At 43.8% G+C, this 72,089-nt stretch overlaps 1 protein-coding gene and 1 pseudogene across 1 annotated transcript in view; one reads left to right on the top strand and one right to left on the bottom strand.

Annotated features, from left to right (window-relative positions):
• LOC115463771 (gastrula zinc finger protein XlCGF71.1-like) overlaps positions 1 to 10,818 on the top strand; it is a 13,663-nt gene extending 2,845 nt beyond the window's left edge. Inside the window, exon 2 of the mRNA XM_030194537.1 lies at positions 9,910 to 10,818. Coding sequence (XP_030050397.1) covers positions 9,910 to 10,652 — 743 coding nt within the window. The 3' untranslated portion in view covers positions 10,653 to 10,818. The remainder of the gene's footprint in view (positions 1 to 9,909) is intronic.
• A 25,701-nt stretch (positions 10,819 to 36,519) lies between these two features.
• LOC115458065 lies at positions 36,520 to 61,775 on the bottom strand (annotated as a pseudogene).
• Positions 61,776 to 72,089: the final 10,314 nt, after the last annotated feature.

Genomic DNA, 72,089 nt, shown 5'->3' with positions numbered 1-72,089 from the left:
CTACATGAAAGAGCCTGAAGTTCCGAAATCCGGCGAGCCGACGATATAGCTACCAAAAAGACCACCTTCGTCTTTTATCGAACAAGACTCCAAGGGCTCAAAAGGAGAACCCGCCAAAGAGTCAAGAACGATATTAAGATCCCACTGAGGAACTACCGACCACTGAGGAGGACGAAGCAACTTCACCCCCCTCAAAAAACGGACCACCTCCGGGGAAGATGCAACCGACCTGCCCTGCACCTTACCCCGAAAACATGCCAAAGCAGCCAGCTGCCCCTTCAAAGATGACAATGAAAGACCCTTCTCAAACCATCCTGCAAGAAATCTAAAATGCACGACACAGAAGCTGTCGAAGGGACACACGCCCGGTCCCCACACCAGTCTTCAAATATGTGCCACACACGCACCTAGGCCAGAGACGTCGAACGTTTGCGAGACTGCAGCATCGTCTGAATCACCTGAGGGGAAAACCCTTTCCTTCTCAAACGTTCCCTCTCAAGGGCCACACCGTAAGAGACAACCGATCCGGATCCGGCATGACAATTGGACCCTGACACAACAGCACCGAGCCCCCCAGCCGCGCATCAGATCCCCGAACCACGGCCGACGCAGCCAATTTAGAGCCACCAACAACACCGGACCCGCATGACATTCTACGCTCTGTAGGACTCGACCTATCAAGGGCCATGGGGGAAACACGTACAGCAATACCTGCTGAGGCCACGGAAGGACCAACGCATCGATCCTTTCCGCTCGCGGATCCCGACACCGACTGAAATACTGAGGAACCTGAGCATTCTGTGCCGACGCCATGAGATCCACTACTGGCATTCCCCACTTTAGAACTATCTGGTCGAACACCGACTGGTGCAGAGACCATTCTCCGGGGTCCAACATGTGTCTGCTTAGAAAATCCACGTTCACGTTGTCCACCCCAGCCATGTGCGCTGCCGAAATCTGCACTAGATGCCTTTCCGCCCAACTCATGAGCAGAGCCGTCTCGATAGCCAACTGCGGACTCTTTGTACCGCCCTGCCGGTTGACATACGCTACTGCTGTCGCGTTGTCGGACCTGACGCTTACCGCCTTTCCGACCACACTTGAGCAAAACACCAACAGAGCTAGCGAATCGCCCTCATCTCCAACCGGTTGATAGACCACTGAGCTTCCTCCGTCGACTACCGCCCCTGTGCGGACCGACCGAGACACTGAGCTCCCCAGTCCAGCAGACTGGCATCCGTTACCAGAATCACCCACTGAGGAGGTTCCAACGGCATGCCCTTTTTCAGATGGGCCGAGCACAGCCACCACTGGAGACTGCGCCGAGGAGCCCCCCTCAATGGCAACCACAACTCCAAACTGTGTACCTGAGGAGACCACACGGACAACAGAGCCGCCTGAAGCTGACGCATATGCGCCCTGACCCATGGTACTACCTCTATTGTCGCTGCCATGAGGCCCAGAACCCGAAGGTACATTCGAACCATTGGATTCTGAACGGACATTAACAGCCGGACCTGCTGCTGAAGAGAGGCGATCCGAGAATCCGGCAGAAAAACACGACCCACTGCCGTGTCGAACCGCACTCCCAAGTACTCCAGACTCTGCGGTGGGATCAACTGACTTTTGACTACATTCACTACCCATCCTGAGCCGTCACCGCCACACTGTGAGCCTGAGACTTCGCTCGGATCAACCAGTCGTCCAGATACGGATGCACCAGAATTCCCTGCCTCCGCAAAGCCGCTGCTACCACCACCATTATCTTGGAGAAGGTGCGTGAAGGCGTTACCAGACCGAAAGGCAGAGCACAGAACGGAAAGTGCCTCCCTAAAACAGCAAAACGAAGAAAACACTGATGGGCCTCTCGAATCGGCACGTGCAGATACACTTCCGTGAGATCCAGTGACGTGAGAAATTCTCCCTGATGAACAGCCACTATGACCGAGCGCAGAGTCTCCATGTGGAAGGATGGCACCTTGAGCACCCCATTGACCCTCTTGAGATTTAAAATGGGTCGAAACTGGTCCTCCTTCGGCACCATAAAGTAAATGGAATAACAACCCATTCCCTGCTCGTGCCGAGGAACGGGTACCACAGCTCCCAACTGGATTAAGCGAACCCGAGTCTCTTGAATAGCCTTTAACTTGACTTGAGAGTGACAAGGAGAGGGAAGAAACAGATCCGGAAGCGGGTGCTCGAACTCGAGCGCATAACCGTCGCAAACGACCTCCAGCACCCACTGATCTGAAGTAATTTGGGTCCACCCCTGATAAAACAGACGAAGTCGCGCCCCAACCTTCACCATAGGCTGGACCCGCACACCTTCATAAGGAGGACTTATTACCATTTCTGGCACCTCCGGAGGAGTCCCGACCTCCTCGCGACCCCCTCGAAAGGACTACGTCCGCTGGAAAACCCGGCTTTTAGAAGGAGATACAAATCTGCCTGGCCTTTACCGCCTTGCGTCCTTAAACCGACCTCTAGCCGAACCCCCTCGACTAGCCGCCTTAGGCCGTAACTCTGGCAACCGTGAGACCTTGGTATCCCCAAGACCACTCATAGGTTAATCCAAGTCCTCTCCAAACCACATAGAACCTTTGAAAGGTAGAGAACACAACTTTGCTTTAGAGGCCGCATCTGCCACCCAGCCCCTAAGCCAAAGAGCCCTGCGAGCCTTCACCGCCAGAGCCATATTCTTAGCCGAAGCCCTTAGCAAATCATAAAGGGTGTCCACCAAAAACGAAGACCCCCATCTCCAATTTGGCCAGGTCCTGAACCAAACCAGTCCTATCTAACACAGGCTTATCCAAGAGCTTCTCCGCCCAACGGAAACAAGCTCTGGCTACATTTCATATTAATATGTCCAGCAATAATTTTGACCTCCCGCAATCCTGACAGCTACCAAGCCCCCACACACAGAGTCTTGCAAGGCCAAAGCCTACAAATCAAAGCTGCGCTTCAGAAAGGACTCTAGCTTCCTATCCTGAGGATCCCGTAAGGCAGTACCACCATCCACTGGAATGGCCGTAGCCTTAGTAACCGCCGTAACCACCGCATCCACAGTAGGTGGTTTCAGCAGGGCCAAATCTTCCGGAGGCAAGGAATACAGCCGCACCATAGCCCTAGACACCTTACAAGCAGCCTCTGGCACAGACCATTCTTGAAAAACCATGTCCCTAATGTCTGAATTCATGGGAAAGGAACGGGAGGCTCTCCGAATCCCCTTAACCAAGGGATCTACCTGGGGTCCCTCTGCAGAGCGAGTGGCCGCCGGAGCAAACTTCAAAGTAGAGATCACCTGATCAATGAGCTCTAACAATTCCTCCTTATGAAAAATGCGAACCACTGAAGAATCTTCCCCAGGCCTTAGCCCATCCTGATCCTCAGACACATCTAAGAGATCCTCCTCTCCTGGGTCACTCCAAACGTCTGACCCAGGCAGAGAAAGTATCTCCATAGGCTCCGAAATATCCACCCGTGGGCGCTTAACTCCCACTGAGCTAGCAGCCTCCGGGAAACAAACAGCCTGAGAGGGGCCAGCTCTCCAGGCATTATACAGAGACCAAAAACTCAGGAGCGAAGCCAGACTCCCCTGACGCTGCTGAAGCCCCAACAACACTTCCAGCAGTGTCCGCGACGGACCCCCCCTTGCTCCCGAGGCGGCAGGTCCATCGCGTGATCCGCGGCTAAACTAGGTGCACTTCCTGCCACACAGGGGTCCCCCGGCGCCGGTACGGAATGCGCGGCCAAAAGGGCCGCGCTTCCCGTCAAAACCGGCTCCGTCGAGGCCGACCCGGGACGCGCAGCCAAAATGGCTGCGTTTCCCGTCAAAAACGGCCCCGCCGTTGCCGGCCTGGAATGTGCGGTCAAATCGCTGCCCAACACCTCCGCCGACTCAGGGGAAAGCACGGGGGGCAAGAGCGCTGACAATGTAGGCTGCCCACAAAATTTACATTGGCCATCTTTCACTTCAACTACGCGCTTCGCGCAAAACCAACACCTCGCCGGCTTAGACATAATGGTCGCGAACACAAATAAAAACAAACAGTTGCTTTGTGCTCTGACAGACTAATAGGCAAAACCGCCTAAGGCAAGAACGCCCTTGAGGACGTTTTATCTCTGGACTGCCACAAGAACGGCCAAAATAGCCGCCTTTTAAAAACGTTTATTTTTTTTTTTTACCTCGTTGCTGATGCCGCCTCAAGGGTACAGAACGAGGTCTGTAGCCGAGGTCAAGCAGTCCTCCAGAGGAAGAGCACAGGGGGAGGGACCCGGCCACCCAGGTGTGACACCCCACAGGGAATAAGAAGCCCCCTAGGACTTACACCCTGTAATAGAGATCGAAGTGTGGGATCTCTAACATTTACAACCCAACCTAGAAATCCCAAACGGGCCTACTAGACTGAGTACACTGCACAGGCTGCACACATCTACCCTCTGCTGAGACTGAGAAAATACTGGTTAGTAGAAGATCTGCACAGGCTACTTGTATAAGAAGTTTTATTTATTTATTGCATTTGTATCCCACATTTTCCCACCTATTTGCAGGCTCAATGTGGCTTACATAGTTTTGTTTTGACATTGACATTCCAGGATATCAGATACAATAAGTGATGTGCAGAGATTAAGTAAGGGAAGAAAGAAGGAAGTGATTAGGGGTGGAGTATAGAAGGTGGACTTTCAATGCTGGGTGGGTTGGTGAAGTGGATTAATGAGGTTATAGGTTCTCTTTGTAGGCCTTGTTGAAGAAATATGTCTTCAGAGATTTGCGAAAATTAGTTATTTCGTCGATTGTTTTCAGGTCTGTAGGTAGTGTGTTCCATAGCTGCGTGCTCGTGTATGAGAAGGTAGTGGCACGCATCAGCTTGTGTTTTAGTCCTTTACAGCTGGGGAAGTGCAGATTGAGAAATTTGCGAGATGATCTTGTGGCATTTCTGGGAGGTAGGTCCACGAGGTTTAGCATGTAGATTGGGGCGTCTACGTGAATGATTTTGTGTACAATCGTGCAGATCTTGAACGCAATGCATTTCTTAAGTGGGAGCCAGTGAAGTTTCTCTCTTAGTGGTTTTGCACTTTCATATTTAGTTTTTCTAAATATGAGTCTGGCAGCAGTATTCTGGGCTGTTTGGAGTTTTTTGATAGTCTGTTCTTTGCAGCCCGCGTACAGTGCGTTGCAGTAATCCAGATGGCTTATTACCAATGACTGTACTGGGGTGCGGAAGATGTATCTCGGGAAGAAGGGTTTTACTCGTTTTGAGTTTCCACATGGCGTGGAACATCTTTTTCGTCGTATTCTTCACGTGGGTGTTGAGAGTGAGGTTTCGATCAATGGTAACTCCAAGAATTTTCAAGTTTTGTGAGACAAGGAAAGAGCAATATGGTGTGATTATTGTGGAGAAGTTTTTTGTGTTGTGTTGTGAGGTGAGTACAAGACATTGTGTTTTTTCTGCGTTAAGTTTTAGTTGGAATGCATCTGCCCAGTTGTGCATGATTTGGAGGCTTTGGTTGATTTCGTTGGTGATTTCATTTAGATCTTGTTTGAACGGGATATAAATTGTGACATTGTCTGCATATATGTAGGGGTTGAGGTTTTGATTGGCTAGAAGTTTGGCTAATGGTATCATCATTAGGTTAAATAAGGATGGCGAGAGGGGGGATCCTCGGGGAACTCCACATTCAAGTATCCATGGGGGTGATCTGTCTGCGTTTGTAGTTACTTGTTAAGATCTTGTGGTCAGGAATCCTTTGAACCATTTGAGAACTGTGCCTCCTACTCCGAAGTGTTCTAGTATATGTAATAGTATTCCATGATTAACCATGTCAAAGGCACTGGACATGTCGAATTGGAGGAGTATGTTGTTACCGGTTGCAATTGCTTGTTTGAATGAGTTCATTGGGGACACCAGGACCGTTTCAGTGCTGTGGTTTGACCGAAATCCTGATTGAGACTCGTGCAGAATTGAGTGTTTATTTAGGTATTCAGTGAGTTGTTTCGTCACTATGCCTTCCATAAGTTTGGTTATGAGTGGAATAGATGCTACTGGGCGATAGTTGGTTAGGTCCATTGTGCTTTTCTTAGCATCTTTTGGCAGCGGAGTAAGTAGGATGTTTCCTTTCTTCGTGAGAAAGAGCCCATTTTGAAGCCTGTGGTTTATGTGATTTGTGAGGTCTGTTTTGAATTGTTTGGGTGCAGATCTTATTAGACTAGTAGGGCAAATGTCTAATTTGCATTGCGATTTGGCGTATTTTCCGATCCAGTGTGAGATTTAGTTTGATGAGAGCGTGTCGAAGTTGGTCCATGATCGATCTGCTGGGCATTCCCCGGGTTTTGGGTCTAAACATTCGAGGATGTTTGTGTAATCCGTTATACCGGTAGGTATCATGAGTCGGAGCGTTGTGATTTTTTTCGTTGAAGTATTTCGCAAGGTTGGTTGTTGACGGGGTGTCTGTGTTGCTGGTTGTAACCGTTGTGGTATTTAGGAGATTATTTACTAGTGAAAAGAGTTTGTGTGTATCCTTGTAGTTTGGTCCTATTTTGGTTTTATAATACATTCTTTTAGTTTGTCTGATAGTGCATTTGTATTTTCTTTGTAGTTGTTTCCAGTCTTTGAGTGTGTGTTCATCTTTTTTCTTGCTCCATGCTCTTTCTAGTCTTCTGACTTGTGTTTTTAGTTCTTTCAATTCTTCGTTAAACCACGGTATTGAGTTTTTTCTATGTGAGGTTCTGGTTTGAAGTGGTGCTATATTGTCTAGTACTGTTCTGCATCTATTTTCCCGTTCTTGGAGATATTGGGGTGAGTCTGTAGGTGTTGTCCATTCGTCGGTGTAAAATTGTTGCCAGAATGTTATTGGGTCTATTTTGCCTTTTCTTGTTTTTGTTGTGTCTTTTTTGTTTTCCATTGGAGGGAAAGGTTTGCACTGTAGTCTCCCTCTGCTGGTAGGAGTGCATAACCCAAGCGTCTTGAACGGTCTGGAGGATTGCTGAGGAAATCACACAATATCATAATGCCTCTGAATCACGCCATGGTGAGACTATACCTTGAGTATTGTGTGCAATTCTGATTGACGCATCTGAAAAACAATATAGTGGGACTGGAAAAGGTACAGAGAAGAGCAACCAAAATGATTAAGGGAATGGGGGACCTCTCATAAGAATCCAAGGGATAATTTCTGAAATACATGAATAAGCAAGTTATATGTTTACTGCCTGCTGCTAAACATGTAACTTGCTCTTTAAATCATACTCAACTTTAAGGTGTATGGCCTTTAGGATGTAAATGAGGCAGTGTGGTGACTTAAGTTTGGGAAGCCCTTCACAGTGCTCAGTAAACTTATTCCATCCAACTACAGATACTGGAGCCATCACTGGAATAACACTGGGAACTAAGGCCCCCTTTTACTAAGGTGCACTCACGTATTTAGCGCACGCTAAAATTATGGGCATCTCTAACGTTTAGTGCGCCCTAAAATCCATCATTTACATGTTTAGACTGTTGTAAAAGCTTTAATCTGAAATCAACTTTAAGCAGAGACCAAAGGATTCATATAGGAGAGGTTCACAGGAAGCAACCCCCCCCCCCCCCAACCCCTCTTAAATACAGACATTGCATAACTCTTCCTCTCAATGAATCCCAATGTGTCTATAACACCTGAACCTTCTTCGACCACAATAACTCTGTGTATTTGTTTCTATGCCGGAGATGGTGAATGCCTCTACGGTACTATGTAAGCCACATTGAGCCTGCAAATAGGTGGGAAAATGTGGGATACAAATGTAACAAATAATAAAAACGTGAGCGTGCCTTAGTAAAAGACTAGTAAAAAAGGCCCGTTTCTGACACAAATGAAACGGGTGCTAGCAAGGTTTTCCTCGGAGTGTGTATGTTTGGGAGAGTGTATGTGAGAGTGACTGTTTGAGAGTCAGAGTGAAAGTGTGAGTGTGTGTGTGTGAGAGAGAGAGTGAGTCTGGGTGTGAGTGTGTTTGTGAGAGAGTGTGTGTGTGAGAATGTGAGTGTGTGCAAGTGTGTATGTTAGACACAGTGTGAGAGAGAGTGTGTGTGTGTGGGCGAGAGAGAGAGTGTGTGTGAGACACAGATTCTCTGTGAGAGTGAGTGTATGAGACCAAGCGAGTGTGTGAGTGACTGTGTGGCACATAGAGTGTGAATGTGATACAGTGTGAGACAGAGTGTGTGAGAGTCAGAAAGACATTGTATATGAGAGAGTGTGAGCCCTGCCCTCCCAATCCATGCCCATCTGTCACCTGTCCCCTCCATTCATCCCTATGCAGCAATTCCCCTCTCTCCCTGAGCCCTGCCCTGCAATCCATATCCATCCATGCCCATCTGTCCCCTCCATTCATCCCTATCCAGCAATTCCTCTCTCTCCCTGAGCCCTGCCCTCCCAATCCATGCCCATCCATGCTCCTCTGTCACCTGCTCCCTCCATTCATCCCTATCCAGCAATTCCCATCTCTCCCTGAGGCCTGCCCTGCAATCCATATCCATCCATGCTCATCTGTCCCCTCCATTCATCCCTATCCAGCAATTCCCCTCTCTCCCTGAGCCCTGCCCTCCCAATCCATGCCCATCCATGCTCCTCTGTCCCCTGCCCCCTCCATTCATCCCTTTCCAGCAATTCCCCTCTCTCCCTGAGCCCTGCCCTCCCAATCCATGCTCCTCTGTCCCCTGCCGCTTCCATTCATCCTTTTCCAGCAAGTCCCCTCTCTCCCTTCCATGACCCCCCTCGCATCCATGCTCCTCTCTCTCCCATATCCCAGCCTGGCCCGCCCTCTTCTCCCCCCCCCTTCGCATCCATGCCCCCCCCACTTCGCATCCATGCTCCCCCCCTTCGCATCCATGCTGTCGTTTCTCCCCTGCCCTCCCGTCCCATTGTTCAACTTTACTGCCCATTCTCTTCTCTCTCCCCTATTTCTATTTTTTTTTCTTCTTCTTTTTAAATTTACCTCCGTGGCGGTTCCGGCAGTGCAGCGTCAGGGAAGGAGGCGGCGCTCCCGACGTCTCCAGCCTTTCCTTCGCTGTGTTCCGCCTTCTTCTGACGTCAAGGATGACGTCAGAAGAAGGGAAGGCTGGAGACGTCGGGAGCGCTGCCTCCTTCCCTGACGCTGCGCTGCCGGATTTGTTTGTTTTTGTTTCCGCCCTCGACGTCATGACGTTTGACGCGAGGGCAGGGCAGAGACGGCTGGGTGGCTTCACACCACGAACGCCACGAACCCTACAGCCAGGGAGTGACATCAGATGGCTTCAGAACGTTGTCCTCATTAGAACGTTCACGGTGCGTTTTATTATATTAGATGCCCTAAAAAAGGCACAGTGAGGTTCTGCGTATTTTATTGTCCTGCCTTCCAACAGCTGACACTGCTCTAAAACTTATTCAAATTAAATGTACACAATCTTCTTGAAATAACAGCAGTTAGTGTATCTGGGTTTAAAAAAGGTTTGGATAAATTCCTGGAGGAAAAGTCCATAGTCTGCTATTGAGGCAGACATGGGAAACAACTGCTTGCCCTGGGATTTCTAGTATGGAGTGTTGCCACGATTTGGGTTTCTGCCAGATACTTATGACCTGGCTTGGCCACTGTTCGGAAAACAGGATACTGGGCTAGGTAGACCATTGGTCTGACCCAGTGTGGCTACTCTTATGTTCTTATATAAGACAGGGTCTTATTTTTCTCATGAAGTTTTTTTTTAATGACTTTCTCAATGACCTGAAATGTCCAATATAACCCTATATATGAAAAGTTTGGGGACCCCGTGCTACCCCATGGAATTTTCTAAACATTACAAATTCCATGCGCTCACTGTGTAATCCATGAAAATTATGTTCTTTGATGAATAGTAGCTTTCCATAGTGGCTAATCTTATTAATGTTTTTTTTCTTTATATCCAGTAGCTAATGAGGCTATGCAGAAACAGAAGAGGAAGAAGAATCAAGAAGGACATCGTGTAGAAACACATCAAATCCCAAGACAATCCGGAAATGTCTGCGAGAATATTTCTCAGGGGACCGAGAGGAGAAACACAAAGATTCATCAGAAGGACCAGAGAGACCCTGCAGAAGACGCACTAGATGGAGTCACTGAGAATAACAGGGAGCTGCTGCACACAGGAGAGAAATTATTTACATGTATGAAATGTAATAAATGTTTTACTAACTTATCAGAACTAAAAATTCATCAAAAGATCCACATGGAAGAAAAATCTTTTGTTTGTTCTATGTGTGATAAAAGCTTTATTTCTTCATCATGTCTAAGAAGACACAAAATAATCTGCATGGAAGAGAAAATGTCTACATTTTCAGATTTTGTTAACAACTTTTATCAACAACCGGGTTTAGAATATCATCAGAGGATCCATGTGGGAGGCAGGCCATTTATGTGTCCAGATTGTGGTAAAAGCTTTCAAGGCCAGTCCCATTTAGAAAGACATTGGGTAATTCATACCGGAGAGAAACCATACACCTGTCTAGACTGTGGCAAAAGCTTTAATTCACAATCAAGCTTAGAAAGACATTGGATGGTTCATACGGGAGAGAAACCATTTGCGTGCTCAGATTGTGATAAAAGCTTTAAAGACAAATCCAGTTTAAAAGCACACCAGAAAATGCACATCAGAGAGAAACTGAGCGACTGAGATCATATTCCATGCACCCTGGCTTAGTAGTGAGGATCATTACTGTCATGGTTTGTGCAAAACTGATCCATTTGCTACATTGTCCTCGAAAGAGACAGAAATCATTTACATGTCTACACTGTTGTAAAAGCTTTAATCTGAAATCAACTTTAAGCAGAGACCAAAGGATTCATATAGGAGAGGTTCACAGAAAGCAAAAAAAAAAAAAAAAACCCCAACCCCTCTTAAAGCAGAAATATGTACATTCTGGTCATTCATCTCATAGCTGGCTGCAGATTTCTGATGGCAGAAATACACAGAAAAGCACTACAGGGTTCACATCTCATCCACTATAAACACTGCTATATCAGAAAAGCATTGGAATCGCGATCCACAGAGAATTCTGGAAAAGGACCAATTAAAAACATCAGAAAGGCATTGAGGGTAGAGGTGTCAGTATTATTCAATGAATCAGGTACAGAGAGAGAAATAGACAGAAGTTGGATATTGAATTATTAAACTTTGCAGAGAATCTTCTGGCAAGGATTATATGAGACCTGGATGAATACGGAAGACATTAATCCTAAGTGTACCATTCCTTGGACTACATTTGATTGCTTAAGTTTGGACATGAGGGAAGTGGGATGGGAAGTGTAGGGGAAAGTTCACTGTTGAGTTCTGTTACTTTTCCTGTTTAGATATTGAATTATTTTTTTTTTCTGCTGGTTATGGTAAGATTTACTGAAGTTTAATAAATATGACTAGAAAAAAAAAAAAGAAAGATACAATAGGTAAACCAAATTGGTACATAAGAATAGCCATACTGAGTCAGACCAATGGTTCATCTAGTCTAGTATCCTGTTTCTAACAGTGGCCAAAGACAAACAAAAAGGAGGAGCAAACCTCACATGAACGTGAGCAACAAAAGCAAAAAAAAGTGAGGTAGATTCAAGGAGGATATCAAGTTGTAATTGGAAGAATAGCTTAAAAACGACCCGACACAGCTGTGTTTCGGCCCAAAAGGGCCTGCCTCACGGGTCTGGTCAATCTCTGATATTGTAGTAGAAGTGTTTAACAAAGAGATTATAGTTGAGGTTCTTGCTGTTGATTCCTTGTGCTATCCTCACGGAACAAAAGCTCTGAAAAAGTGGCCGTACGAAAGTCAAGAGTCAGTGTCGCAAATTTCGCTTAACTATTCGTTGAGTGAAGACATATTTCCTCCTATTCGTTTTAAAATTATTTCCATGTAACTTCCTTGAGTATCCCCTAGTCTTTGTACTTTTGGAACAAGTAAAAAATCGATTCACTTCCACTCGTTCTACACCACTCAAGATTTTGTAGACCTCAATCATATTTCCCCTCATCCGTCTGTTTTCCAAGCTGAAGAGCCCTAACCTTTTTATCCTTTCCTCATATGAGAGGAGTTCCATCCCCTTTATCATGGTCACTCTTCTTTGAACCTTTTCTAATTCCGATATATCTTTTTTGAGATACAGCGACCAGAACTGAACACAATACTCAAGGTGAGGTTGCACCATAGAGCGAAACAGAGGCATTATAGTATTCTCGGTCTTATTTATTTATTGCATTTGTATCCCACCTTTTCCCACCTATTTGTAGGCTCAAAGTGGCTTACAAAATTTGCCTAAAGCACAATGACTCCTCTGCAGCAACTCATTTCGCATGAGCCTAACACTTGTGGCTCAGCTAGCCTCTTGATCAAGGCTTAATCTTATATAAAACTTTTATCTCCAAATGTATAAAATATTTTGTACCAACTTTCATTTATAAATTAAAAGAGCACATGTTTCTAACTGTAGACCGAACATTCACATGTCACGGCTCACTATCCAGCTTATAATCGAAAGAGAAAAACGCCTATATTTCGACCCAAATCGGGAGATGGGCGTTTTTCTCACAAAGGCTTCCAAATCGGTATAATCGAAAGCCGATTTTGGGCGTTTCCAACTGCACTCTGTCGCGGAAACGAATAAAGTTGACGGGGGCGTGTCGGAGGTGGGACTGGGGTGTGGTTATCAGCCGAGGAGAGATGGGCGTTTGTAGCTGATAATCGAAAAAAAAAAAGGCATTTTACTGTGATTTTGGGTCACTTTTTTGGACCCTTTTTTTTTCACGAACAAGTCCCAAAAAAGTGCCCCAGCTGCCCAGATGACCACTGGAGGGAATCGGGGATGACGTCCCCGGACTCCCCCAGTGGTCACTAACCCCCTTCCCACCAAAAAAACCCCCCACTTTAAAAACTTTTTTCCCAGCCTCTATGCCAGCCTCAAATGCCGTACCCACCTCCATGACAGCAGAATGGGTTCGATCTTCTCACAGCCTTTCCCTGGGTCAGATGTGGCGCTCGGGTGCACTACAGGGTCACATCAGCATTGCATTGTGGTGGGTGTAGGGTATTGGGCTCCATGATTTCATTAGCTTGTGTTACAGTCTCACGATGTTGGTAGTTGGTAGGCTCTTCTCCCATGGTGCTTTTCCCCCTGCCTACTGGGTCAGAGTGTGCCCTGTTGTGTTTCCTGTTGTAGTCCATGCGGTAGTGGCCATTTTTGTAAGCCAGTTTTAGTTCCCTTTCCTGTGTTAGCCACGTTAGACAACTTAGTTCTTACCTTGAATGTGGCTGAAAGAGGGCATTGTACAGCATTCTGCCAGCTCTGACCTACTGCTAATCTCAGTACCAGGGAGACTCGTTGCCAGTGGGGCACAACCTCTGCAGTTAACTGTGAGTAAACGTGCTTATTCCAATAAAGGACGTTTTCGAAGAGATTAGTCTTCAGGTGTCAATTGGTGTACCAATGTTATACAGCAGCAACAAGTCCTAGAGGCCTGCGTGTATGCAGGTCCCTGGAGCACTTTTAGTGGGTACCGCAGTGCACTTCAGGCAGGTGGACCCAGGCCCATCCCCCCCCCCCCACCTGCAACACTTGTGCTGGTAAATGGGAGGCCTCCAAAACCCACTGTACCCACATGTAGGTGCCCCCTTCACCTATGGTAGTGTTGTACATTTGTGGGTAGTGGGTTTTGGGGGAGGGGGGTTGGGAGCTCAGCACCCGTGGTAAGGGAGCTATGCATGTGGGAGCTTTTTCTGAAGTCCACCACACTGACCTAGGGTGCCCAGTTGGTGTCCTGGCATATCAGGGGGGCCAGTGTACTACCAATCCTGACCCCTCCCACGACCAAATGGCTCGGATTAGGACGTTTTTGAGCTGGGCGTTTTTAGTTTCCATTATCGCTAAAAAAAACAAACGCCCAGCTCAAAAACGTCCATTTTTTTGAAAATACAGTTCGGCCCGCCCCTTCACGGACCCGTTCTCGGAGATAAACGCCCATGGAGATAGGCATTTGCGTTCGATTATGCCCCTCCACGTCAGAGCCAGATTTCAGCGTATTGTCTACAACGACACCTAGATCTTTTTCTTGAGTACTGACCCTCAAGGTGGATCCTAGCATCAGGTAACTCTGATTTGGATTACTCTTTCCAATGTGCATCACCTTGCATTTGTCCACATTAAATTTCAACTGGCATTTGGATGCCCAGTCTTCCAGTTTCCCAAGGTCTTCCTGCAATTTTCCGCAGTCCACATGCGTTTTAACAACCTTGAATAGTTTTGTGTCCTCTGCAGATTTAATCACCTCATTCGTTGTCCTGATTTCGATATCATTTGTAAACAGATTGCTAGTGTGGCAAATAAGTCCCTGTTCCCTTCCCACGAAGAGCAGTGACTTAATTAAAGGGAAAGTCTGCTAAAAGTAATATGTTTAAGTGTTTTTTTAAAAGATTTTGGGAAAGATATCTCAGTCCAGTACATGAGAGCCAGTGTACGCTTTCCCCTGAGCTATTTGCAACTGGTGAGCCAGTGGAACCTGAAAGCGAATCGCTGTGGGAAATCCGGGAGTGGCTGCAGGAGATAAAAGCAGACGTAAAGTGAAGATATCTGTAGCAGGTATTCTGTGAGGACAGCAGGCTGATTATTCTCAGAGATGGGTCGACGATCCGCATCGGCCCAGGAATCGGCATAATGCATAGCAAAATGAAAAAGATTTTGCTACAGCCTTCTGGCACGCGTGCAGCACCACACATGCGTGAAGTGCCTTCCCGCCCGTCGCACGACCACATTCCTCAGTTAAGTCCAAAAAGAATAAAGAAGCAAAACTACTTCAAAGGGAGGTGGGCGGGTTTGTGAGAATAACCAGCCTGCTGTCCTTGGAGAATACCTGCTACAGGTAAGTATCTTTGCTTTCTCCGAGGACAAGCAGGCCACATTATTTTCACAGATAGGGTATCCCTAACATCCAGGCTCACCCAAAACAAGAAACATTGGTCAACTGGACCTTGCAACAACGAGGACATAACATAGATTAATCTGAAACTATATACAAGCTATCTGAGAGTGCAGCCTAGAACAGAATAAAATGGGCCTAGGTGGGTGGAGTTGGATTCTATACCCCAAACAGATTCTGCAGCACCGACTGCCCAAATCGACTGTCGAGTCAGGCATCCTGCTCAAGGCAGTAGTGTGATATGAATATGTGGATTGAAGACCATGTTGCAGCTTTGCAAATCTCTTCAATAGAGGCTGACTTTAAGTGAGCCACCGACACAGCCATGGCTCTGACATAGTGAGCCGTGACATGGCGTTCAGTGAATGTTCGGTCTACAGTTAGAAACAAGTGCTCTTTGAATTTATAAATGAAAGTTGGTACAAAATATTTTATACATTTGGAGATAAAAGTTTTATATAAGATTAAGCCTTGATCAAGAGGCTAGCTGAGCCACAAGTGTTAGGCTCATGCGAAATGAGTCGCTGCAGAGGAGTCATTGTGCTTTAGGCAAATTTTGTGCTGGTTTATGATTGTTTAATTGATACCCCCACCTTAAACTATTACCTCAACTTTGAAAATTGGATTTAACTGACTAGAAGGAACTTCATGCCACACCTGAATGGGTCTACAGTAGCCAGAAGATAGAGATGTGGTGATATCAGCCCAAAAGGCCTTGAAAGAGAAGGTGCTGTTTGGCTACCTAATGCATAAAGATATTCAGACATTTGTTTACAGAGCCACAGATTTAACAGTCTAGTTCAGAGAACTTAAATTGATCTGAAGACCTGTTTCCTGGTAGGACCAGGCTCCCTGAGTGTGAAGCCCATCTACATGAGCTCCCCACCCCAGGAGGGATGCATCCGTCGTCAGCACTTTCTGCGGCTGAGGAATTTAGAATGAGCGTTCCATGGTCAAATTGGACAGGATTGTCCACCACTGAAGAGAATTGCGAAAGTCGATGGACAGTTGGATCACATCCTCTAGATTCCCTGCAGCTTGAAACCACTGAGATCTCATGTGTACACGTGCCATGGGTGTAACATGAGCGGTAGAAGCCATGTACCCCAAGAGTCTCAACATCTGCCGAGCTGTGACCTGCTGAGACGTTCGAACCGTAGACACCAGGGACAGAAGGTTGTCTGCCCGTGCCTCAGGAAGATATGCTCGAGCCGTCCTCGTGTCCAGTAGTGCTCCAATGAACTCCAATTTCTGAGCAGGAATGAGATGGGACTTACTTGGCGTAATTTATTACAAACCCTAGTAGTTCCAGCACCTGAATAGTCATCCACATGGACTCCTGAGAACCGTCCTCTGAGGTGCTCTTCACTAGCCAATCATCGAGATAAGGGAACACATGCATTCTCAGTTTGCGTAGTGACGCTGTGACTACTGCTAGACATTTTGTGAAAACCCTTGGAGCTGACGCTAGGCCAAATGGCAGTACAAGCTACTGAAAGTGCTGCATTCCCAGTCGAAATCGAAGATACTTCCTGTGAGCTGGAAGTATTGGGATGTGAGTGTAAGCCTCCTTCAGGTCCAGAGAGATTAGCCAATCATTTTTCTGAATCATGGGAAGAAGAGTGCCCAGGGAAACCATTGTGAACTTTTCTCAGACTAGGAATTTGTTCAGGGCCCTTAGGTCTAGGATGAGATGCATCCCCCATGTTTTCTTTTGCACAAGGAAGTACCTGGAATAGAATCCCAGCCCTTCTTCCCCTGGTGGAACAGGTTCAACCACATGGGCCTTTAGAAGGGCAGAGAGTTCCTCTGCAAGTACCTGCCTGTGCTGGGAGCTGTACGAATGAGCTCCCGGTGAGCAATTTGGAGGTTTGGATTCCAGATTCAGTGTGTATCCTAACCAGACTATTTGAAGAACCCACCAGTTGGAGGTTCACCTTTGGTGAAAAAACATTAACTTTCCCCCAACCAGCAAGTTGTCCGGTATGGATATTGTTATTGTGGCTATGCTGTGCTGGAGCCAATCAAAAGCCCGTCCCCTGCTTTTACTGGTGAGCAGCAGGGGCCTTGAGCATGCTGGGCTGAGCCTGAGTAGACTGGTGGGACGTCGGAATGTACCTATGCCTAGCATAGGAATTGGGAGCACTCCACGACCCCCCCCCCCCCCCAATAAACCTCCTAGATAAGGATGTAACATAAGATGCCTGGTGGAAGAGAGAAGCCATAGCATCTGTGTGATTCTTGATCTGGTCGTCCAGGTCTTCTACCTTCTCTCGGAAAAGGTTATTCCCCAGGCAAGGTACATCCACCATCCGCTGCTGGACCGAATGATCTAGGTCAGAGACACGCAGTCATGAGAGTCGACGCATCGCTATACCTTGAGCAGAGATTCTAGATGCCACATCAAAAGTGTCTAAGCGCCCCTGGGCAGGAATTTACGACACACCTTCTGCTGCCTGACCACCTGGTGAAAAGGTTTGGCCTGCTCCGGAGGGAGGACATCAACCAAACTAGATGGCTGTCTCACTGAGTTCCACAAGTGAATGCTCGTGAAGAGCTGGTAAGATTGGATACAGGCAGCGAGCAGAGCAGCTTGATACTTCTTCCTCCCAAAAGAATCCAAGATCCTAGCCTCTCTGCCTGGGGGTGCAGAGGCATAGTTTCTAGTACTCTTGGCTCTTTTGAGGGTGGAGTCCACCACCATGGAGTTATGGGGTAACTGAGACCTCATCAATCCAGGTTCACCATGGGTTGGGGATGACGGAACCAGACAGAGGGAACGACCAGTTTTGCATAAAGACTTCCTGGAGTACCTTATGTAAGGAGCTGTTACTGCCTCCTTATGTGGAGAAGTGTAGTCCAGGACCTCAAGCATCTCAGCCCTCATCCTCCACTTCTGCAGGAAATGGAATGGCGTCAGCCATTTCCCTCATAAATGATGAAAAGGAGAGGCTGGCAGGAGGAGACAGTCTCCGTTCAGGTGGAGGGGAAGGTTCAGAGGGAATCCCAAAGGACTCATTGGAGAAAAAGTACCTGGGATCTTCCACGAACGCTCCTCCTCAGTGTCGGAAAGCACTTCCCTCAGGGACCTCTGAGATTGAGCCTGTCTTGACGCAGAGGACCTACGGTCCTGACAGCGATGTCAAGGGGCCGACGCCCGCATGGACTGCGGTGAAGCTTCCTCCACTGACGTTGATGGGGAGACTACCTGGGTGGCAGCCGATACTCGGGGACCTCACCACAGGCGGAGGGCCAGACGCCGCTACAGCAGATGGTACGGCAGGCGCAAGCACCCCCGATGCAGCAGTCCTTCCAGAAGCTGTGGATGCAGGGCCCAGATGCGCTTGTCGAGAGCTGCCATTGGAGAAGGCTGTGGGGCCAATGGAGCAGCTGGTGGCAGAGTCTGCTGAGGCTCAGGAGCAGGAACTGGACTGCTGAGAGGCCGATGCGTTGGCACCTCCTGTATGGAGGGGCAGCAGTCCTCCCAGCACCGACACTTTTCGAGTGCCGAATCCCTCAACGCCCTGGAGCTCCTGGCACCATGTGTCGAGGGGGAACAGTGTTGGTGCTTCTTAGCCTTCACTCGATGCACCTCACCGAGGCTCCTCGGTGCCGAGGATGACGTCAAATCCCCACGTCGCCTCGGGGTTGGGTCTGACAATGGACAGTCCCAGGGGGGTCTTACAGCAGGAGGCCTCGAGGCAGGCAGACCCACTCAATGCCTCACTACTCCCAGCGTGCTGTGGCCTCTCAGCAGCCATGCCTACCTCCACTCCTGATGTCGATGAGCCCCTCAATGTTGAAGGACCAGACCAAGCCCCCAAAAATTTCCCTTTCTGGGCTTCTTGAGCCAATTGAGTCCTTTTCTTTATACGAAGACGAAGGACACAACGAGCTGAGCTATGGTCGGGCCCAAGGCACTGGATACACCAGGAATGGGTATCTGTGCCCGAGATGGTCCGGTTGCACCGAGTACAACGTTTGAAGCTGCTGGGAGTCTTCGATGACATAGAAGGAAAAACCGCACCATCAAAATCAAATGGCTCAATTGTGCCGAGAAAAAAAGGCACAAAAAGGGAGAGACCCGACCGCGCGGCCGCTATTGAAAAGAAAGGAAACTTTAAAAGGGACAACAACCTAAGGAATAAACCCACTTCTCCTCTTCCTCCACTTTCTATCTGTTGATAACACCCTCATCCTCCCCATCTCATCTGCCCGCAACCTCGGAGTCATCTTTGACTCCTCCCTCTCCTTCTCTGCGCATATCCAGCAGATAGCCAAGACCTGTCGCTTCTTCCTCTTTAACATCAGCAAAATTCGCCCTTTCCTCTCTGAACACACCACCCGAACTCTCGTCCACGCTCTCATTACCTCTCGCCTTGACTACTGCAACTTACTCCTCACCGGCCTCCCACTTAGCCATCTATCCCCCCTTCAATCTGTTCAGAACTCTGCTGCACGTCTTATATTCCGCCAGAACCGATATACTCATATCACCCCTCTCCTCAGGTCACTTCACTGGCTTCCAATCAGATACCGCATTCAATTCAAGCTTCTTCTTACCTACAAATGCACTCAGTCTGCTGCCCCTCACTACCTTTCTACCCTCATCTCCCCTTACGTTCCCGCCCGAAACCTCCGTTCACAGGACAAATCCCTCCTCTCAGTACCCTTCTCCACCACCGCCGCCAACTCCAGGCTCCGCTCATTCTGCCTCGCCTCACCCTATGCTTGGAACAACCTTCCTGAGCCCATACGCCAAGCCCCCTCCCTGCCCATCTTCAAGACTTTGCTTAAAACCCACCTCTTCAATGCTGCATTCGGCACCTAACTCTTACCGCTCAGTAAATCCAGACGGCCCCAATTTGACTGCCCCTATTGGACTGACCGTTCACATGTCTTTTAGATTGTAAGCTCTTTGAGCAGGGACTGTCCCTCTATGTTAAATTGTACAGCGCTGCGTAACCCTAGTAGCGCTTTAGAAATGTTAAGTAGTAGTAGTAAGTAGTAAAATAAAGGAAAAACACTTTTTTTTTTAACAGAACTAAATGAAAAGAATAAAACAAATGAAAATTGACACTTCAAAAATCAAGAAGGTTCTTTCCCGGGAGCAAAGAGAGGAGCCACAGAAGGAAGGAAGAAAACTGAAGTACGTTCTATCCAATTATAAACTGCTCCAGCTATTCCATAGTCAGTCAATTTACACAGCAAAAGTCCATGGTCCACTGTATTTGGAAATATTAAATTGGAGCAAGATGGAATGAACTCCCTGACTTTGAAATTCCCTAACTTTAGATACCAAGAGTAACAGTAATATTTTATTAACTCCAAAACACTGCTCTTATTATTTATTAACTTTAAAAAGTAAAATATTTCTGCTGTTTAAAGAAATATTTGAAGATGTATTGAATTAAGGAAAATACAGTACATAGACATAAGAGATAGTGGAGTCACTTAGTAGACAGTAGAATATATACAACGTTAACGATAGACATTATTAGAGTAGACACGTGGAGTTTTTTGAAGTCACATGATGGCACCCCGAGCCCTTGCCTTATAACCCGAGGAAGTGGACTTGCAGGGCGGCGACTTGAGGCTTTTTTCTCCACATTTAGATACATTTGTTACATCTGTTATGTCTAGATTACTGCTATCTGGGTGGGAGTTCCACGACAAGTAGACACAGGTAGTGTGAGCCAGTGTGGGGAATTTCATTAATATTTTGAGCTAGAGTGTAGCAATAGACATATGAAGTATCACATACCCTATGTAATGAGCTTATTTTGTTGGGCAGACTGGATGGACGTACAGGTCTTTATTTGCCGTCATCTACTATGTTACTATTTACCACAAGTTTTACATACAGGAGTTTCATCAATGATATTCCTCATATATCATCTCTGGGATGGAATCATCTCCCCTGTGATTTTCCCATGTTGATATGCTATAGTATAAGAGACAAAAATTGAGATGTTTCAAATTAAATTGAATTTGTTTTATTTAGACTCCTGATGCAGGCCGGTTTGGCCGAAACACAGCTGTGTCGAGTCATATCACCTTAATAAATTATATTATTTTAATTAATTTTTTATTTTTTGCATCATTCTTGTGTCGTCTTTTTCTGATTTTTAATTTTGTTTATACACACATTTTGTGTTTCATTTTTTTATTTTTAAGTGTATATTTTTGGATTTTTTTCTTTGTCACATTTTTTATGTTTTTTCCTGTTTTCATCTTCCTTTCTATTTTTTCACTTTATTGTTATTTAGTGTCATCTTCGCTGTTTTTGTTTATTGTTGTTTTTGCGAAGACAGGTTTCTTCTGTATTTGGTACAATAAGCAGGAAAACAGCAACCTCTGGACACAATTGTAAAATTTGCCAATGGGATCTCATAATGGTAACAATTCATCAGCCAACTCAGTATATGGTAGAAGGCAAGTCAAATGTCCTCACTCTCTGTCCCAGAACTGTCTGTTCTTTCTTGCAATAATAGTTCTCTTTGCGCAAATTGGGTCCTCAGGTAGGCTTGTCTAATTGTTTTGGATATTTATTTATTTTTATTTCTTTATTGCATTTGTATCCCACATTTTCCCACCTTTTTGCGGGTTCAGTGTGGCTTACAATATGAGTTGAATGTTGGAAATACAATTTATACAGATAGTTAGGGATTATATTAAGCAGGGTTAGACGAAACAATTGAGGTGTCGTTAAGGGAAGTGATAATGGAACATAGGCATTGCAACTTTGGAAGGAAGCAATGGGGGCTAAGGGGCGATAAAAAGACATGAAGTCATATGGTAAACAACTTTCTGTGTGTAGAGGTATGAGTGATGTGATAATACGGGAATGGGAGTTCCGAGATGAATGCACGATGCATTAGTGAGCAGTAAGTATGGACTTTATGTGTTTTGTTTTTTTTTCCGTAGACTTGTTCGAAAAGATGGGTCTTCAATAATCTGCGGAAGGAAGCTTGCTCGTAGGTGGTTCTTAGGTTGCGCGGTAGTGTATTCCAAAACTGTGTGCTCTTGTGAGAAAAGGTTGACGCGTGTAACTTTTTGTATTTCACGCCTTTGCTACTGGGGAAATGGAGGTTAAGGAAGGTTCGAGATGATCTTTTGGCATTTCTGGGTGGTAAGTCTATCAACTCTGACATGTAGGCTGGGGCTTCACCGTGAACGATTTTGTGGACTAATGTGCATACTTTAAAAGTGATGCGTTCCTTGAGTGGAAGCCAGTGCAGTTTTTCTCTTAATGGTTTTGCACTTTCATATTTTGGCTTTCCAAAGATAAGTCTGGCTGCCGTATTCTGGGCTGTTTGAAGTTTCCTCAGTGTTTGTTCTTTGCAACCTGCGTATAGTGAGTTGCAATAATCCAAATGGCTGAGCACAAGGGATTGCACTAGGCTGCGAAAGACGGATCTTGGGAAGTATGGTCTTATCCTTTTTAGTTTCCACATGCTGTAAAACATCTTTTTTGTTGTGTTGTTAGCATGAGTTTCAAGCGTTAGGTGGCGGTCGATGGTGATTCCAAGGATTTTTAGCGTTTCTGAGACTTGAAGGTTCAGGTTTGGAGTGTTTATGGTTGTGAATTCTTTGGTGTTGTAGTGAGAGGTGAGAATCAGGCATTGAGTTTTTTCTGCATTTAATTTCAGTCGAAATGCATCCGCCCATGTGTTCACGATGTGTAGGCTTTGATCAATTTTGTTGAGGATTTCGTTAGTGTCCTGATCCAAAAACCTCTTCTTTAAAAGAGATGCTTGATACTTAAATTGATCCAGTGTAGAGCACAATTGTCTTAAATAAATTGGTTAACAGGCAAATTATATTTAAGTTGTATGGATGAAAGAAAAATTAAGAAAATTATTACGTTCCACAGCTTTCCTGTAAAGAGTAGCATGTAATACACCATGACCTTTATAAACCCTTATATCCAAATAATCTATACACTCCAAATGATGAGTCATCACAAACTGCAAATTAGGATTGAGATTATTTAACCATTGAGCAAACTATTTTTTAATTTAATTTTAAGGTTTAATGACATTACATTCAAAGAGCAAACATAAATTCATGGCAAAATCAGCAATACAATATTCAATAAAATTGAAAATTAAGGAAAAATACCTTCAAACAAGTGCACAAATACCTGAACCAAGATACTGGGAAATAACTAAGGAAAATACAATTATAGAGCAGGGAAAAGTCAAGCAAGCGCAGCCAGTCTAAACAGCAAGTTATTAGCAAGTTGGCTCATTCAGGGAAGTATTTCTTTCACCCTCCTTAAGAGAAATAAATTCCTGCAATTGTTTTGGGTCAAAGAAAACAATTGCATTTAGAGAGACACCAAATACCTACAGGCAAATTTTAATACAAAAGAACCTTCCAAAGATAGGTTTTAATACCAGGAATTCTCATCTTCTTTTCTGTGTCTCTCTAACTAAATCAGGAAAAACTGGAACTTTAGTCCCCAAAAAAGGTGCATTCATATAACAGAAATATTGTCAAAATACATTATTTCTATCTGGAAAAAGTCACTAGAACAGTGGTTCATTTGGTTATAACCTCCAAAGAGCTCTCCCAAAATTCAGTGAGGTTTAACTTAGGTTGAGGATTCATAAGGTGAGTAGTGGTGTGCCTCAGGGATCGGTGCTGAGACCGATTCTGTTCAATATATTTGTGAGTGACATTGCTGAAGGGTTAGAAGGTAAAGTTTGCCTATTTGCGGATGATACTAAGATCTGCAACAGAGTGGACACCCGGGAGGGAGTGGAAAACATGAAAAAGGATCTGAGGAAGCTAGAAGAATGGTCTAAGGTTTGGCAATTAAAATTCAATGCGAAGAAATGCAAAGTGATGCACTTAGGGAATAGAAACCCTCGGGAGATGTATGTGTTAGGCGGGGAGAATCTGATAGGTACGGACGGGGAGAGGGATCTTGGGGTGATAGTATCTGAGGATCTGAATGCGACGAAACAGTGTGACAAGGCGGTGGCTGTAGCTAGAAGGTTGTTAGGCTGTATAGAGAGAGGTGTGACCAGCAGAAGAAAGGAGGTGTTGATGCCCCTGTATAAGTCGTTGGTGAGGCCCCACCTAGAGTATTGTGTTCAGTTTTGGAGGCCGTACCTTGCGAAGGATGTAAAAAGAATTGAAGCGGTGCAAAGAAAAGCTACGAGAATGGTAAGGGATTTGCGTTACAAGACGTATGAGGAGAGACTTGCTGACCTAAACATGTATACTCTGGAAGAAAGGAGAAACGGGTGATATGATACAGACGTTCAAATATTTGAAAAGTATTAATCCGCAAACGAACCTTTTCCGGAGGTGCGAAGGCGGTAGAACGAGAGGACATGAAATGAGATTGAAGGGGGGCAGACTCAAGAAAAATGTCAGGAAGTATTTTTTCATGGAGAGAGTAGTGGATGCTTGGAATGCCCTCCCGCGGGAGGTGGTGGAAATGAAAACGGTAACAGAATTCAAACCCGTGTGGGATAAACATAAAGGAATCCTATTCAGAAGGAATGGATCCTAAGGAGTTAAGCCGAGATTGGGTGGCAGAGCCAGCCGGTGGTGGGAGGCGAGGATAGTGCTGGGCAGACTTATACGGTCTGTGCCAGAGCCAGTGGTTGGGAGGCGGGGATAGTGCTGGGCAGACTTATACGGTCTGTGACCTGAAGAGGACAGGTACAAATCAAAGTAGGGTATACACAAAAAGTAGCACATATGAGTTTGTCTTGTTGGGCAGACTGGATGGACCATGCAGGTCTTTTTCTGCCGTCATTTACTATGTTACTATGTATAAAGGAGGTTCTCAAAGCCCCTGATAAATATTGGTCTCTTACTATGGATGGAAAACCCTCAGTTGGAATTCCCAGTAGTTCACAAAAATATTTCTTCAACATATCTAAACAGGAATTAGTGGAGATCTAGGAAAAGAATCTCAAATTATTTCTCCTTCCATGATTGTCTAGATATTCAAGCTTTCGAGCCAGAGTAGCTCTCTCCCTGATAGTCACTACTGTGAAGCTCTGCAATTGTTTAACTTCAACCTCTAATGAACCAATTCTAGTAGACTGAAGATCCAAAGTCCATGATGGAGTCTGATAAGCTCCAAGGTTGTTTGGCGCAATATAGGACTACATCCAGGGTTAGGGTTAGAGGAGGGAAAAGCCCTGGTTTTTCCTTTCCATTTCCCCATGTCTAGCACGAGGAAAGTCACCAAAACGTCAAACAGGATCTCGAGGACTCTGAAGCTCAAAGGCGCCTGAATGCTCCAAACAACACCTTGGTTCCGACTGAACAAACTTTTTAATGTCATCTTCCAAACCAGTTCACAAGAAGACATAATCCAAAACTCTCCTTCATATTGGAATGTTTTAAAACTGCAGCTGTATGCACATATTTGGACTCAAATTCAGCTACATACAGGGTGGCCACTGAGGGAGCCAAAGTAGCACCCATGGCCATCTCCTGAATTTGTTGATAAAACTCATTTTTAAACCAAAAATACAATTTTTTCTATAACCAGCTTAGATAACACCAGCAAAGATTCTGTTGATATTCTTTGTGGACCTATCCGGTTAGACAAACTGTCCTTATTGTGTTTAACGCTCCCTCCTGGGGAATCTTGGTATATAAAGAAGTCACATCCAACATCACTAGCCAAGTAGATTCATGCAGAGTACCAAATTCCTGAAGAATACATAACAAATGAGATGAATCTTTTAAATAAGTAACCTTTACAGCTTCATTTTTCAAAAAGGCAGCTACAAATTTAGAAAGAGGCTCCAACACTGAATTCCTAGTAGAAACTACAGACCCAGTGGCCTCACCAAATCCTTATTGATTTTTGGGAGGAAATAGATGCATCTCAATTTTCTGAGCAGTTGTAACCAGATCCTTAATTCGCAATTCCAGAGTTGGAGTAGGATCACCATCTAATCCTATATAATAAAAGGCACCTCCAACATTCTGAAGCTGACTGCATGGCTGAGGCATTCCTGCTCTCTGTATCCATCTCCTGAATTGACGTCACGTACTTCCGGGTTCGTCACAAGCAGAAGTGACCAACCACACAAGGTTTCTCGGCTTCAGAATGTTGGAGATGCATTCTATTAAATAGGATTGGTCAGTTCCTTGAAGCACAGCCAGAGCTCAGCGTCCTGCACAGTTAACGCTCAGACACCAGAGAGAGGGAGGGAGGGGGGGGGCCTGACACCACAGGGGGGGTGGTATCTCTGTCACACTCTCTCTCACAGTCAATGTCTTTCTCTCTCTCACTCTCACACAATGTCACACACTCTATGTCTCACACTGTATCACATTCACTCTCTATGTGTCACACAGTCACTCACACACTCTCTTGGTCTCATACACTGTCTCACACACACTCTCTCACATACGCACTTGCACACACTCTCATTCTCACACACACACACACTCTCTCAGACGCACTCGCACCCAGACTCACTCACACACACTCGCACATTCACTCTCTCTCTCTCACACACACACACACACACACAGTCACTCTCTCAAACATACACACTCCGAGGAAAACCTTGCTAGTGCCCGTTTCATTTGTGTCAGAAACGGGCCTTTGTTACTAGTTTACAATAAGCTTGACTATCTGCCAGTTGTCTCATAGCTTCATCATCACAATCATACCTGGTCTGGAGTACAGTAGCTTCACTTTTCTCCGCTTGCAACGCTCTTGTATAGCCTGCATACCTCTGGACAAATTTAACGCCCCCCCCCCCCTTCCCTTTTACAAAGCTGCACTAGTGGCTGCTGGTGTGGTAATGCCGACACAGCCCTTTCAAAGTGAATGGAATGTGTCAGCATTGCTGCATGGCTTCGTAAAAAAATGGGGGGGGGGGGGGGGGATAAATCTTGGAGGTTGTTTCAGAAACACTAATCTGTAGATCATGCCAACACCAAATCTCTAAAGGTGGAAATGCGTACATCCATATTCCCAGGTAGAATTCCATCTTGATGGCAATTTACAAACAGAAGTATCTATTGCTAGTGGATTGGTCATGAAAAAAACTTTCAAGTACAGCTTCCTTAAAAATTTATAGAATACTATTGTCAACTGAAACAGATGATAAGGAGGTGTTGGCACAAACACCAATCCCAGACTCAATTCCTCATGTTGTTCCCAAGTTATTATTCACGATGTTAATAATTATTTATATACCACCTAGACCTAAACAGTTTACATTTCTTTTCGGGTACTGGTAATGTCCCCAATCGGCTCACAATCTAGTATTATATTGTACCTGCGGCAATGGAAAACTAAGGGGTCCTTTTACAAAGGTGCAGTAAAAAGTGGCCTGCGGCAGTGTGGGCGAGTGTTTTGGGCGTGTGCTGGACAATTTTTCACTGCATCTGGAAAAAAGGGGTTATTTTCAATGGGCCAGGAAATGTTTGTACGGCAAAAATAAAACCAACGGGTGCCTATTTTCAGCCTGAGCCCTTAACGCCACTCACTGACTTAGCAGTAAGGACTCACGCGCTAACCAGGCAGTAAGCACCTAGCGTGTGCCAACTACCGATTACCACCAGGTTGTGGGCACACGCAGCACCCGAGCAGTAATGCTGATTTGGCGCAGGCTGGATGCGCGTAGGCGCTTACACACCTTTGTAAAAGGGCCCCTAAGTGACTTCCCCAGGGTCAGACGTAGATGCTGAGAAAACTGAACCCCAGTCCCCAGGATCTGAACTCACTGCCAACAGGCAGCAGTGGGAATTGAAGCTGGTTAGACTACTCCTCCACTCCATTCTGACAGATTCTCACATTCGATCCTGTTGTTTTTCTTTGTATTTGGTATTGAATTTCATGTGGCCCTAGGGTACACATTTGCTACGAGTGCAGATTTTGTGTATCTGGGGGGGGGGGGGGCATCTTCAGGTTTATTTATTATTAGGATTTATTTACCGCCTTTTTGAAATAATTCACTCAAGGCGGTATACAGTAAGAATAAATCAAATATAAGCAATAGACAATTACAACAGTAAAAATATTCAAATAACAATACAAAGTATGGCATAGTATAGTAACATAGTAGATGACGGCAGAAAAAGACCTGCATGGTCCATCCAGTCTGCCCAACAAGATAAACTCACATGTGCTACTTTTTGTGTATACCTTACCTTGATTTGTACCTGTCCTTTTCCGGGCACAGACCGTATAAGTCTGCCCAGCATTATCCCCGCCTCCCAACCACCAGCCCCGCCTCCCAAACACTGGCTCTGGCACAGACCGTATAAGTCTGCCCAGCACCATCTCCGCCTCCCAACCACCAGCCCCGCCTCCCACCACCGGCTCTGGCACAAACCGTATAAGTCTGCCCAGCACTATCCCCGCCTCCCAACCACCAGTCCTGCCTCCCACCACCGGCTCTGGCACAGACCATATAAGTCTGCCGAGCACCATCTCCGCCTCCAAACCACCAGTCCCGCCTCCCACCACCGGCTCTGGCACAGACCGTATAAGTCTGCCCAGCACCATCTCCGTCTCCCACCACCCAATCTCGTCTAAGCTCCTTAGGATCCATTCCTTCTGAGCAGGATTCCTTTATGTTTATCCCACGCATGTTTGAATTCCGTTACCGTTTTCATTTCCACCACCTCCCGCGGGAGGGCATTCCAAGCATCCACTACTCTCTCCGTGAAAAAATACTTCCTGACATTTTTCTTGATACTACTTACAATGTCAACACAATATGTAATAGAACATTTTAACAGACAGTGTAGGGTATAAGCAAAGATGGAACATATAGATAGGCATTGCATTCCAGAGTGTAGGGGCTACTCTGGAGAAGGCTCACTTGCAGGTATCACATTGTACAATGTGTAGACGTATGTAGCACTGTACATATTATATGCAGTCTCTGTCCCTACAGGGTTCACAATCAACGTTTTTTGTACCCGGGGCAATGGAGGGTTAAGTGACTTGCCCAGGGTCACAAGGAGCTGCAGTGGGAATCCAAACCCAGGTTGCCAGGATCAAAGCCTGCTGCACTAACCATTAGTCCATTCCTCCACTCCAACTGCATTCCACATAGTAGTCACCTGGCACTTAAATCACCCAGAACATCCTTTCCCTCCCTCAACAACACAGGATCACTTCCATCCCCTCAGGACTCCTTTCTGAAAGCACTCAATATTGTGCCCCCCCCCCCCCCCCCCCGAACCCTACTGATAGCAGTCAATATCAGCACCTCCCCCCAGATTCAAAACAGTGGTAGTCTTCATTATTGCTAGGGGTGCCAAGTTGGAGTGACCAGGAATTATTCCAGCTGCTCTTCCAAACCAACAGGGAAACCCCTGGTAAGGGCTGTGATGCTGATCACGGAGTCTAGTAAGGTTGAAATTTGGGAGTAAATTGTTATTTTAGCAATATTGTTAGATTGCCAGTTTAATCATGTGGAGGAGTGGCCTAGTGGTTAGGGTGGTGGACACTTCAGGCACAGGCAGCTCCTTGTGACTCTGGGCAAATCACTTAACCCTCCATTGCCCCATGTAAGCCGCATTGAGCCTGCCATGAGTGGGAAAGTGTGGGGTGCAAATGTAACAAAAATAAAATAGATACTATTGGAGATTCTACATGGAATGTTGCTACTATTGGAGATTCTACATGGAATGTTGCTATTCCACATGTAGAAGGCTGCGCAGGCTTCTGTTTCTGTGAGTCTGACATCGTGCAGGACGTCAGACTCACAGAAGCAGAAGCCTGCGCGGCCACATTGGTGATCTGCAAGGGCCGACTTCTACATGGAATGTTGCACTAGTGGAGATTCTACATGGAATGTTGCTACTATTGGAGATTCTACATGGAATGTTGCTATTCCACTAGTAACATTCCATGTAGAAGGCTGCGCAGGCTTCTGTTTCTGTGAGTCTGACGTCCTGTACGTACGTACGTGCAGGACGTCAGACTTACAGAAGCAGAAGCCTGCGCAGCCACAGTGGTGATCTACAAGGGCCGACTTCTAGTGGAATAGCAACATTCCATGTAGAATCTCAAACAGTAGCAACAGTGGAGGAGTGGCCTAGTGGTTAGGGTGGTGGACTTTGGTCCTGGGGAACTGAGTTGGATTCACACTTCAGGCACAGGCAGCTCCTTGTGACTCTGGGCAAGTCACTTAACCCTCCATTGCCCCATGTAAGTCGCATTGAGCCTGCCATGAGTGGGAAAGCGCAGGGTACAAATGTAACAAATATAAAATAGATACTATTGGAGATTCTACATGGAATGTTGCTATTCCATGTAGAAGGCTGCGAAGGCTTGTTTCTGTGAGTCTGACGTCCTGCACGTCAGACTCGCAGAAGCCTGCGCGGCCACATTGGTGATCTGCAAGGGCCGACTTCTACATGGAATGTTGCTAGTGGAATAGCAACATTCCATGTAGAATCTCAAATAGTAGCAACAGTGGAGGAGTGGAGGGTGGTGGACTTTGGTCCTGGGGGACTGAGGAACTGAGTTCGATTCTCACTTCAGGCACAGGCAGCTCCTTGTGACTCTGGGCAAGTCACTTAACCCTCCATTGCCCCATGTAAGCCGCATTGAGCCTGCCATGAGTGGGAAAGCGCGGGGTACAAATGTAACAAAAATAAAATAGATACTATTGGAGATTCTACATGGAATGTTGCTACTATTGGAGATTCTACATGGAATGTTGCTATTCCACTAGCAACATTCCATGTAGAAGGCTGCGCAGGATTCTGTTTCTGTGAGTCTGGCGTCCTGCACGTATCAGAAACAGGGTCACCATGTGAAGATAGTCAGCAAAACCGAGGAGAAAAATGTATTCTTTCCCTCACACATACTCAGCAATTCACCAGCTCTACTGCTGCTGCTGGATTTTGTCACGATCGCATTTGACCTCTTTTTCTTCCATGTGAATTATCTGTTGCCTTTTCAGAGCTGAAAGATGAGTAAAGATTTTATTATACTCAGAACATACAAATGGCGTCTCGGGGATAATGTCTTCAAACAGGTTAGTTTTGAGCCTCATTCCTAAACCAGGGTATGTGGTGTATGATCCCAGTTGAATACAATGTATTGCTAACACTCGCTGTAGTACTTGCACGTTTCTTCAGTTTATACACAATTTATGCAGATGTGCTTAAAAAGTCCTTTTAATCAATCTTGTAGTACCCAATACTGTAGGGAGGCAGGTAGCCTACTTTTCAACATCAACAAAATTCGCCCTTTCCTCTCTGAGCACATCACCCGTACTCTCGTCCACGCTCTCATCACCTCTCGTCTCGACTACTGCAACTTGCTCCTCACTGGCCTCCCACTCAGCCATCTATCCCCCCTTCAATCCATTCAGAACTCTGCCGCACGTCTCATATTCCGCCAGAACCGATATACTCATATCACCCCTCTCCTCAAGTCGCTTCACTGGCTTCCGATCAGATACCGCATCCAAGTCAAGCTTCTCCTCCTTACTTACAAATGCACTCACTCTGCTGCTCCACCCTACCTCTCTACCCTCATCTCCCCCTACATTCCTGCCCGTAACCTCCACTCACATGACAAATCCCTTCTCCACCATTGCCAACTCCAGGCTCCGCTCATTTTGCCTTGCCTCACCCTATGCCTGGAACAGTCTTCCTGAATCCCTACGCCAAGCCCCCTCCCTACCCATCTTCAAATCCTTGCTTAAAGCTCACCTCTTCAATGCTGCATTCGGAACCTAACCTTTCGAACATATAGGTTGCCCCAATCTGTCTGACCTATCTGATTAACTGTACATTTGTCTTTTTAGATTGTAAGCTCTTCGAGCAGGGACTGTCCTTCCATGTTAAATTGTACAGCGCTGCGTAACCCTAGTAGCGCTTTAGAAATGTTAAGTAGTAGTAGTAGTAGTAGGTAGCCTAGGAATAATGTTTATACCTTACCTGTCTCAGGTTACCACTATGGGCCGGCAATAAGAAGGCTAAGCAAAAATATATAGTTCTGAAAAATACAATGATTTAATTAAGCACAATATATGTGGTGGACAAAATGCAAAACTAGAAATGTTTTCTCAGCAGTAGATTCCTTGTAAACTAGATCCTGCAGCAAGTAACAAATCCTCTCTACTGAAAATGAAACCTAAAATTTGACTCGCACTTCTGGAACCCAAGAAACTTTCTGTCTGACCCCCTGATCTCTAGGAGAACAGCATAAAACGGCCTTACAGCCTTTTCAGAATTTAGACTCTGGATCCAGGAACATTTCTTATTCTGTGATGGGCTAGAGTGTTTCTCCTTACAGAGGTTCACGTGAACTGGTCCTCAGTCAACAAGCTGGATATGTGAGCCATAACTGAGGCCAAATAAGCAAGAAGAGGTGCAGATAAGATAGTCCAATGTCCAGCAAAGTGAAAAGTCGTCTGGGTGTTACCTCGGAGGGCAGCATTGTGACAGAATACTCGCAGGGAGCTGGAAACTTGTGGAAGCGAAGATGTGAAAAGCTGAAAGCAAAGTCCATTGGGTCTGCTTACAGTTATTAGTTTCACTGTTTTATCAGTGCTGAATGCAAATCTCTGAGCACTGACTGGAGGAGATGGAGCCCACCAATGTTGGCAGAGCCAATCAGACATTCACTATCATGTGGCAGTTAGATGAATCACATTCTCCGTGATGACAGAAAATAACAATTCTTTCATACATTACGCAAATACCTCATTGAAGTTCTACGCAGATTACAGTCAAGAAGATGGTTTTACCAAGCCAAGAATTACAATCAACCAAACAAAATACAATATGATAGTCTAAAATTGGAAATAATTTTAATGATTCAGAAGCAATTTCCAAAATTAAAAAAAAAAAGTCTTCAGGTCTATCCTGAATTGATTATACCTCACAATGGCTCATAAGGAAGGAGATTATTTATTCCAATGAATTTCTGCCTGGTAAAATAGTAATGTATTAAGTATTTTTAAAAATCTCATCCCTTTAGGATTAGGATAAGCAAAGTGAGAAGAATCTCGAAGCGAATGTAGAGCAGTTCAGTTAGAACAAGCAATGGGTCTCATACTTTTAAAATGGGCGAGGCCATTACAAAGTTTAAATAATTCTTGATTAGCTTTCGAAGGTAACCTTCGAAAGCTAATCAAGAAATGTATTAAGTTATGTCCAATAAAAAAGGTATCATCTTATTTTCTTTTCCATGTTTTATTTTGTTTGATTTCTATTGATAACTTTTAAGAGTGGACTAACACGGCTACCACACCTCTCTACTTAAAGTTTAAATAGTAAGCAATAAAATTTAAACCAGATCCGGGCCTCTAATGGGAACCAAATGCAATCAAGATAGGGAGAAACTCTATCAAATTTGGAAACAGAAAAGATCAGGCACACGACAGTGCTCAACGGTCTGCAATCTTCTATTCATGAATTTAGGACAATCCAGAAAAATAATATTACAATAATCGAGCAATGGCAGTATCGAAGACAGTCAGCAACCTGAAGCTAGATTCTGTAAAAAAATGTTCAAATCCGTCTCAACTTTCGTAACCATAAAAATGATTTTTTTAACCAGATTAACTGAGGTTCCAATGAAAGTGTTTGATCAATAATAATACGTCCAAGTATTTTTATAATAGATAATAAATATTTCCCTATTTTAATAGACTTAACTGAATTACTCCATGCTTTCCTACTCAAATAAACTTTGTTTTTTTCCTTGTTTAACTTTTATGTTGTTGCATCCAGTTCTCGATAAGGGACATTGTTTTATTTTATCTAAGGATATAAAAGATTGTGAAAATGAGGGAATAAGAACTGTAATATCATCAGCATAGATAAACATTTTAAAATTCCAATTTATCTAAAGTATGACCAAGGGAGTGGAAAAAGATATTAAAAAGAATAGGAGACAGCGGGCAAACGCCACCTGTCCGAAAATGCTTCATTAAATTTAACCTTATATTTTCTATTCAAAACCCCCTGTAGCCAACTGGACATATATCTCATAATTCCTATATGGTCTAGAATACAATGATCCACAAATCGAAGGCAAATTAAAAGTCAAATTGGAGCACCAAACCTCTTTCCTTGCTGACAATACTTCTATGATTATCAAGAAATGTAGCTATCACCATTTCAGTACTATAGTTGGCTCGAAAACCTGATTGAGAATGATGTAAATATCAAATTTCTCAAGGCAACATGTCAATTGTTTGGTTACAAGTCCCTCTAATATTTTCACAAAAAAGGAATGGAAGCAATTGGTTTAAAGTTAGATACAATCTAAGATGAAAAGGCCATTTAGACTCTCATCACTGGAGTTAGAAGAATATCTTTCACAGTAGGAAATATTCCAGTTCATAATGATGTGTGCACCCAATGAAAGATTATTAATTTAAATTCAAGTGGGGCAAAGTTCATAATATAAGATGGACAGTTACTCAGTTGGCAATAGGATTTTACATATTTATTGTACGATTTACTAAAAATCGGACCAATTAGGAACAGAGAATTCACTCCGTATCCTATCTACTGGAATTTCATTCTTAACAGGAAGAATTATATCTAAATCCTCCAGAGTGGAAGAGAATTGCGATCCGATATCTACAATTTTTGTTTGAAAATAATTTGCCAACTGCACTGCATTAGGAAGCCCATTGATTTATAGCCTGATCCAATAACGTAAAATTTTTTTAGTATCAATAAACTTCCTCCCCTATTATTTTCACATAAAATTCTTTCCTGGTTTCTTTCAGTTTCTCTTTATATAACCAGAGATTTTTATTTAGATGACTAAATTCTTTTCTCTATTTTCTCTCTAAATTACGAAGTTTCTGTTCTAATACCAAAACCTCCGAAATAAACCATTTGTTACTAGGCCCATCCAAGTTTGTTTTTACAAATGAAGGAGCTAGTTCATCCAAAGTTTTTATGACTGACAACAGTTCCCGTTATCTATAAAGGAAGAATCTGATAGTTCGTCCAAATTAATTGAGCTACAAAAAATGGAAGCTATCAATTTTCTTTCTAGAAAGACCACTTATTTTACATCTAGCCGTAATTGTAGGTTCTAGTTTAAACCAATTTACATTGAATTGTAAACTGAAGTGATCAGACCAGGTATAATCAGAAATTCTAATACTATTAGTAGATTTAGATTTAAAAAAGAATAAATCTAGATGGCGACCTCTCATGTGTCAGCTGAACAGAAATTAATGAAAAATGAGGGTAGATAGAAATGTAAACACATCTGCCACTTTTGCATCAGAAAATTTTTCTAAATGCAGATTAACATTTTCAATTAAAAAAACACTGAGTGCATTTTTAAAGTTAAATTCATAACAAGTTTCCCTGGCTGTCACCCACTTGCCAGGACAATAAAAAAGGATCAATATTAAATCACCTTCAAGTGAATCATCCTTTAGTTGGAAGGCAACCATTTCCAAATTCAAGGTATGACCCAATGATTTCAACTTTCAAAAATTCTTTTAACAATACCATATCTCGTTTTACTCTGTCTCAAAAGTGATTTAATTTTATATCTTAAAGGACAAATATCTCTCAAGACAGGATCCTCCTCAGGGAAACTCCAACCCCCCTGTTTACTAAGCCACATGGCAATGCCAACACGGCCCATTCAAAGTGAATGGGCTGTGTGGGCATTAACGCACGGCAGCTGCTAGTGTAAACCGGGGGGTGGGAGTGGGGGAGTTTCTATCAGAAACAAACAGCCTGGTTGATTTTTCTCAAGCCAATCCTTAACAAATTGAGTCTTATTACACAGCGATCTAATATTTAGGTAGTAACATGGGATAGGAATAGAATATCCCTTGTTGCTTATTCTTCGTTGCAAAGGGAACAAATTTGAACTATTTATAGACCGTAAATTTTTAAAATGTTTACTTGTCCGAGAAAACTTTGTTCTCTGCAGTACCTAAATGGAATGGGGCATTGCTATTTCACAGTTAGTTAAAAATCTACACTGAGGAATAGACTGAATAGTAGTTCTTAAATGTCTATTTAACATTAAAATAGCAGAAACATAATTATAAGCAAAAGCTTAGGCTTGCCCAGGGCCCACCCTCCTAAAAGAAACAGAAATAAAACCAACAATAACAACTGATCCACTTTTAAATATAGAGTATGTTATCAAAGTAAGGCTGCAAAAATCCAGCTATTAGTGTTAGCCCCAAAATCTCAAAGCTGACCTATAACAACTAGAGAGAAGCCAATTTTCCCTAAGCCTGACACCATTACAAAAAGGCGCTTGTGCAGGAGAAGGCACACAAGGAATGAAGTGGTATCATGAGTAGCTGTAGATAACAGCAAAATTGTTTCATCTTAAAGGTCTTCCAATCTACATCTGAGGCAGGGAACATACAGGGGTCAGATCAAGTACACAATAGAAAATGAACATCATCCACATTCATTCTTCACATTCTGGCAGCATGGTCTTGCTGTAGTGAGAAGTCCAGCGTGTTCTGTAGCAGAATCCATGACAGCTTGGTTCTGGCCGCATGTGAACGTAAGAAGGTTGATTAGAGTGTAATCCTACAATACAGTGGAAAAGATTTCTGTATTTTCTGTATTTTTCAGCCTGATTGTCTTGGTCTCATTATCTCCTTTATCTGTAAGGATCTATGTAAATGTAGTTAATGTCTCCCATCTGGAACTTTTGGTAAACCTTTAGATCTGAAAGCTGAGCAAAGCTTTTATTATGCTCAATACATGTAAATGGTTTGTCTCAAGTATGGGTCTTCAGGTGTTTTTTTAGATATGAAAGCTGAGCAAAGCTTTTATTACACTCAGTACATATAAATGATTTGTCTTCCGTATGGGTCTTTTGGTGAAGTTTTAGATTTGAAAGCCACTTGAAGCTTTTATTACACTCTGTACATGTAAATGGTTTCTCTCCTGTGTGGGTCCTTAGGTGGGCTTTTAGACTTGAAAGCTGAGTGTAGCTTTTATTACACTCTGTGCATGTATATGCTTTGCTCCCAGTGTGCGTCTTTTGGTGAATTTTTAGATACGAGCGCCAAAGAAAGCTTTTATTACACTCTGTACATATAAATGGTTTCTCCCCAGTGTGTGTCTTTTGGTGAATTTTTAGATATGAATGCCAAAGGAAACTTTTATTACACTCTGTACATGTAAATGGTCTCTCTCCTGTGTGGGTCCTTAGGTGGGTTTTTAGACTTGAAAGCTGAGTGTAGCTTTTATTACACTCTGTACATGTAAATGGTTTCTCCCCATTGTTCTGTCTCATATGGATCACTTGGTGATGTTTAAGGGTTGAAAATTGAGCAAAGGTTTTATTACACTCCGTACACAGAAATGGTTTCTCTTCTGTGACACGCCCTTTCTGCATTTGGAGCTCTATGAACAAGGGGAAGTTCTTAGGCAAAATGAAACGGGGGCTCCTTTGATACGTGGAAGATGTATATTCTTTCTGGTCTTTTTTTCTTTTCCCATCTTCCTTGTTGAGTTTAGAAGTCACCATATCACTATTATTATTTTGGAAGGATCTGTCTGCTAGGAGTTTCTGGTGTACAAGGACATTAGTCAGCTCCTTGTCCCTTGTCTCATACTCAATAACTGTAGCCAGTGAGTCTCTTGCAAGGTCTCTTTGCTCCTCTGATTCCTGCGGACAATTAGTTGTGTCTCTCCGCTTAGCTCCCTTTGAAATATTCTTGCGTACATTTTCTGATTGTTTTTGGATTTGTTCCATTTCTTGTGTGATCTGTTGATCTGCTGGATATAAACAAAAACCATTAATCATGTGTTAGAAGACAGTGGTGGGTTCTAAGATATTATCTGTGCATATAGTTGTGCCCCGCTTGCACGATTACCTGGGTCTAGACAGGCGCCCTTAAGGAAAAGCCTTGGCCCCAGGTGGTCTTCACAGGATCAGATGCTGTCCTGAAGGGATCTGGCTCAACTGCAGGTAACAAGGGCTTTACACTGTACTTCCCAGGGTTCCTGTTTTCAGTTAGTGCCAAGGTGGTCTTGTAAGCGGAGCCTGAGAGGAGCTGGGCCTTAACCGGTTAGCACCCATATTCAGACCACTAACCAATTAAGTGGCTGAAGTCAGAACACCAAAAACGCTGTCCTAACGTAAGCTGCAATTCTAACCAGCACCAGTCTGAATATTGGCTAATACCCAGTTAGTTTCCAGGTAGCAGCTTCTGGGTATCTGGTCACCCCCCTCCCCCCCACCGAAGATGATGCATCAGAGAAGAGACACCCCCCCCCCCCTCCTGCTCTATCCTCATAGGCCCCCCGGGTGGTCCCTTGTGGTCTATATGGGTAATGCGGGCAGGAGTGATGAACACTTGCTCCTGCCCATTGCGGGTCAAGCCACATAAGCTGGGCAACATACAAAGACCAGGCTCACAACGCACAGCACAGTTCACAGTCAGACTAGTATCTGGCAACACAAAATATGCTTTCCTTCTAACTTCCCTCCCAACATATTTTTGTGCTTCAAGATTCTGACATACGAAGCTGAAAAGTCTAGTAGATAAATGGCAAAGAACATGTATCTTTCTGTCCCACTACTTCTTCAGAGCTAATACTGTATGACCCATAGGTTGATTAAGCTTTCACTTACAAACCAAGCGACTGATCCTTACCTATAAAGGAGCAGCACATCCAACAGTTAATCTACAGAAGGTGTCTACAGAATACAGCGTTTCGAGACAGAGCCAGTAATCTCTTAGCACACTTCATCATTCTTGGGTAACCAGCCCTGCCTATTTGGCTACGGTTTGTTTGGCAAGACTGAGCACTGAATGTTGTAGCCCTGGGCCAAGAGGTGTGGTAATATTCTCAGACATACCCCACCCCTAAACACTGCCTGATACAGGTCACTATCAGCCTCAGCACCTGTTCTGTCCACTGCTCAGAAAGGGTAGGCAACCAGCAAAGTGTGAAATACGAGAATAGATCTAGCAAAGTTTCAGAAAAGGTCTAGAGGAATGAAGTGTGGGAAAATGTGGGATATAAGTGAACAATAAATAAATAAATATTTCTGTGCACAAAAGAAGTGCAGGACCTGGGGGTTGTCGTATGTTATGATTTTCAATTGGCCAAACAGATAGAAAGGTGATGACAGAAGCCAGAAAGATGCTTGGGTGAAATTCCATGTGAAGAGAAGAAGTATACTAGTAGGGCTATACTACCATCTGCCAGGACAGATCGAACAGACAGATGATGAAATATTTACAGAAATTAGGAAAGCTGACAAACTGGCCAACAGTATAATAATGGGTGATATCAATTACCAAGAAGATCACAAAACAAATTATATTTACAGGCTAGCCAACCATGAAAAAAACTCCTCAATGGCAAAACACCAAACTCTTAAAATAAAAAAAACAGTGGAGAAAAAAAGACCTCACAATGCTATGAATTAACCCTCTGTCAAATGACTATAAGAGCACACAGCGCACCATCACGGGACTCAAAAAACATTCCACTACAACATTTTTAACTGAATACTAGTTTTAACTCAGAAGAGGATATCCAGCAACTTGGCTTAAGCACATGGAAAAGGAACAATCCAAAATAACTGGAACGTATGATAACGATACACTTAGCCGAGTCTTCACTTGACCATTCGTCAATTCCACCTCGGACTTGTAAACCGGCACAAGGCTTTCATTTCACAGATTCCAAGTATCACAACAACCACTCAGAATTCACTTATCCAACATTAGAGCTTCAAACACATCAAAGTACATAAGCCCTATCTTAGATATGTCGCAACAAACTCAAAGGTGAATGAATTACCTGAGCCCATAAGCCAGGCCACCTCCCTGCCCATCTTCAAAGCCTTGCTCAAAACCCACCTCTTCAATGTCGCCTTCGGCACCTGACCATCATACCTCTATTCAGGAAACCTGGACTGTCCCTACGTGACATTTCGCCCTTTAGATTGTAAGCTCCTTGGAGCAGGGACTGTCCTTTATGTCAATTTATGTTAATCTGTACAGCGCTGCGTAACCCTAGTAGCGCTCTACAAATGTTAAGTAGTAGTAGTAGTAATTTCACAGATTCCAATAATTCTCAACAGGGTTCCCCGTGGATGAATCATCTGATGCTAGGGTTCACCTTAGGAGTCAGTACGCAAGAAAAAGATCTAGCAGTCATTGTAGACAATACGCTGAAATCTTCTGCCCAGTGTGTTGCGGCGGACAAAAAAGCAAACAGGATGCTAGCAATTATTAGGAAAGGGGTGTGGTGTAGAACAGGTAAAAGTGAATCGATTTTTCATTCTGGTACAAAAAAGTACAAAGACCAGGGGACACTCAATGAAATTACATGGAAATTAAAACAAATAGGAGGAAATATTTTTTCCCTCAAAGAATAGTTAAGCTCTGGCATTCACTGCCGGAGAATGTGGTAACAGCAGGTTAGAGTATCTGAGTTTAAAAAAGGTCTGGACAAGTTCCTGGAGGAAAGGTCCACAGCCTGTTATTGAGATGGACATGGGGGAAGCCACTGCTTGCCCCGAGACTGGTAGCATGGAATGTTGCTACTAATTCTACTTGTGACCTGGATTGAAACAAGGCGACTAGGCTAGATGGACCACTGGTCTGATCCAGTGTGGCTATTCTTATAGTTAAACTAGTATTCGGTTTAAAATTGTAGTGGAGTGTTTTTGAGACCCACGATGGTGTGTTGTGTGCCCTTATAGTTGTCTGACAGAGGGTTAATTCATGGCATTCGGAGATCTTTTCTTCTCCACTATTTTTTATGAGAGTTTGATGTTTTGCCTTTGAGGAGTATTTTCCAGGGTTGGCTAGCCTGTGAGTATACAAGAATGTGTTTTGTTGAGGGACTGGAGAACTTGTGGAGCTCCTTGGGTAAAATGAAAGGTACTATCTCTATATTGTATAAATTTTTAAGGGGTAGGACCTTTGAGAAATGTCCTTATATGCTTCAGTGGGAACGGGATTTGCAGAGGGAATTTACAGCACACGAGTGGAAGGCAATTCTGGTTGAGGTTACTAAAGCCTCAACCTGTGTGCTGATAAAGGAAAATGCTTTTAAAATTTTGTCACGATGGTATTATACCCCACACAGATTGCATGTTATGTTTCCAGGGACTTCACAATGGTGTTGGAGATGTGGAGACGAGGAGGGGACCTATTTACATATTTGGTGGTCCTGTGCCAAAATACAGGTCTTCTGGGGAAATGTTGCTACAAAGATAGCAGCCCACACGGGGAAGCCATTCCCGTGTGAACCTCAATGGTGTTTGCTTGGATTGGGTAATAGACGAGGAGCTAAATGGCAGAGCCGGTTTAAAAGAATGTGTTTAGCAGCAGCAAAAACTGTCATAGCAAGGCATTGGAAGCAATTAGAGGCACCCTCGGAAGAGGACTGGCTCTTGAAGCTATCTTTGATCGGTGAAATGGAGAAACTTACGGACAAGAGATTGGGACGTTATAATGACTCCTCAGAGTTATGGACTCAATATCGGAATTTAACTCACATGACATAAAAACTTATATGTATAACCTGCTTGGGGGGGGGAGGGGTGGGGAGAGGGAGGGGGAGGGGAATATTTTGGATTGTGTCAGTGATTGACTGTTTGATAAGCAATATGTTTGTTAATATACAAAATCAATAAATATATACAAATTAAAAAAAAAAAAGAATGTGTTTTGTGATTTTCTAGGTTTGAATTCTTGCTCCTGATGGATTTGTTTGATTTCAATTATCCCAATATTGACTGGATAAATGTTACATCAAGGAGTGATAGGGAGGTAAAAGTCCTAGACGCAATATAGGACCAATTTTTGGAGATACTGCTCCAAGAACTGACAAGAAGGGGAGCTATTTTAGATCTAGTCTATTTTAGATTTAGGGCACAGGACAAGAGGTAATGGTGTTGGGTCCATTGGGAAACAGTGATCATCAACATGATCAAATATGAGCTGTTCTCTGGAGTGAAGTCACTAAGGAAATCTACTGCAGCAGCATTTAAATGTTTGAAAGGGCAACTACGATAAAATGAGGAAAACGGTTAAAAAGAAGCGAAAAGGATTGGTCATAAAGGTTAGGACTTTAAATCAGGCATGGGTGTTGTTTACAAATACCATCATGAAAGCCCAGACTAGATGTTTGCTCTTCTTTCCATCTTTGTTAATACACGGACTACAACAACCAAAAGAACATCCTTCAAAAAAGATCCGAATGAAGAAAATAAGAACATAAGGAGAACACAACTGAAGGAGAGCTATGAACGAGGGGACATTCGATAAAGTTAAGAGGGAATAGGGTTAGGAGTAATCTAAGAAAGTATTATTTCACGGAAAGGATAGAGGCGTGGAATGGCTTCCCGGTGGAGGTTGTGGAGTCGAGGAGTGTGTCAGAATTTAAAAAGGCATGGGATAAGCACGTGGGATCGCTTAGGAAAAGGAAGAGTTAGGGGTTACAGAGGATGAGCAGACTGGATGGGCCATTTGACCTTTATCTGACATCATGTTTCTAGGTTTCAGTTGAGAATTGCAATCAGTTATGGTCAATTCCAAAGGCTTTTAAAAACATCTCTGTTCTGGAAATACTTATCTTATTAACTTTAGGCTGTTTTACTTGTAACTCCTAAGGATTTGTTTGAGGTATTTTTTTGTAATCCAAAGATTTCTATCTTGTTAACTTTTTATGTGACACTACTTTGTAATTCCTCAGGATTTGTCCAAGTTGCTGTTTTTAGTAGTTCATGCCAAATTTTTGCATTCAATGACATTTTTGCATTCTTTTGGCCATATGCTTGTATTTATCGTTTATCATACCATTTTTCATATATGGTATGTATACTTTTGTCTGTTGCTGTTTCACGTTTAGGAAATATTTCATATTTTAACTCAACCTTTTTCTCCCCCTTGTTTTTGGGTATATCGTGTCTGTTGATGTTTTTCATCCTGTCTCCTTCTCGTATACTTTTCTAAGTTTCCTATTTTGTGATTTTATTAAACTTTTTGTAAGCCACATTGTGCCTGCATGTGTGGGAAAATGTGGGATATAAGCAAACCATAAATAAATAAAATATTTTGATTCATCTACAGACTACGTTACCCTTATGATTAAATTTTGATTTATTCTTGAAAGCATTTTATACTACAAGGTCAGTATACACTTGTTTATCCACTTGATCTGTTCCTTTTACTTTTACGTAATTTAACAATTTCAGAATGTTTTATTTTAGTTTGTACATATGTGTATATTCCATTATGTGGTCTTTTATAATATCTCTTTATTGTGTTCATACATTAATATCCATTGTCGTTATATTTTTTATATTATATGATTTTTGTATGATAATTTATTTGTACCCTTCAGTGTATTCTTAACCATATTCACATTGTATATTAATGGTTCATGCTACATCTATTGCAAAGGTATGTTCTTGTTGTTTTACTTTTTTTAAAAAAACTTTTCTTAACAGTTGTGTTATATATGTTTTTAGACTTTTAAGGCAGGCATTGTTGCTGAAACACGGTGCCGCGTCGATCCCATTTATGCAATACACCTGTGCTGATATATCTCTATTTTTTTAGGGAGGAGTAGCCTAGTGGTTAGTGCAGTGGACTTTGATCCTTGGGAACCGAGTTTGATTCCCACTGCAGCTCCTTGTAACTCTGGGCAAGTCACTTAACCCTCCATTGCCCCTGGTACAAAATAAGTCCCTGAATATATGTAAACCGCTTTGAATGGAGTTGCAAAAACCTCAGAAAGGCGGTATATCAAGTCCCATTAACAAGATTCAGGAATGTTGCTACTATTTGAGATTTGGGAGGCATGGATAGTTCTGGGCAGACTTATACTGTCTGTGCCCGAAAAAGGACAGGTACAAATCAAGGTAAGGTATACACAAAAAGTAGCACATGTGAGTTTATCTTGTTGGGCAGACTGGATGGACCGTGCAGGTCTTTTTCTGCCGTTATCTACTATGTTACTATGTTACATGGAATGTTGAGATTCTGTTGCTACTATTTGAGATTCTACATGGAATGTTGCTAGTGGAGGAGTAGCCTAGTGGTTAGGGCAAGTCACTTAACCCTCCATGGCCCAGGTACAAATAAGTACCTCTATATACTATGTAAACCACTTTGAATGTAGTTGCAAAAAAAACACAGAAAGGCTGTATATCAAGTCCCATTAACAAGATTCTGGAATGTTGCTACTATTTGAAGTTCTACATGGAATGTTGAGATTCTGTTGCTACTATTTGAGATTCTACATGGAATGTTGCTAGTGGAGGAGTAGCCTAGTGGTTAGGGCAAGTCACTTAACCCTCCATGGCCCAGGTACAAATAAGTACCTCTATATACTATGTAAACCGCTTTGAATGTAGTTGCAAAAACCACAGAAAGGTGGTATATCAAGTCCCATTCCCCTTTCTATTGTCCACATGTTTTCTTCTGGAAGTGTCCTGTTGACTACACTGCTCTGCCCCTTTAGCTCTTTTTTTGTAACCCAAATAGAATAAATTGTATTGTATTTTCAGAAAGCTTTTGACAAAGTTCCTCATGACAGACTCCTGAGAAAATTAAAGAGTAATAGGATAGGAGGCAAGGTTCTGGTGTGGATTAGGAATTGGTTATTGGACAGAAAACACAGAGTCGGGTTAAATGGTGAATAGTGGACTGCCGCAGGGTTCTGTACTGGGACTGGTGTTATATAACATACTTATAAATGATCTGGAAAACAGAACGTTGAGTGAGGTGATTAAATTTGCAGATGACACAAAACTATTCAAAAGTTGTCAAAACACATCTGGATTGTGAAGAATTGCAGGAAGACCTTAGGAAATTGGAACACCGGGCATCCAAATGGCAGATTAAATTTAATATGGACAAATGCAAAGTGGTGCACATTGAGAAGAATAATCCGAATCATAGTTACCAGATGCTAGGGCCCACCTGGGGGGGGGGGGGGGGGTCAGCAAAAAATATCTAGGTGTCACCAAAAAAGCAAACAGGAAGCTACAAATTATTAGGAAAGGGGTGGTAAGCAAGATCAAGAATATTATAATGCCTCTCTATCAGTCCATGGTGAGACCTCACCTTGAATATTGTGCTCAATTCTGGTCGCTGTATCTCAAAGAAAGAAATAGCAGAATTAGGAAAGGTTCAAAGAAGAGTGACCAAAATGACAAAGGGGATGGAACTCCTCTCATATGAGGAAAGGCTAAAGAAGTTAGGGCTCATCAGCTTGGAAAAAAGACGGCTGAGGGGGGGATATGACTGAGGTCTACAAAACCGTAGAACAGGTAAAAGCGAATTGATTTCTCAAAAAGCACAAAGACCAGGGGACACTCGATGAAATTACACAGAAATTCTTTTAAAGCAAATAGGAGGAAATACTTTTTCACTCAATGAATAGTTAAACTCTGGAATTCGCTTCCAGAGGATGTGGTAACAGCAGTTAGCGTTATCTGGGTTTAAAACAGGTTTGGACAAGTTCCTGGAGGAAAAGTCCATAGTCTGTTATTGAGATGGACATGGGGTAGCCATTGCTTGCCCCGGGATTGGTAGCATGGAATTTTCCTACTAATTGGGTTTTTGCCAGGTACTTGTGACCTGGATTGGCCACTGCTGGAAAACAGGATACTGGGCTAGATAGTACCATTGGCCTGACCCAGTATGGCTATTCTTATGCTCAGGGAGAAGAATGACTAGCAGGACAAAGAAGGTGATAGTGTCTCTGTATAGGTTTCTGATGAAATCTAATTTGGAGTGTTGTGTATAATTGTGAAGATCACACCTTCAAAAGGGTATAAACAGATTGGAGCGAGTCCAGAAGATGACAAATAAAATGGTCAGTGGTCTTTGTCTTGGAGATCTAAATATGTATATGTAACCCTTCTGAATCAGTGTGATTCACCGAATGCTAAAGTTGTCTGGTCTTCCATCTGTCCCAGTATTGTAACACTTACGTTCTTATGGAAATTAAAATTATAACGCCACTCTGCACTTTTACCCCAGTCCCTCTTCTTACTGCACTCACCTGAGCAGCAGCTTTTCCCAGCTTCTCTTTCCTCTGATCCCGGCTCATCCCTGATGTACGGCTCTTCTCCTCGTTCAATGTGGGATATAATTTCAGGGGTGACGACCACAGAATCTGTTAAGAAAACTGCATGAACTTTCTCAAAATCATTCTGGGTTTGATTTCTCTCAAATTCAAGGCCTACACAAATTTCTAACACAAAGAATTTTAACAAAGTTCATTGAACAAAAACCTTTCAAACCTAGAGTTAAAAAGAAACAGTTCTGGAGCCCTGCAAATCTCAGAAAAGTCAGATAAACCCTCTTTATGTCATCTCAGTATTCTAGTTTGCACTCTAAATAGAGCAAAAAAAACTTTATCAGTGTCAGTTCAATATGTGCAAACTTCTTTATCCCTTATACAACATGCAGGTCTCCTTCATCACATCCAGAACATCTGGAATAAGGTGAAACAAACACACCGAGCATGCTCAGACTGATGCGAGCTCCGAGAAAGGGCAGGAAGCCAAAATCCTTTTCCTATATCCCTCTCCAGAGGAAACTTTTCAGCAATAAGAGTCAAACTATTTCAGAGATAAATTTCAACCAGTGCAGTAAGGACTTCTTTTCAATTGTAAATTTCGGCATGTCTTGATATATTTTTGCAGTCTGTATCCAATCCCTAATATTACAGATGACACATTCATCAGACACAAAGTAAATCTTATCCCTGACTTCAACCTGAGCAGTGGATAGACTGCTGGTGAGGAAGATACCAAAGCTGCAGTCTACTGTGTCTTTGCCCTGGGCTCCCGTCTGTCTCTGTGACCTGCAGACATCAGAAGCTCAATGGGTTTGGGGGGGGGCTATGAAGCTCTTTGGATGATCCCTCTCTGGCCTACGTTTCAAACAATGTTAATGCTTTGCGGAATATAACTAATTGTTCTATATAATTAGAATTTTTACTGAAAAAAAAAATCAAATCAATAAGTAATTTAATATTGAACTATAGACGTATGTCAAACTTGCTTTATCTTGGAAAACTGATCAAACAGCTAGGGTAATGTATAGGTCACAATTGTCTACATCCCTGTCAATCAGGATTTAAGTTGGGCCACAGCAGTAAGCCTCAATCTGTCTATGCAGCGATCTCGAGAGATTCTCATGCAGTAGAGAAGTTTTTTTTAGATCTTACTGCAGAGCCTGGTGTTATCTGGGGCTCTTCCTGCTTCCCTTTTTTTAAATTGACAGTGGGACTGTATGGGGCGCTGGTTGATGACATCACTGACACTACAGCCTCTTGATAGCACTAGAGAGAGTTTAGGTGTGTGAGAGCCTGGTGTCAACTAGAGCTCTTCCTTCCTCCTCTTTTGCTATTAACAGCGGGACCGTAAGGGGCATTATCACTAAACTTGAACCTGAGCAGCAGGATAGACTGCTGTCTACTGTGTTTGTGTCCTGGGCCCCCTGTCTGCCTCTGAGACCTGCAGACATCAGGAAGCAACTGAAAACCTCAATCTTCAACCAGGCCTTTAATGGAAGAACTACTACTACTTAACATTTCTAGAGTGCTACTAGGGTTACGCAGCGCTGTACAAATCAACAAACAAGGACGGTCCCTGCTCAGAGGAGCTTACAATCTAAAGGACGAAATGTCAAGGTGATGCAGTCTAGATTTCTTGAGTAAAGGCGTGGTGGTTAGGTGCCGAAGGCGACATTGAAGAGGTGGGCTTTGAGCAATGATTTGAAGATGGGTAGGGAGGGGGCCTGGCGTATGGGCTCAGGGAGTTTGCTCCACGCATGGGGTGAGGCGAGGCAGAAAGGGCGGAACCTGGAGTTGGCGGTGGTGGAGAAGGGTACTGAAAGGAGGGATTTGTCTTGAGAGTGGAGGTTACGGGCAGGAATGTAACTAATTTGCTAGTCAAACACACAAGGCATGACACCGGCTGCACATATTACAGCAGGACATGTTTATCCACTCCTACCATGGCTAAGATTATAGTCCAGCACCTTTCTGACGTCACGTGCTTTAATTGTCTATTGCTTGTGTTTGACTTATTCTTGCTGTAAACTGCCTTGAGTAAATTCTTTCAAAAAGGGGGCAAATAAATCCTAAATAAATAAATAGTACTTTTATATATCGTCAGAAATAGTTTACAGCATAAGACAATGGTTCCCAAACCCGGTCCTAGACGCAACCCCAGCCAATCCGGTTTTCAGGATTTGCATGCAGTGGAGGCGGTGCATGCAAATATCTCACGTATATTCATTGTGGATATCCTGAAAACCAGACTGGCTGAGGTTTGCAGGTCCCAGAGGCTGGGGAATCGCTGGCATAAGATTTAACAATCCTTATTCCAGAATCGTGAAAGGAGTCTCACGATTCCAACATAATAGGATACATCTTTGTTAAAAGATCTTTTTAAAGAAAAATGATCATAGCCACATTTTCAGCTGTTTATGAAATTTCATATAGTTTGGCTTCAGTGTAATTTCCAAACGCAAGGAATTCCACAAACTTGGCACCACTGAGCTAAACAGTCTCTTCCCTCAGGGCTCACCTCTCTCTCCAATGCCTTTTAATTTGTTTATGAGCTCTCTTTCTGTCATCACATTAGGTAATGATGAACATTTATTTTCTTATGCTGATGATATCCTAATGCTGGTTCCAGTTTGTTTTACTTTAGGTGAAACATCAGTTAGAATTGCTGTTGCCATGGGAAAAAAATTCAGAAATGGGCTATACTACTACTTATTTCTATAGCGCTACTAGACGTACGCAGCGCTGTACACTTGAACATGAAGAGACAGTCCCTGCTCGACATAGCTTACAATCTAATTAGGACAGACAAACAAGAGATAAGGGAATATTCAAGTGAGGATGATAAAATAAGGGTTCTGAATAACTGAACAAGAGTTAGGAGTTAAAAGCAGCATCAAAAAGGTGGGCTTTTAGCTTAGATATGAAGACGGTCAGAGATGGAGCTTGACGTACCGGCTCAGGATGTTTATTCCAGGCATATGGTGCAGCAAGATAAAAGGAACGGAGTCTGGAGTTAGCAGTGGAGGAGAAGGGTGCAGATAAGAGAGATTTACCCAGTGAACGGAGTTCCCGGGGAGGAATGTAGGGAGAGATGAGAGTGGAGAGGTACTGAGGAGCTGCAGAGTGAATGCACTTATAGGTCAATAACAGGCTATAGAGAATATGCTTCAGCCGACTCCAGCAAAAACAAGCTTTATGGATCTGTAATCTTTTGGTGGATATTCCCCATAATCAGGTATTATTTTGAATGTGGAAAACGAATCAAGGGTTTTATAGAAATGATAAGTAGTAGTAGTAGTAGTTAGGTGTTATCTTGGATCGTTTATTATCTTTTCAAGCTCAGGTTAATCAAGTCTGGAAGAAGTCTTTTTTTTTCGTTTACGTCAAATGAGGTTAATTAGATCTTTTTTTCACAGTTCTCATTTTGCTTTTTCGGTTCAGATGCTGGCGTTCTCCAATTTGGATTATTGCAATTCACTGTATGCTGGACTGAGTCATAAGTTACTTTACAAATTGCAGCTATTACAGAATATAGCAGTAAGATTGGTTTTTCGGTTGAGGACGTGGGAACGTATCTGATTAGATTTAAAAACTTTATTGGCTTCTTGTTCGTGCACTGATTACTTTTAAAGTCATGTTTATAGTATTTCAGACACTATCTGGTAATACAGATTGCTAATTCACTGTTTTTATATGTCAATTAGCGTTCGCAATGGTTTGCAATTGAAATGTCCTATATGTATATATAGTTGTAACCCATTCGGGGCGTTATTGGTAGAGCAGGCTAAACACATGAATGAATAAATAAATAAATACTTGGACAGCTAAATTAAAGACTGTGAACTACCAATTATGGGGCCCTTTTACAATGCAGTAACCAGAGAGGGAAGAACAGTACACACAAATAGCAAACAAGGAAAACCTTCAAGACTGTGATAACAGGAGTCCTTTATTAAGATCTGACCCAACACGGGCCGTGTTTCGGCACCAACGCCTGCCTCAGGGGTCCAAATTTTCAATATAAAAAATACACAAGCAGGGAGTTCTTTAAAAAAAACACAAATCCTCTTGACAAGTATGTAACTCCCCAAAATTCCAATGATAACAGCTCCTAACGTTGGCGTTAGACAGGAGATTTTATCATCGGAATTTTAGGGGATTACATACTTGTCAAGAGGATTTGTGTTTTTTTTAAAGGTAATCAATAGAAATAAAACAAAACATGGAAAAAAAATAAGATGATACCTTTTTTATTGGACATAACTTAATACATTTCTTGATTAGCTTTCGAAGGTTACCCTTCTTCATCAGATCAGAAATAAGCAAATGTTGGTAGATGACAGTATATATAAGTGAAACTTCAAAGCATTTCAGTAACAGTCTAACAGGATGGGGGTGGATAGGTGAAATATGCATGGAGACAGGAGGGTGACAAACAGAGCAAAACAACTTTATGGTTTATAATGGGCTAGAAAACCCAGATCTTTGTTAAGTCCTGTCTGATGGGTCAAAATATTTAATCATTCAGACTTCAAAGGTCTTACGTTCCTGTATTGTTTTAAAGTTACCTTTCATGATTCTTACTATGAAGTCACTGGTACAGTGTTCTGGTTTTGTAAAGTGCTGCCCCACAGGCGTGGCATCCTGGCTGGCACTGGCATTTTTCATGTGATGTCTATGTCAATTAAATCTTGTCTTTAGCTTCTGGCTTGTTTCTCTAATATAGCATCCTTTGTCACATTTTTTACACTGAATGATGTAAACCACATTGGAAGATGAGCATGTAAAGGATTCCTTTATGTTGAATATTTTTCCTTTGTGAATGACCGTGGGGTCCTGTGAGATATTTTGGCATAGTTTGCAGCTGGATATATTGCAAGGATGTGTGCCATTCTCTTCTTTTTGAGTCTGTGTTGGGAGCTTACTTCTGATTAGCTTGTGTTTTAAGTTGGGTGGCTGTCGGAAAGCCAGTATTGATGGGGATGGGAATATCTCTTTCAGTAATTCATCCTCCTGGAGTAGAGGCTGCAGATCTTTTATGATTTTCCTTAATTTTTCCAGCTCTGGGTTGTATGTCACTATAAGAACTCCCTGTTTGTGTATTTTTTATATTGAAAATTTGGACCCCTGAGGCAGGCGTTGTTGACGCCGAAACACGGCCCGTGTCGGGTCTGATCTTAATAAAGGTCTCAGTCTTGAAGGCCCAGCTGCCCTTTTACAATGCTGCAGAAGAGATATCGTGGTGTTAGCTCGCGCCAATTTGGCACCACTTCCAGCCTACTGCAGGAGCCGGCGCTAGTGCTGCCACTGCGCATCATTTCTAGCATGATGGGAAATTGTTTTCATTTTTAGCGACGGGGCTTACCCAGAAGTAATCGGGCAGAGAAGCACGCAGCCTAGTTACTGCCAGGTTAATGCGGGAGACCTTACAACCTCATAAATAGGAGGTGGTAAGAGCTCCCCCAGGAAATGGCCACACGCAGCCCACTGCGGTAAAAGGGGCCTCAGCGCGCAGCAAATTCACGCACCCACCGCAGGGCCCACTGTACCTCAGCTTGGTAAAAGGGGCCCTAGGTCTATTAACAGACAAGGAAAGTATGCACCAGGAAGATTTAGACTGAGGTGCTGTAGCCGATCCCAGTGCAACAGAGTACTGAGACAATGACGGGACAAGTTCACGATAAAGCGACAAGTAGTTTGTTTGGGCTACTGGTTAATGTGCAGCCAATAATCAACAAGGTTGTCCTAGTAGAAGATTTGGGCTTTAACTTGTCGTCGTCGTCATCATCCGTTCCATGTAATGTGAGGTTTTCTAAGATGCCTCACTTTCCCCTCTCTTATTTAACAGCTATATCTAGCCAATAAGACACATTATTAGGCTCTGAGAATGTAAATATCAGTCATGTTCTGAGGAGAGTGGTGGTGGGATTTTAATATTTAAGATTGTCAAAATATTGTAATTTGAATATTTTTACTGCTTTGTCTATTGCTTGTACATAAGTACATAAGTAATGCCATACTGGGAAAAGACCAAGGGTCCATCGAGCCCAGCATCCTGTCCACGACAGCAGCCAATCCAGGCCAAGGGCACCTGGCAACCTTCCCAAACGTACAAACATTCTATACATGTTATTCCTGGAATTTTGGATTTTTCCAAGTCCGTTTAGTAGCGGTTTATGGACTTGTCCTTTAGGAATCCGTCCAACCCCTTTTTAAACTCTGCTAAGCTAACCGCCTTCACCACTTTCTCCGGCAACGAATTCCAGAGTTTAATTACACGTTGGGTGAAGAAAAAGTTTCTCCGATTTGTTTTAAATTTACTATACTGTAGTTTCATCGCATGCCCCCTAGTCCTAGTATTTTTGGAAAGCGTGAACAGACGCTTCACATCCACCTGTTCCACTCCACTCATTATTTTATATACCTCTATCATGTCTCCCCTCAGCCGTCTCTTCTCCAAGCTGTATAGCCCTAGCCTCCTTAGTCTTTCTTCATAGGGAAGTCGTCCCATCCCCACTATCATTTTAGTCGCCCTTCGCTGCACCTTTTCCAATTCTACTATATCTTTCTTGAGATGCGGCGACCAGAATTGAACACAATACTCAAGGTGCGGTCGCACCATGGAGCGATACAACGGCATTATAACATCCTCACACCTGTTTTCCATACCTTTCCTAATAATACCCAACATTCTATTCGCTTTCTTAGCCGCAGCAGCACACTGAGCAGAAGGTTTCAGTGTGTTTTCGACGACGACACCCAGATCCCTTTCTTGGTCCGTAACTCCTAACGTGGAACCTTGCATGACGTAGCTATAATTCGGGTTCTTTTTTCCCACATGCATCACCTTGCACTTGCTCACATTAAACATCATCTGCCATTTAGCCGCCCAGTCTCCCAGTCTCGTAAGGTCCTCTTGTAATTTTTCACAATCCTGTCGCGACTTATTCTTGCTGTACATGGCCTTGAGTGAATGGTCGGTCTGCAGTTAGAAGCAAGTGCTCTTTGAGTTTATAAATGAAAGTTGGTATAAAATATTTTATAAATAAAATCTGGAGATGAAAGTTATATATAAGATCAGGCTGCAGGGTGGCCTTTTGAAATTGTGACTAGACATGACCCAAAAACAGGTTTACGCATTTAGTGTGATTTGTTGGGCAAGCGATGGGGGAAGGGGAAGTGGACCCTTTTACTGAGACAGATGTGTGTGGGTGGGAGACTGTTATACAAGATCTTGGGGAGGGAGATGCGTCACGAGAATGGAAAAGAAACCCTGTTTTTCTATATTATTGCTGACCAATGTTAAGATCATGTCTAGAGCAAGATACTGTACAAGACAGCTTAAGAATTTATTGATTGTGAACTTTGTTACAAGCTTTTAGAAGATAAGCACATGCATATAACTTTAATGGCTATTTAGATTTGTATTAATTCTTGGGTCAAGATTTATATCTAAATAGTGAAAAGGGGAAGTTGGGAACAGTCTGCTAGCTCAACCACAAGGTCAGCTGGTACATATAGTTTGGATATATGATACAAAAAACTGTTGAAGTAGCATGAGAAGGTGGTCCTGGAATTTGTGACAGAAGGTATGGTGGGAGAGACATTTCTAGTAGGTGGATGAAGATAGCATGGCTTTCTGATTCAGTCAGGTGGAGTGGCATAACTGCTATTCTAAGAATTAGGGTATGCACTAATAATTAATAGGATAAAAGTCAGATTTATTGGATTAGGAAATGGTAATTAGTTTCTGGATTATTGTATAACATGTACTAAATCAAATTATACAAAAAAAATCAGAGAAATCTATGTTCAGGGGACTTCCTTGTTCCCAGGGCAGTGAACTGGCATGGAGACAAGAGAGTCTCTCTAATCATTTCTTTTCTGTATTTCAGACTTGCTATAAGCCTCTGCTTAAGCAACTATTTACTTGTTTCCAGAATAAACTTTCCTTTTTATTTCACTTCTGAGTAAGTATTATTTGTTTTATTAGTGTAAGAAACAAACCTAAGAACGTGGGTGTTCTAGCAGTAATCAGTTGGGGTTTGGGTAACGTGGGTGAGGATCCCAACACCATGTAACTTCATGGAGTGTCCCCTAGTCTTTGTACTCTGAAACAATCAATTCACATTTACCCATTCTTAGGCAGATTCGTAAATATTTCAAAGAAGATCAGTCCGCGATATTAGTGCAATCTACTCTTTCAAGCCCGCAATTGTAATATTGCTTATTTGGGTTGTATGAAGTATCTAAAAAAAAAAAGGATACAAACTATTCAAAACACTGTTCTTCTTTTGATTTCTTCTTTGAAAAAAAAAAAAATAAAGATTATCACAGTATTATATTATGTTACATTAGCTACCTGTGGAGGTGGGGATTTTATTTAAATTGTCATGTTTATTTATATAAAGTTTTACATGGTTTGATTCCCTCCTGTTTCCATGGCCACTTCAAGATAGTAGAAAGACAAGATCGATCTTCTGCTGCCTGCAGCGCTTTCACACGGAGGTGAGAGGCGCTGTCATGTCAGTGCAGGGGGCCCAGCGAGGAGGGTTGCTGGACATGGGGAGAGGGCAGGGGAGAAAGGAGGTTTGCTGGATATGGGGGGAGGGCAGGAGAGAGAGGAGGGTTGGTGGACATGGATGGATGGATGGAGGTGAGAATTATTAAATTTACAACAACAAACTCGCCCCTCAACTTTCATTTCTTCCTGTCGCTCTTTCATTACATTTTTAAAAACAAAACGCTTGCCCATTTTAACGGGCTTAACGGCTAGTATTCTATGAGCGGTGCCTAAATTTAGGTACGGTATATAGAATACGCTTAGTTGATATCTCAACACCTAAAACTAAGCACCAACATTTATACCAATGAAAACGTGGCATAAATCCTGGTGCGTAGATTTACGCACACTGGGCCATATTCTATAACTATGAGCGGAAATTTCAGAAACCCATAAAACACCAATTTACATAAGTACATAAGTAGTGCCATACTGGGAAAGACCAAAGGTCCATCTAGCCCAGCATCCTGTCACCGACAGTGGCCAATCCAGGTCAAGGGCACCTGGCACGCTCCCCAAACGTAAAAACATTCCAGACAAGTTATACCTAAAAATGAGGAATTTTTCCAGTCCATTTAATAGCGGTCTATGGACTTGTCCTTTAGGAATCTATCTAACCCCTTTTTAAACTCCGTCAAGCTAACCGCCCGTACCACGTTCTCCGGCAACGAATTCCAGAGTCTAATTACACGTTGGGTGAAGAAAAATTTTCTCCGATTCGTTTAAATTTACCACACTGTAGCTTCAACTCATGCCCTCTAGTCCTAGTATTTTTGGATAGCGTGAACAGTCGCTTCACATCCACCCGATCCATTCCACTCATTATTTTATACACTTCTATCATATCTCCCCTCAGCCGTCTCTTCTCCAAGCTGAAAAGCCCTAGCCTTCTCAGCCTCTCTTCATAGGAAAGTCGTCCCATCCCCACTATCATTTTCGTCGCCCTTCGCTGTACCTTTTCCAATTCTACTATATCTTTTTTGAGATACGGAGACCAGTACTGAACACAATACTCCAGGTGCGGTCGCACCATGGAGCGATACAACGGCATTATAACATCCGCACACCTGGACTCCATACCCTTCTTAATAACACCAACATTCTATTCGCTTTCCTAGCCGCAGCAGCACACTGAGCAGAAGGTTTCAGCGTATCATCGACGACGACACCCAGATCCCTTTCTTGATCCGTAACTCCTAACGCGGAACCTTGCAAGACGTAGCTATAATTCGGGTTCCTCTTACCCACATGCATCACTTTGCACTTGTCAACATTGAACTTCATCTGCCACTTGCACGCCCATTCTCCCAGTCTCGCAAGGTCCTCCTGTAATCGTTCACATTCCTCCTGCGACTTGACGACCCTGAATAATTTTGTGTCATCGGCGAATTTAATTACCTCACTAGTTATTCCCATCTCTAGGTCATTTATAAATACATTAAAAAGCAACGGACCCAGCACAGACCCCTGCGGGACCCCACTAACTACCCTCCTCCACTGAGAATACTGGCCACGCAATCCTACTCTCTGCTTCCTATCTTTCAACCAGTTCTTAATCCATAATAATACCCCACCTACAACCATGTCCCTTTTTGCCTGTGCATGTTAGAAGTTCAGTGCACTGCATTACAGAATACGCTTAGCGAGTTGTACGAGTAAATTCTAATTATTGCCAATTAGTGCCCATTATTGCTTAAGTGCTATTATCTACTACTACTACTACTACTATTTAACATTTCTAGAGCGCTACAAAGTGTACGCAGTGCTGTACAAACACAGAAGAAAGACAGTCCCTGCTCAAAGAGCTTACAATCTAATAGACAAAAAGTAAAGCATTTAAATTTAAAATATTTAAGCAGTCAAGCACAAGAGGACAGTCACAGAAGGACTGAAGATGTTGAAGGGTGGTCAGTGTGATTAGGTGTAACTCTGGTTGGAGTAGTGGGAGAAGGTGATAGAAGAATAGAAATGGGTGAGGTAAAGTAATGAGTGGGTTGATAGGGAGGTTATATAAGACATGTCACTCTAGGGGTGGGTGGGTAGAGGGGTAGGGTGGGCGGGATTAAGTCTAAAGCAGGAGAAGGTATTCTCTGCAGCCTATCTGTGAGATGGAAAATGCTCTCTGAAGCTGCTGCTATAAGTTGTTAGTTTTCTCTCCCTGAAAGAGATCCAAGCCACAATGCTAATTAGCTTGTTAAGCTAATTAACTTACACACATTGTTAGAGAATCCGCTTGGATTTCAGTGCGGATCTCTAGGCTCGCTATAGAGAATCCAGGAGATGGTGACCAAAACTGTACACAATACTCAAAGTGAGGTCACACCATGGAGCAATACAGAGGCATTATAATATTCTTTGACTTATTTTCTCTCTCTTTCCTAATAATTCCTAGCATTCTGTTTGCTTTTTGGCCGCCTCCACACATTGAACAGCTGAATTCAATGTAGTGTCCATGACGACACCTAGATCTTTTTCTTGGGTGGAGACTCCTAAAGCGGAAGTTACCGTCAAGTAACTATGATTCAGATTATTTTTCCCAATGTGCATCAGTTTGGAAAATCAAAGGAAAAAAGGGTATAATTCTGAATATCTGTCCCAGGTGCAGAAAAGGTCAATTTCAATACTGTACTCAAACCACCCACACATTTCCTTATGTTTATTAGATTCTCGACAGGAGTGTGCTCACAATCTACGCTTCTGAATCTGGAGCAACGGAGGGTTAAGTGACTTGCCCAGGGTCACAAGTAGCTGTAATGGGAATTGAACCCGGTTCCTTGCGTTCTTAGGCCACTGCACTAATCATGAGGCTATCATTATGAACTCAGTCCCTCATCCCCTAGTGCTCATTACCTCCGCTGAATCACCTGAACCACAGTCTCACCTCCACTCACTGGCTCCAACATATGCACAGCTGAGAGGATATCACAGTGGCTCTCACCCAATCATACCCAGAATTGTCTTTATAATGATCTGCAAAACTGCTAATAAAAATGTCAAAATTATCTCTTACACAGCGAGATCAGGGTCTGATAATTCTCCATCATCACTTCCTTGTAAAGCTGCTTCTGCCCTTCATCTAAATAACCCCACTCCTCCTGGGAGAAACAGACAGCGATGTCTTCAAATGTCACCTGCATCTGAAACACAAACAGCACCTTCTGCATCACCATCAGAAGACCTCTCAATGCTGGAGATCATCAGAGCAGGGGGTAATTTTCTAGGTGAATATAATTCACAATCACAAAGCACACAGTCCCAAAACAGGGTTATATTTCAGCAGGGTGGGGGGGGGGGGCAGGATTTCCTGGGTCTGGTGCTCCTGCTATCTAATTCGCAACTCAAATCGATTCACCGATTTGTTTTTTGTAAAAATTGAGGATCCCCCTGTACTTTTTAAAACATCAGTTCTTTGCTGGCAACAAGCATTAAGTAGAGCAACTGATACACACTGCTCACACCAGCCACACAGCCTTTCCTGTGATGCAGCTTCCTGTTTCTGCATAGACAGGAATACGCCAGATGGAAGGCTGTGGGGGCCGGCGGAAGCAGTGTATATCAGTCCCTGGTGCTCGTGCTCACTGCCAGCAAAAAAAAAAAAATGCTGTTTTTTCAAAAGGTATCGGGGGGAGGGGCACTTGTTTGCCCTGGGCCCAACTTTGTCTCTCAGTAGTCCTGTATTTCAGAACACTTAGTGGTGCAACAGATTTCTGTAGGTATGTAATTTGCAATCATATAATTCAGTTTCAGAACAGGATTATGGCAACTAAAAACCAGTTAGACCAGAGTCGCCAAGTGACTCAGTTCTAGGAGGGAGAGTTTTTGGCCAGCCCTGGTTTTGAACTTACATCACAAAGCAGTGTGGGATTTGTAGTCCCTGTTTCTACCCACTGAAATCAGTATTGGAGGTCCCATGATGCAACAGATGAGTGTGTCAGAAGTCCAGGACAGGTCTAAAATCCCCTCCTGGAACTGGGTAACTTGGAAGCTCTGTTAGACACAGAACCTTTCTTTGAGGAACTCCAGATCTCAATCCCTCCCCCCTCATGAGGAAACTCAGGTGTCTTTCTTCAGCCCCAGGTCTGCTCAGGGAACTGATTCTTCAGTGTCCCGGGTTAGAAAGCTGCAGCAGTGTTTACAGCAGGAAACAAGGGACAATCACTTACCTGAGCAGAAGCTCCTGCAGTCATTTTCCTCTCTGCAGAATTAGAAATAAACTGGATGTTCTGTCTCTTGCAGTGCTGGGGGGAAAAGAAAGAAGAGCAGAAGCTCAGCTGAGATGTAGGATAGGAAGTTTCTGCAAATTCAAGATAACAATTTTTAAAGATACTCCTTGCGGAGCAGACTGATGACATCAAAAAGGGGAGGCAGAGTGCAGTCTGATGACATCACAAATGGGAGGAGCTTCATACAAACTACCTTCTCTCCCCTGCTTTATTAGTTGAAGCGGGCAGACCCTTCTGCTACTAATCCTGCCTCTGGCACCATTCTGACCAATCGGCACTAAAAGGGGTAGAGCGAAGAAAAGAATGCATGTCTTAAGCTCCACCTCCTCCATTGTGATATCATCCGTTTGTGCAGAGGAGGAGTATTGCCAACCTAGCTTATTTCCCGCGAGTTTGGGCTTGTTTTTTTCTTTGACTTGCTATACCGCCTAACACCAACAATTGTTGCCATGATAACATTTATTTATTTGTTACATTTGTAACCCACATTTTCCCACCTATTTGTAGGCTCAATGTGGCTTACATAGTATCGGAGAGGACTTTGCAGGCTCCGGTGTGAACAACTACAGGGTGATGTTGTGGTAAGATCAAGTTCATGTGGCACAGCCACATTAGGGAATCGGAGAACGGAAGAGTTGTGTTATGTCCATTATGTGCTTTAGTTTGGTTGTGTTGCAGAGATTAGCATTTAAGTTGGATTGGTAGGGTATGCCTTTATAAATAGGTTGGTTTTTAGTGATTTCCGGAAGTTTAGGTGGTCGTACGTCATTTTCAAGGCTTTTGGTAATGCATTCCACAGTTGTGTGCTTATGTAGGAAAAACTAGATGCTTAAGTTGTTTTGTATTTATGTCCTTTGCAGCTTGGGTAGTGCAGATTTAGTTAAGATCGTGTTGATTCGGATGTATTTCTAATTGGTAAGTCGATCAAGTCTGTCATGTACTCGGGGCTTCTCCGTAGATGATTTTGTAAACCAGGGTGCAGATTTTGAAGGCGATGCGTTCTTTGATCGGAAGCCAGTGTAGTTTTTCACGGAGGGGTTTTGCGCTTTCAAATCGCGTTTTACCAAATATAAGCCTAGCTGCCGTGTTCTGAGTGGTCTGAAGTTTTTTTAAGGTTTGTTCTTTACATCCCGCATAAATTCCATTGCAGTAATCTAAGTGGCTTAGTACCATTGATTGTATCAGGTTGTGAAATGTTTCCCTCGGGAAGAATTGCTTCACGTGTTTTGAGTTTCCACATTGAGTGGAACATTTTCTTTGTTGTGGATGCCACTTGGCTCTCTAGTATTAAGTTACGGTCCATTGTAACACCGAGAATTTTCAAGTTGTCTCAGATAGGAAGGGTGTGATCTGGGGTGTTGATACATGGTTTAAGTGTGTCAGACTGTGCACAGTCCTACCTTTTCCTGTCCTCTTTCATTTCTTCATTGGCTTAGCTATGGAAGAAGATAATCACAACATGCACCGCCCCTGTATTATGGCTGCCTTCAGACACCAGGGGGAATTAGTGTTTTAGCGTATGATTAAACTTCACACCAAGTTAAAAAAATAATTAGGCTTGTTTTTGAACTGATATCGCTTGTTTTGTCCTTATTTTTTTAAGCAAAACATGCTTGTTTTTTCCACAACTACTTGGCAACACTGGAGGCCGAGTCATCTTTCCACAATTAATTTGCAGATTAACTATAAATTTCCAGCTCCAAATCTGGCAAAAGGTAAAACCCAGATCCTCCAGATCCACAGAGTACCCCCACCTGGAAAATCTGGGTTTTACCCAGACCCTTTATTTTACATAAAAAGCTGGTTAATGTCATATATAAAATAAATTTATATACAAAGAATATCCAGGTTTCCTTACTGTCCTTCAAAGGGAACTTTGTCCTGAAAGGGAACTTTAAAACAATACAGGAATGTAAGACCTTTGAAGTCAGAATGATTAAATATTTTAACACCCACCAGACAGGACTTAACAAAGATCTGGGTTTTCTAGCCCATTATAAACCATAAAATCGTACTGCTTTGTCACCCTCCATGCATATCTCCCAATCTCTCACCCAGAGGCGTAGACAGATTTCGGTGGGAGGGGGATCCAGAGCCCGAGGCGAGGGGACACATTTTAGCCCCCTCCCGGTGCCGCCAACGATCTCCATGCCACCACCACCACCTTTGACCCCCCCCCCCCAGAGCAAACCCTGCCCTGCTGCCGTTGGGTATCTTTTCTGGTGGGGGTCCCCAACCCCCGCCAGCCGAAGTCCTCTTCCCCGGCACGGCTGCGTTGCTGATCTGCAAGGGAGGCTTCTGTTTCTGTTAGTCTGATGTCCTGCACGTACAGAAACAGAAGCCTGCGCGGCCGCATTCCTGATCTGCAAGGGCAGGCTTCTGTTTCTGTGAGTCTGACGTCCTGCATGTACAGAAACAGAAGCCTGCGCAGCCGCGTTGTTGATCTGCCACATCAGACTCACAGAAACAGAAGCCTGCCCTTGCAGATCAGCAACGCGGTGATCCCTGGTGACCCCTACCAGCAAAGGTACCCGACGGTGGCAGGGGGAGGGTTGGCAGCGAGGGGGGGGGGCGCAGGGCCAAATCTACGGGGACCCATGCCCCCACATAACTATGCCCCTGTTCTCACCTATCTACCACCATCCTATTAGACCGTCACTGAAATGCTTTGATGTTTCACTTATATATACTGTCATCAACCAACACTTGCTTATTTCCGATCTGACGAAGAAGGGCAACCTTCAAAAGCTAATCAAGAAACTCTGTAAGCCACATTGAGCCTGCAAATAGGTGGGAAAATGTGGGATACAAATGCAATAAATAAATAATAATAATAATATTAAGTTATGTCCAATAAAAAAGGTATCATCCTATTTTCTTTTCCATATTTTATTTCTATTGATTACCTTTAAAAGTGGACTAACACGGCTACCATACCTCTCTACTAAACTTACTGTCCTTGAAACGTGTGGAACCAGCATCTCCCCAGCCTCCAAAATCCACCTCAGAGGTTACTGTACCACCAAGCCTCTGAGTCTGACTCTGAACAGAAACACAAAGATGGCAGTGGATGGGGAAGGATGTCAGAGCGAGGCTTGGAATGCACTAAGAATTTAAGAAAAGGTATTGGAGCACCAGAGTGAGGCTTGGAACACACTGAGAGAGACGATTGGCGTACCAGACCGAGGCTCGGATTGCAGAAAGTCTATTGGAGCACACAAGCTCGTCACGGATTGCAAATTTTTTTTTTTTTTTTTTTTTTTTTTGCGGGTTTTGTCCGTGGCCGTTATTCGTACCTATAAAGAAGGCGGAATCCCCCTTCTCCAGGTGGCTTCTAAGATTCCCACTCAATCCCCCCCACCCTCGAGAATCTAACGGGATACCTTAGTAGTTCCCCAGCTTCTCGGGTAGCTTCGATGATCTGAGGGGAAACCAGCCCCTCCCCACCCTCAGCTCAGCTTTTGGGCGGGAAATTGTTTTCTAGCAACTACCAGAATGAAGGTGCAGACAGAGTAAGACTTAGAATAACTAGAGAGGGGTAACCAACCAGTTCACCAGACTGAGGTTTGCAACCTGCTAAGACAAAAATTCCAGTCAGCTTCCAAAACTAGCCCCCGCTCAACTTTTGGCGGGAAATTGTTTTCGAGCTCGTGCAACTACCAGGTTGAAGGTGCAGAGCGGCAGCGTCCAGAATAAGACATAGAGTAACTAGAGAGGGGTAACCAACCAGTTCACCAGACTGAGGTTTGCAACCTGCTAAGACAAAAATTCCAGTCAGCTTTCAAAACTAGCCCCCGCTCAACTTTTGGCGGGAAATTGTTTTCGAGCTCGTGCAACTACCAGATTGAAGGTGCAGAGCGGCAGCGTCCAGAATAAGACATAGAGTAACTAGAGAGGGGTAACCAACCAGTTCACCAGACTGAGGTTTGCAACCTGCTAAGACAAAAATTCCAGTTTTCAAAACTAGCCCAAGTGGGCAGGAAACGGAGGAAACCCACCCCCAACTGGCAAAATTGTTCCTCAGGTGCACGAAATGAAGTTAAATACACGGGAATATACATGGCAAGGGTAAGAGTGAGAGATTGTACTATTTATGTTCATTTTACTATTATGCTGTTAACAAAATTGTAAGTTTGATATTAAACTGCACCTACCGTACACCGCCTTGGGTGAATCGCTTCATAAAGGCGGCTAATAAATCCCAATAAATAAGTATAGAAAAGTGCAAGTCAGGGCTGTGGACTATATAAGTACATAAGTATTGCCATACTACTACTACTATTGAGCATTTCTATAGCGCTACAAGGCATACGCAGCGCTGCACAAACATAGAAGAAATTCAGTCCCTGCTCAAAGAGCTTACAATCTAATAGCATACTGGGAAAGACCAAAGGTCCATCGAGTCGAGCCCAGCATCCTGTTTCCAACAGTGGCCAATCCAGGTCACAAATAATTGGCAAGATCCCAAAAATGTACAAAACAGTTTATACTGCTTATCCCAGATATAGTGGGGTCTATGGGCTTTTCCTTTAGGAAGCCGTCCAAACCCTTTTTTAAAAACTCCGCTAAGCTAACCGCCTTTACCACATTCTGTGGCAACGAATTCCAGAGTTTAATTACACGTTGAGTGAAGAAAACGTTTCTCAGATTCGTTACTACATTGTAGCTTCATCGCATGCCCCCTAGTCCTAGTATTTTTGGAAAGTGTGAACAGACGCTTCACATCTACCTGTTCAACTCCACTCATTATTTTATAGACCTCTATCATATCTCCCCTCAGCTGCCGTTTCTCCAAGCTGAAGAGCCCTAGCCGCTTTAGCCTTTCCTCATAGGGAAGTCGTCCCATCCCCTTTATCATTTTCGTCGCCCTTCTTTGCACATTTTCTAATTCCACTATATCTTTTTTGAGATGTGGCGACCAGAATTGAACACATTATTCAAGGTGCGGTCGCACCATGGAGCGATACAAAGGCATTATAACATCCTCATTTTTGTTTTCCATTCCTTTCCTAATAATACCTAACATTCTATTTGCTTTCTTAGCCGCAGCAGCACATTGAGCAGAAGGTTTCAACGTATCATCAACGACGACAACTAGATCCCTTTCTTGCTCCGTGACTCCTAACGTGGAATCTTGCATGACGTAGCTATAATTCGGGTTCCTCTTTCTCACATGCATCACTTTGCACTTGCTCACATTAAACATCATCTGCCATTTAGACGCCCAGTCTCGTAAGGTCCTCTTGTAATTTTTCACAATCCTCCCGCGATTTAACGACTTTGAATAACCTTGGGTCATCAGCAAATTTAATTAGCTCACTAGTTCCTCCCATCTCTAGGTCATTTATAAATATATTAAAAAGCAGCGGTCCCAGCACAGACCCCTGGGGAACCCCTACTAACTACCCTTCTCCACTGAGAATACTGACCATTTAACCCTACTCTCTGTTTTCTATCTTTTAACCAGTTTTTAATCCACAGTAGAACACTACCTCCTATCCCATGACTCTCCAATTTCCTCTGGAGTCTTTCATGAGGTACTTTGACAAACACCTTCTGAAAATCCAGATACACAATATCAACCGGCTCACCTTTGTCCACATGTTTGTTCACCCCTTCAAAGACATGTAGTAGATTGGTGAGGCAAGATTTCCCTTCACTAAATCCATGTTGACTTTGTCTCATTAATCCATGCCCTCGTCTGACGTAACCTACGAGGACGTCAGACGAGGGCGGGCCCAGGAGGAAAGGAGGGATGTCCGAAGAGGCGATCAGCTGTTCTTGCCCGTGCAGCGCCTTCACACAGAGGTGAGAGGCGCTGTGAGGGCCCGGTATCAGACGGAGGGGGGGAGCGGCGGGGACGGGGTGGAGGATGGCGGGACCTGTCATTTCAGAGGAAGGGAGGGGGGGCCAGGGCTGCCTAAAGTTATGATTTTAATGCAGGGGGGGGGCAAGGCCGTCAATAAAGGATGCTCCTGACGAGCGTTTTTGCCCCATCTCAATTTTTTTTTAACATTTAAGTTTTGGAAGCTGGGCAGCCCCAACGAGAGGTGCAGACCTCTCGTTAGCTTTCCTGGAGTTTTCCAGCGTTAGGGCAAGCGGAAAACCTTAGTCACTGGCGTAGGAAGGGAGGGGTGGTCCGCCCCGGGTGCACGCGCTCGGGGGGTGCCGGCCCCGCTGGTTCCCTGCTCTCTCTGCCTCGGAACAGGTTACTTCCTGTTCCGGGGCAGAGAGAGCAGGGAACCAGCGGGGCCGACGCAGCTCTGAGTGACGTGCACTTGGGGCGGATCAGCCCTCCCACAGGTAAGAATGCGGTCCCGAGGGGGGGGGTCACGCCGTGCTGCACCTGGGGGGGTGCGCAGCGGCGACCCGCCCCGGGTGCCATTAGCCCTCGCTAGGGCACTGACCTTAGTGCATCTCATTTCAATAGGGTTTCTACACAATTTGCTCATCTGCATTTCGTTTTTGTTTGCTGCAACCATCGTCGGAAATTGGGCTTAGTGCATGCCAGGGTAATCTACTTGTTCATTAAAGGCTCATTTAGTTTAGTGCATCTTGCCCTAAGATATAATGCTAAAAAATGCAGGGTTATACACTTGGGCCACAAGAATCTGAGGTAAAGGTACAATATAGGGGGTGAAGTGCTTTGTACGAAGGAAGAGCAGGACTTGGGGGGTGATTGTGTCTGATGACCTTAAAGCTTCCAAACAGGTAGAAAAAGCAATGGTCAAAGCCAGAAGGATACTTGGGTGCATAAAGAGAGGGATGGCCAGCAGGAAAAAGGAGGTGATACTGCCCTTGTATAAGTCTCTGGTGAGGCCCCATTTAGAGTACTGTGTGCAGTTCTGGAGACCGCACCTACAGAAAGATATAAACAGGATGGGGTCGGTCCAGAGGGTGGCTACAAAATTAGTAAGCGGTCTTGAACCTCAACATGTATACACTGGAAGAGAGAAGGGAAAGAGGAGATATGATAGAGATGTTTAAATATCTCAAGGGCATTAATGCACAGGAAGTTTTTCAACTGAAGGAAAACTCTAGAATGAGGGGGCATATGATGAACTTAAGAGGTCTATAAAATAATGAGTAGAGTAGAACGAGTTGACGTGAATCATTTGTTTACTCTTTTCAAAAGTACTAGGACTGGGGGGCATGCGATGAAGCTACAAAGTAGTAAATTTAATACGAGTCGGAGAAAATTTTTCTTCACTCAACGTGTAATTAAATTTTGCAATTCGTTGCCACAGAATGTGGTAAAGGCGGTTAGCTTAGCGGGGTTTCAAAAAGGTATGGACGGCTTCCTAAAGGAAAAGTCCATAGACCATTATTAAATTTACTTGGGGGAAATCCATTGCTATTTATTGAACTTTTTCGGGATCTTGCCAGGTATTTGTGACCTGGATTGGCCACTGTTTGAAACAGGACGCTGGGCTTGATGGACCTTTGGTCTGTCCCAGTGTGGCAATACTTATGTACTAAATGCAGGCACTAGAGGCTATCAGCACCATACTAGTGCCCATGTTTGCTCCCAACCTATGATCAGAGCTGGGGAGCATGTGAAATACGCTTGCTGGCTCTGACCACAAGCAGCATGCAAATCCATGCTAAACAGGGCTATTTTATTTGACAGCTAGGACCTGTCAAACAACTTCTGCAGGACGCTTGTGCCTTGGGCGAATGCCCAGGCACAATCCTCCCGCTGAAGTACCCCCATGATCAAACTGATAGCGTACATAAATTTGTGTGCTATTAGTTTTGAAAATCTGGACTTTAATTCTCCGCAATGTTCCAGCGCTAATTTAACAGCGTTGTTCAGAACAGAGCGGGGAATTTGATCATCGGCCCCTGAAGGCTCAGAATACAATAGCCAGTCTTACACGAAGGACAGTTTATCTTAGGTAGTCATTCCCTCTCGTGGATGCTGGCACTCTTTTCCTTCTCCGTGCATTCCAGGAGCTCAGACTTCATTCATACAAAAGAATCCAGATGGCTGGGTAAGAACTTAAACAGAGAGATAAAAACCTGTGACCGATGTAATCTTCTTCATTTCAAAAGGTGGCTAAATTTAGCTTCTTATATTTTAGGTGGGCAGCAAAGTTAGGCTGCCAGTACCAGCTTTCCTCCCTAGCCACCTAATTTGGTTGGTCAAATTTAGATGCTGCTTTGAACAAACCTAAATGTTACCTGCTAACTCCTGATCAAAATGAATAAAACTGCATATGTAGCTTTCTTTCCTAATCTCCCTCACTCCTAACTACCGCACCAGAAACAGAGAAAATAAAATATTCACCGACATTCCTCCACCCACCCTTATTTCTCTGCCATTAAAAAAGATTTTAAAACTGCCCATATTGGCCCCAGAATATTTCTATAGTTAAAAAAAAATGTGCCACTGTACAAAAAAAAAAAAAAAAAAAAACTTTGCATGGATCTCCTGCCTCCATCCCTGCAAGTGTCCCGAAAAACAGTTTGGGGACTCCTGCTCCCTACTGTTGAAATCTGTACCCTGCATTTTTACAGGGTGAAGAAACTGGAAGGTGACTTGCAGGGACTTTTCTCTATTTTATATTTTTTAAGTCCAGTGAGAGCAGTATTTATTTTTAAAATAACAATACAGTCTGGAGGGAAGTGGGGGTGGGGGGGGGGGAGGAATCCAGGCTAGGAGTGTTGATGGTTGTGGAGTTTAGGGACTTATCTAATTAGTGCTAATTTTCACCACTAATTGAACAAGTTTTAGTCCTGGCCTCAGCTGCAGTAGACCTAACTAATCAAATACACATCAGCTAGATTTAGGTAGTTTTGAGCTGAAACTTTCTGATTTTGATGACTGTAAGGCTCCTGAAGCATCATTATGTATTTCGTACTGTATTCAGCATTCATTTACACCAGGGTTGCCAGGTGGAAAATTTTTTTCTAGCCCAATCCAGCCCAAAAACCAGCCCAAAACCCGCCCAAACACAAACCCCGCCCCTGACACCCCCCCCCCCCCCGTCATCACCCCCGCCGTCACCGGCCCCGCCTCCCACGTCACCGGCCCCGCCTCCCCGTCATCGGCCCGCCCAAAACGTCACTAACCCCGCCCAAAAAACGTCACTAACCCCGCCCCCCGCGGCCGAAAAAGGCAAAAAGCCGCCCGAAAAACCGCACAGAAACCCAAAAAGCCGCCCAAAAAACCGCAACCCGCCGCGGGCAAAAATTTCCCGCGGCGGGTCGCGGAAAACCGCCCACCTGGCAACACTGATTTACACCGTCCTGCTCAAGTTCCTTCGTGGCACAGTTATCAGTCAGAGATGTTTTTAGTTTTATTTAATTCAGAGTACATTTTAGAAGTCAAAAATTAATCCTGATGTCATCTAATAAACCTTTACTGCTGTAACATGTCCTCCTGTGTTACCACAGGATAATAACACTGCAGTGGACTTCATAAATTGCTCCCAGGAACATAGCTCCCTTACCTTGTCTGCTGAGCCCCCTAAAAACCCACTACCCACAACTGTACACCACTGCCATAGCCCCAAGGGGTGAAAGGGGGCACCTAGATGTGGGTACAGTGGGTTTTTGAGGGCTCACATTTACCACCACAAGTGTAACAGGTGGGGGGGGGGGGGGGCCTGGGTCCGCCTGTCTGAAGTGCACTGCACCCACTAAAACTGTTCCAGGGACCTGCATACTGCTGTCATGGACCTGAGTATGACATCTGAGGCTGGCATAGAGGCTGGCACAAAATACTTTTAAAGATTTTTTTTTTGAGGGTTGGAGGGGGGTTAGTGACCACTGGGGGAGTAAGGGGAGGTCATCCCCGATTCTCTCCAGTGGTCATCTGGTCAGTTCGGGCACCTTTTTGTGCCTTGGTCGTAAAAAAAACAAGGACCAGGTAAAGTCGTCCAAATGTTCATCAGGGACAGCCTTTTTTTTCCATTATGGGCCGAGGACGCCCATGTGTTAGGCACGCCCAAGTCCCGCCTTCGCTACTCGGCAAAATCAAAATTGGTGCGCGCCCATTTTGGGTCTGAGGCCTTACCGTCACCCATTCACTTACAGGCTCATTTTCGAAAGAGGACGCCCATCTTTTGACACAAATCGCAATATGGGCATCCTCCCAGGGTCGCCCAAATCGGCATAATCGAAAGCCGATTTTGGGTGTCCTCAACTGCTTTCCGTCGCGGGGACGACCAAAGTTCACGGGGGCATGTCAGAAGCGTACCGAAGGCAGAACTGGGGCGTGCTTAACACATGGGCGTCCTCGGCTGATAATGGAAAAAAGAAGGGCGTCCCTGACGAGCACTTGGCCAACTTTACTTGGTCCATTTTGTCTTGCGACCAAGCCTCAAAAAGGTGCTCGAACTGACCACATGACCACTGGAGGGAATCGGGGATGACCTCCCCTTACTCCCCCAGAGGTCACTAACCCCCTCCCACCCTCAAAAAAACTTTTAAAATATTTTTTGCCAACCTCTATGCCAGCCTCAAATGTCATACCCAGCTCCATGACAGCAGTATGCAGATCCCTGGAGCAGTTTTAGTGGGTGCAGTGCACTTCAGGCAGCCGGACCCAGGCCCACCGACCCCCTACCTGTTACACTTGTGGTGGTAAATGTGAGCCCTCCAACACCCACCACAAACCCACTGTACCCACATCTAGGTGCCCCCCTTCATCCCTAAGGGTTATGGTAGTGGTGTACAGTTGTGGAGAGGGGGTTTTGGGGGGCTCAGTACACAAGGTAAGGGAGCTATGCACCTGGGAGCTTTTTCTGAATTCCACTGTAGTACCCCCTAGGGTGCCCGGTTGGTGTCCTGGCATGTGAGGGGCACCAGTGCAATACGAATGGCTGGCTCCTCCCATGACCAAATGGCTTGGATTTGGTCGTTTCTGAGATGTGCATCCTTCGCTTCCATTATCACTGAAAACCGGGGACGACCATCCTCTAAGGTCAACCTAAATGTTGAGATTTGGGCGTCCCCGACCGTATTATCAAAACGAAAGATGGACATCCATCTTGTTTCGATAATACGGGTTTCCCCGCCCCTTTGCGAGGATGTCCTGCGAGAATAAACTCAGGAAACTTGGGCGCCCAGTTCGATTATGCCCCTCCACGATTCCCCCCATACTGCATATGTGACTTATTCATGTTTGCTTGAAAATTTCTTTGGCACCCAAAATGATGAGAAATATTTCTATACCCTTCTGACACATTTTATTGCTCTCCAAGTGCATTCTGTGATACCTGAAGATCTTATTTCTCTGAACAAGGTTCAGTTTTATCACTAGTCCGTTTTCTCACACCTAGCTTTTATCAGTCAGGTTGCGGATGTGCTGTGAATAACCTCTTTCCAGAACAATTTTCTAATCTTTATAAAAGCTTTCAATGCATGAGACAGGCCACCTTCTTGTGTCTTTCTGCACAGAAAATTTCCGCCATCAGAACGATGCAGCCAACTACAAGATTAGTGACTGTTTCCAGCTCTTTCTGACAAATCTACAGTTTTTCTTTACTGGAGCAAAACAAAGCGGAGGCAGTCAATAGAAGGAGAAGATTCAAATGTAACCACAAATCGATTTATTAGAAATTAACCCAACTCAGCCAAGTTTCAGCAAATAAGCCTTCGTCGGGTCAAAACTAAAAATCCTTGGCACACAAATAAATAACCCAAATATGGTTACACTTGAATCTTCTCCTTCTCTGGAGTGCCTCTGCTTTGTTTTGCTGTGTGTGTGTCTGCAGAGTGTTTTTGCTTTTTGTTGGAAATCATCTCATCCATAATCCACTGTCCTCGGCTGCCAACTATCAATTGCCCATCCTAGGTTTCAATTTCTCCAATTCCATCTCTCCTTGTTCCTGGAGTAACACTTTCCGGGACCGATAATTTGAAACCTATTTAACTGGCAAGAACTGCCTCCTGGCTGGTTAAAATAAGCCCTAAAATGGTTAAGCGCTAATTATTCAGCATGGAGACAGCTGGGTCTCTCGGCTGAATATTACACCACCTACCCCCGGGATTCTATATAGCACACCTTCAAATTCCATGTTGGAAATTGAAGCGTGATTCTATAATAACATGTATAACTATGGGCCCTGTTTACTAAGCCACGTTAGACGGTTTTAGCATGACACTAACCGTGTAGTAGATGCCTCTAATATTCCTAGGCGCGTATACACGGTTAGCCACACTTAATTTTTAGCATGTGCTACAAACCGCAAGCACGCGTTAGTAACAGGGCCCTTAATTACTTAACAAACTAATCAGCATTGATATTTGGGACGTTAACAAGAAATTATCAGCACTTATTGGCATTAGAATTTATAGCACTACTTGCTAAGAATATTCTGTAACGGGTGTTCTAAGTTGCGCAATTGAAAAGTGGGCGTGGTTATGGGAGTGGATTTGAGCAGGTCATGGGCGTTTCTGAAATCCCTATGAGCGTGTTACAGAATACACCCGCTCCATGCCTAATCTAGGTGCCGGGATTTACACCAGGTTTTAGTTGGAGGTTAATTGACCGTAACTATATGTAGTTACCCGGAGAAGCACTTGGCGCATTCTAAACATATGCCTATATTAAAGCCTACTTTGGATTTTCCACGTGGAAATTGAGGCACGATATAATCTAGCCCTTAGCATCTAGCCCAGGCACGGCTATGTCGAACGAACTAACCGGTTAGCACTGATAGTTATTGACTGACCGACTAAGTTTACCAACCAGACAGACCTGCGTAAATAGCAGGTCTATCTTTGGCTGCTCTAACTTAGCCAGTCATACTGATAAATATCGGCTTAACCAGCTAAGTTTTTAACCGGCAACCCCCCCCCCCCCCCCCCCCCCCAATTCAATGCCGGTCACTGGACACGGCCCCATGTTGAATTTCCAAGTTCGCCACAATTCCTTCTACTGATCAAAATGTTTCTGTTTGTTTATTAGTCTTTTGATATAGTGCCTTTCAATACAATAATCAAAGATGTTTAACAAGTTATAAAGGAAAAACAAAAGAAATGGGAAGGAACTACATTTGTTGAAAGGGAAAACAAGCGATGGAGAACAAGCAGAAAGGATCAGAGACAGTCAATAACAGGCAGGACGGAGCTGTGCCTGTCAAACACCAGCTACAGTGATGACTGGTCGCCATAAGCAATGATAAAAAGTAGGTTTTCAGAGCAGCCTTGAACCTGGACTATGATTGCTCAGAACGAAATCCAAGGGGAGGGAATTCCAAACGGAGAGAGCAATCCAGAAAAGCAACATGGCAAGTACATAAAGACAGAAGCAGCGAACTGCTGGAATAGATAACTGGTGGCCCAAACGCAGAATGAAGAACACGAGGTGGGGACATAAGGGGCAATCAAGGAGGAGAGGTAGGATAGGATCCCTGA

Source organism: Microcaecilia unicolor, chromosome 1, assembly GCF_901765095.1.
Source record: "Microcaecilia unicolor chromosome 1, aMicUni1.1, whole genome shotgun sequence".
In the NCBI taxonomy this organism is placed as follows: domain Eukaryota; kingdom Metazoa; phylum Chordata; class Amphibia; order Gymnophiona; family Siphonopidae; genus Microcaecilia; species Microcaecilia unicolor.
Note: the sequence above shows the minus strand (reverse complement) of the source record. Positions and strands in the feature narration are given on the sequence as shown.